The following is a 65,920-nucleotide window of genomic DNA, read 5'->3' on the forward strand; positions in this document are numbered from 1 at the left end:
GTTACATCCACTACTTTCGCCCGGTGCTCCTTAACTACAACCAAATCCGGCTGAAAGAGTTCATTGTTGTTATCCCTGAGGTTCGGTTTGATATACACCAACCACCCCAGTCTCTTGGCCTCTTCAGCCAGCATTCCACACAAGATGTTATGTCTGCGAATCCAGGCCTCCTGAACTGCCGGGCAGTATCCGATAATATGGGAACAAGTTTCCAACTCCGCAGGACAATGCCTGCACCCCTTTGGAACAGTTCTCCCAGCCCCCGTGCCAAATACTCCCTAGTGGGATAGACATTGGCCCGCAGCTGTATTGCTGTTAATAGCTTCCTGTGGGGAATACCCCGGTAATGAACGAGCCAATCATTACTGATGTTGTCATTTTCAAAGTTCTTTATACCGCGGCCTTGTGATCTTAGATTGGCCCAATTTTCTAACTCTCTTTTTCTCCACTTGCTAGGAACCGGATAGATGACTCTGGGTGATGACATCTCCCATTCGGATGAAGCCTCGCCGCCTCCCAGTACAACTGGAGTTGTCATCAGGAGTTCCTCTCCGATCGATGGAATCTTATCAGCCCTTCCTCCAGCGGCGATCCATACCTTGTTGTATTCCCTCTGGATCCCCTCTTCGAGAACAGTAGTTCTCGTGATGATATCAGAGGACTGGGCAACTCGATGCAACCAGCAAGCCTGTATATTTGGAATTTGGCTCGCCAGCCGCGCAATTCCTAAGCCGCCATCACTTGTGCTGGCATATAAGATGGTGTCACATGTGCTGGGAGGTAAGTGAAGCCAGCTCTTCACTGCCGATCTAATGGCAAGGTCCAGGGTCTGGAGGTATGAGGCATTCACACCAGAATGATCTGCTGCATACAGCACCCGTGGGACTGCATACCTGTTCAAGATTTCTGCTTTCTGTAGTGGTTTTAATGGGGCTGCCCTGATGTTTTTCACCCAGGTGTCAAGCTTTTCTTTCAACTCTGGCTTCGAGGGTCCAACCCATGGGTCTACTCCCAGGCCCAAATATTTCTCAGAGCTGCCGGGCTCAATTATATGGAGTTGAGCCCCTTCAGTTTCCCACGGGTCACAGCTGTTAACAGTATGAGTCTTTTGTGGGCCTTACCAAAAACCCGTGGCATTTCCTAGCTTGCACCTTCAGCCCTGTAGCATGACAGAATTCTTCCACCACTTGGATATTCTTCTGCATGCCCTCCCATGAGTCGCTGAGTAGGACCAGATCATCTGTGAATGCTAATGATGATATTGAGCTGCTACCATATTTAAATCCTTCTTTGATCTCTTCTAGTTTACATAATAATGGGTCTACTGCTAAATTGACTAGTAATGAGGACATCAGATCACCTTGCTTTACCCCGGTGAGGATCTTAATCTTTTCAGAACAGGTTTCCCCTATCTCAAGCCTAGTTGCACAGTTGTTATATGAGTCGGTGATGATGTCAATTATATGATCATTGACGCCCTTCTGTCGGAGGACCTCCAGGATATGGTGTCGATTGACCGAATCGAAGGCTTTCGCCAGGTCCACAAAGACGACTGCCAGTGTCTTGTGATCTTTCTTGGCATGCCTGATGAGCACTTCCAGGAGCTTTAAATTTTCTGCACAGCCTGGGGCTGAGATAAACCCTCTTTGGCGGTTGTTAATTGGACAGGCTCGCTGCAGTCGTGCTGTTAGGATCCGTGAGAATAATCTTAAGATTACCGATGCGATGGTAATAGGCCGCTAATTGTTTATGTCATCAATTTTACTCGGATCCGCGGATTTTGGTATTAGGATTGTTCTGCATTCTTTGATCCCATCAGGGATCCTTCCAGCCAGCAGCCACAGGTTGAACAATTCAGCCAATTGGCTCCCCTGAGGGTCCTTTTTAATAACGTCCCTCAGGGACAGGCTGTGTGGTCTGGGAGCGGAGTTCTTATTCATTTCCGCGATGTTCTTCAGGACCTCCTTTGAGGAGATCATTTCTTTGAATGCAGAGTTTTCCGCTATTCCAGCACTCCGGAAAGCACCCAATCCAGCAAATGGGGATCCCTCTTCCCATTTCCTCTGAAACGAGCCATATAGCTCACTCACTGGAAGGGGGCACTTCAGTGCCTCGATGTTATCCAGAATGATACCAGCGAGCTTCTTGCAATCTATCTCAAAGAGCCACTGGTATCGCAGGTATAATCCCCTTCTCACTGCCCTGTTCTTTATCCATCTCCTTTCCTTCTTCACAGGTGCGAGTTTTACTTGGTGCTTTCTTCTTTGTTTCAATTTTGTTGCGGCGATCTTTCCTGCCAGCTGTGTCAGCCACTCTAGTGCTGACGCTTCAATGACTCTCCGGGCATCCTCTCCATCCTCTACAATCCTCTTGTATGCAACCATTTGGCTTGTTGGTAAGGAACCTGCCCGTATCCTCTCTGTTATAATCTTTCTATATTCCATTCTTATCCTCACATTCCTTTCCTTCTCTGCCGGGGGCTCCCCACCGCGCTCTATTGCTGCTCTTCTAGGCGTTGCCGCAGTCTTGGCACTAGCCGCAAGCTGCCGTCTTTTGTCACTGATCTGCTTTGCCGTTTTTGTGGGCAAATGCTCCCTGATCAGTTTGTTGACGAAGCGCTCGGTCTTAAACTTCTCTTCCAATTTTAGCAGTAGAGCCGTCTCTTCCTCTGTCCAGCAGCTCTTGTGCATTCCTCGCAGGCTCTTTTCCTTCGGTCGAGTTGCTTCAATCCACTCCAGATTTCTAGTTAGTGGGTGCATAAGTCTTTTATGCTGTGATATGCCGCTCTTGGTTTTAAATTTTCGATTACATTCCCCACAGTGCCATATTCCAGGTTCCTCCGGGGCTTCTTCCTGATTCTGAGTATCTGGAGCTCCCTGGCATTTCGGGAAGTGGCAGGCAATACTGTGGTGTTTGATATTTGTCCTCCCACAATGGGAACACTGAAAGAGGATTCGTTGCCGACCATAGGCTCTCTTGAGATGATTGACTAGAGCTGCAACTTTCCCCATCCTGATACCACAGCAAGGACATGCTGGATGTTGATCTAGGATCTTCACGACTGGTGTTCCCACATCAGTCATTCCCCCCATTGCATCAAGGATGGGATTTATAGTATTTATTGGTAGAATTGCAGGGCCGGAGGGAGTTCTTGGTTCCATGTCTATCACATCTTCCTCTGGCGCTTTTTCAGCCCCAATCATTGGTGATGATTCAACAGGTTCCAAGGCCTCATAAACCTCTGGCAGTTCTTTAGTGCAATTCAAGGTCGGGTCGGGACAAGTCCCTTCCCAACCGGTCACGTCCGAGTTATAAAAGGTCAAATTCTGGGTTAGGTGGACCACCTCCTCTGGTGTTATTCTCGCAGGGCATGCCCTTGCCATTTCCTGGAGGATTTCCCCTGTCTGGGTGGCCACTGAGACATAGTTCACAACCGAAAATTTTATCAGGTTGTCCAACATGACTGCGGGGGTTCGGGATATCACCAGATGAACCAGCCCCCAAGTTCACCTGATATGCCTTATGTTATAGGTAAACGTGACAAATTGACAACCACTCGGGCCGGGTTGCATAAATCCCAATTTAATAGAATAATTGAGCAAGTCACAAGTAAGCAAAACAGCGCTGGGCGGCCGGGGAGTCTCCTGCTCCACCAACGGCGCGTGCACCCCCCCCCTCACAGTCTCCTTGTATGAGATTCCAGTTCCGGGTATACGGGGCGCTTCCCGTAACTTCTGCGGTTGCGCCGGCTGTTGCTAGGGGGTCTTCTTCAGCCCTCTGGTGGTCGTGGGGATGAAGGCTGGAGTCTTCCTCTGCATTGTGCGCCATATTAGGCTATCTAAACTAACATTGCCGCTTCGCTAGCTCAACTCAGTTTTCTCAGGCGGAGTGCATGCCCCCCACCACAGGCTGTAGGATGTTCCCACAGATGTTCCCAAGGCTGTTTCTTGCTGATGTAACAAATTAGCACATACCACAATACAAGATGTTCCCAAGGCTGTTTCTCACTTTGATGCAACAAATTAGCACATATCACAATTCCCCCTTTTTGTTTTGGTCCCTTTTAATTTGTTCATCAAATCGAGCAACAGCCTCCTGTGCCAGGGAGAGCATAGGGTTATGCTTACTCTCATCTTCATTTAGTTGTTCATATTGACTTTTTATCAACAGTAGGTGGGCAGCTTCGAGTCTGCTTTTTGCTAAGTTAATTATTTTATTTACTATACACGGCCCAAAGGTCAACACAAGTACTAGTAAAGCTAATGGACCCGCGATTGTAGACAATAAGGTTGTTAACCAGGGAGAACGACTGAACCATGATTCATACCACCCTTGCTGGGCTTCTCTTTCCTTTTTACGCCTTTCAAGGCCTTCTCTCAGTTTCGCCATAGTATCCCTGACAACTCCTGTATGATCCGCGTAAAAACAACATTCTTCTCCTAGGGCTGCACACAATCTCCCCTGTTGCAAAAATAAGAGGTCCATCCCTCTCCTGTTCTGTAACACTACTTCTGATAGCGATGTCAACGACTTTTCTAAGGCTGTAATGGATTTTTCTATTTGTTCCAAGTCCTCATCCACTGCCGCCCGTAGGGTGCTAAGGCTCTGCTGTTGCATCACTAAGGAGGAGATTCCGGTTCCCGCTCCCACTGCCCCGAGGCCCAGTAAGGTGGCTATAGTAATTGGGGTGATTGGTTCCCTCTTTACTCAGACCGGGTGAGGGGTGTCCCAATGATCATACATCACATTTTCTGGATGGTACAAGATCCTTGGAACTACTTCCACTTGTATACAATATTCTGGGGACCCACTGAGTACCTTTAGGGAGACACAGGAAGTTAGGCCCGTTTTTGAGCATATCCATCTAGTTGCTTTGGTGGGAATAATCCATCCATTTTCGGAGGTGTAGGTTTGCAATGTTATAGACCCACACAGCTTTCTTTTTGGTTTTGGTACTTTGCCAATACACATTCCCATTCCCGTAACTTGTTCCATGGTCAACCCCTTCTTCTTATCTTCCCATTGACAATGTGAGTCGGAATCACTGCTTAAAGTATATGTCATATTTACTCCTATTGCTTCATAAAAAGGGGGTCTTATGTCGTAGCATAACCGGCAATGGGTAGTTATACTAGGGGTTGTAGCATTTAATACTTTGTAGGTTGCTTGCGCAACCTTCCACAGAGGATTGTATACCCCCTCTGTGGCTTTACTTTCTGAGATCACAACAGTATCTTTCGGGGTGGGGTGGTTCATAGGAATACTTGTCGAATTCATGATCACACTCGTGGGTTTGATTCTTGATTCCACCCCTTTAACAACTAGATTCGGCCCTATTGCTTGAGGAGTAGGTCGCACACTTTCTTTCTTTATGAAAATTAATCCACCTCTATCGGTCCCGGACTCCCGGAACCGGACTCCCCAGGTCTTTCCCAAAAACCATCCCAGATCCTCCGGACGAGTGATATTTATCACTAAATGTTTACAAGTTCCCGGGGGGGTATAGTGGGGATTTCCCCGATACCCCAGCTGGAAATCCTCCTTAGGGGGGGTACACCCAGAAGGCCCCCATTTTACTGATAAAAACTTATCTGACCCTGCTCCTGGAGTCCAGTCAGAGGCTATAGTTTCACATCCCCAATAAGCACAATAATAAGAGTTTGGGTAGTTAGAGTATCCTCGCCCAGGATTAGAACTAGGACAAAAGTAAAACAGTTTCCCGAACTCTCTTCGACTCGAACATGGCTCAATGGGTACCAGTTCACACAAGGTAGGTGTGAATGTAGGGTTCCTGGGTACACTTCGCACTTGGATCACTTTTTGATCTTCCCACCTTATTAATGACCATTTAAAGGGTTGGTGTACGTTATGTTCCCCTTTGATTCGTCTTCCTAATAAGCCCAGCACAATCATCTTCCAGAGGAGTAGTGGACCCATGGTTTGGTTAACGGATATTTACGAACTCCTAATACCTTGGAAGGACGACCCGTGATGCCAAGTGTCTCTGGGACTTTAAAGAGTCTGGGTCTTATAACTTTAGGTATTCCTGCTTAGGAGGTGGCTTGTCGGCCTCGATCCCCACAGTTTCTATACGTCTCTGTCTCCTCTGCCTACTCTTTTGCTCAGAGCAGCAGGGTGTACCGTCTTCTCGACAGCAGCCGTATTCTTCAGGGGAACCTCCTTTATGTGCCTTTCTGATTTGAAAGGCTTCCCAGTTTTTCGAGAGAGACACCCAACATACGGCACGGTCCACCTACAATTGGTGTTTTTAACGTTGGCCTTTTAACAAAGGCTTCCCACCATTCTACCGATCTTTTCTTAAGATCTTTTAATGTCCAATAAGTCAATGTTGTCGTAACAAGGGTGGCAAATGCCGCTAGGGAGATACCCGTACTAACAATGAGTCCACTACTTCCCTTTACAAACCCTACATGCATAACACACAAAGGGATAACAAATACAATGTGGGGTTATAACAAATACTATGTTAGGTTTTACAAAATGTGGTCTCACTTATCGAGGATTCCAGGTTTCTTCTTAAAGGTTACTTTTAAATTGTCTGGGTTTCCAAAGGCTTCCCACGATAATTCTGAGATCGGCCCTTTAATTCTGCTGGCATGTGTCCATCCTCACTCTGCGGTGCGAATAGCAGTGTCTGTGGTAAGCAAGACAAGAAAAGGTCCCTCCCAGTGGGGAGTCAAGGACGAGTCTTTCCAGGTTTTAATTAAAACCTTGTCTCCAGGGTTAACTCGGTGAATGGCTACATCTAGTGGAGGTCTCTGTACTGTTAGTCCTTTCTTTATCAGTTCTTGTCTTCTCTTCATAAGCTCTATAATATATATCTGTAATAATCTCTCTTCTGCTTTAGGATGTTCTTTTGGTATTTCTAAATCTTATGGCATCCCATATAACATTTCAAAAGGGGAGACTCCTGTGTCAGTTCTGGGCCGAGTTCGTATATCCAGCAAGGCTAAGGGTAAACACTTGATCTTAAATCTTGTACCAATCTATAAGTACCGTCTGATTTCTTTACGGGTAGTATGGGGGTATTATGGGGAGACATACAAGGCTCCAATAACTTTTGATTTATTAGCCTCTGGATTATTGGTCGGAGTCCTTGCCTCCCTTCCTGTGACATTGGATATTGCTTGACTCTAACAGGGATTTCTGGATTCCGTATACTCACTTCAAAGGGAGCAATATCTAGTTTCCCTACTGATTCTGGGGTATACCAAACTTCAGGGTTGATTTTGGCCTCATCCTCAATATAAGGGTGCGTAATTTTATAACTAATTCTTGATTCTCTACTTCTAAATTGACTCCTAATTCAGCCATCATATCTCGGCCCAGTAAATTATGTTCAGCTTCGGGAACTAATAAAAAGGATCCAACACTTAATCGAGAGTCTGATTCTATTTCCACATTTTTAATTACTGGGACCTTAAAGGGTTCTCCCTTAGCTCCTATCACTTGTAATTTCTCTGGGGATGGTTTACACCCCCAGGGTACCGTTTGGACAGTAGATCTTTCTGCCCCAGAATCCACAAGGAATTCTACTTCTTGTCGCTGGGGACCTAATTTCAATTTTATCAAGGGCTCGGTTCCTTTATGAGTCCCCAGCAGATAGAGCCCCTGACCCCCCCAATCTTCTTGGAACATTTGCTCATCCTGCATTCGCTTCTTACAATTCCTCTTCAGATGCCCTTTTTTCTGGCAATAAAAACACTCAACCTGCCTCAAGTCCCTCGTCACAACTTCTCTGGGTTGTCCTTCTTGGTGAAGTGGCTTTCTTTTAGGTCTGTTATACGACCTAGAGGGTTGTGCTTGGATTCCTCTCTGCCCTTCTCAGACTGCTGCCACCAGAATCTTTGCCTGCCGCCGATGGGTTTCCTCTTCCCTCCGCACATGCACTTTCTGAGCTTCCCTCAGCAATTTGTCCAGCCCCCATCCTGCCAATCATCTAACTTCTCTAGCTTTCTTCTGATATCTGGAAAGGCCTTTGCTACAAACTGTGTTTTCAATAGAGCCTGTCCCACAGGGGTACTGGGGTCTACCCCGGAATAAAGTTGCAGATTTTTTCTAAGTCTTTCGAGCCATTCTGTTGGTGTCTCATCCTTCTTTTGTTGTTCCATGAAGGCCTTATTAATATTTTGCCCCCTGGGAACAGATTCCCTGATTCCCTGAACTATTATGGTTCTCAGATCGGACATATGTGTCCGATGCTCAGCATTCTGATTGTCCCAGTCCGGCCATTGGGTGGGCCATTTAATATCTGCTGCGGGACCTTGTTGGTGTTGTTGATCCCAAATCCGCATCCCAGCCCTACGGATCATTTCCCTTTCTTCCACTGTAAATAATATGCTTAAGATGGATTGTAATTCCTCCCATGTATAAAGGCTAGGACCTAAAAACTGATCTAATTTTTCAGCCACCCCTAAAGGGTCTTCTAATAAATTCCCCATTTCTTTCTTAAAATCCCGTACGTCCCCTGAACTCAGGGGCATAGACACAAATCCCATCCCCGGCTGCGGTCCTCCCATGGGGAGTTCTCGCAAGGGGTACAGCTGATCAGATCGCCCACCTCCCCTCGTTTGACTCCTCGTGACCCTTCGGGTTTCTTCTGGGGAACTAGGAGGGTCTAGATCCCGGTCTGGGGTTGTTGGAGAGGGGCTACGAGGAGGGGCTGGTGTTGGGTTTTGAGCCGGAGCTGAGGGAATACAGGGGGGAGGAGAAACGGGAAGTTCCTCCAGTATTTTGCTTTTCTTCCTCGGACCTTTCTCTTTCAGGGTAAATATCATGGTCCGGGTATCTGGTCTTATCCATAAACTAGCATACTCACTTTCTTCTAAACTAAAGGGCTCCTTTGAATTCACATATATATTTAGGGCCTGACATATCCAATTTTCAAAAGACCCGTATATTGGCCAATAAAGGTGGTCTCTTCTAATCTGCTTCCCACCCCATACTTGCATACAGTAATATACCATTTTTTCTCGACTTTTGCCTTTTCTGGAGGGCCAATGGTTCCAATACTTAATCATTAATCCTAAAGGGCTATCGGGCGGTATATCCGGTAACCGTACCGTAAAGCCCTCTATGGGATCAGAAGACTTGCTCTTTTTCTGTCCCATCTTCTGGAACACCCACCCCAGTCACTTTCTCTCTCCTCGGGGGACCGCACTCACACCACCCGAGTCTTTAACTGCTAGGACGGTTGTCCCTTCGCAGTGGGTGGCCCAGTCGGCCGACGGGTGCCCCTTTTCGGTCCCCCGCTACACAATCACCCTCCTGGAAGGTCCGCACTCACTCCGTCCCCTGGGGACGTCTCACTCAGACGTGCTCCGGGTATCCCACCCCAACCGAACGGAACCGCATACCAATACTCACTCAGTCCTGAGTCTTCGTTCGGATCTTCGTGCACAAAGTTTACGGGGTACTGCAGTTCTTTTGCTTACTTGTCCTGATTTAGGGTTCGGAAATACAGGTTGTGGTAGGGGAACTACCCACTCAGGGGCCATCCAAAGATGGGGCGCCTCCCCTGAGTCAGAGTCCTGAAACCAGGGAGACCTGCATCCGAGTCACGGCACCAAAATTTTTATAAGTAAACGTGACAAATTGACAACCACTCGGGCCGGGTTGCATAAATCCCAATTTAATAGAATAATTGAGCAAGTCACAAGTAAGCAAAACAGCGCTGGGCGGCCGGGGAGTCTCCTGCTCCACCAACGGCGCGTGCACCCCCCCCCTCACAGTCTCCTTGTATGAGATTCCAGTTCCGGGTATACGGGGCGCTTCCCGTAACTTCTGCGGTTGCGCCGGCTGTTGCTAGGGGGTCTTCTTCAGCCCTCTGGTGGTCGTGGGGATGAAGGCTGGAGTCTTCCTCTGCATTGTGCGCCATATTAGGCTATCTAAACTAAGATTACCGCTTCACTAGCTCAACTCCATTTTCTCAGGCGGGGTACATGCCCCCCACCACAGGCTGTAGGATGTTCCCACAGATGTTCCCAAGGCTGTTTCTCATTTTGATGCAACAAATTAGCACATATCACATACCCCGGTGAGGATCTTAATCTTTTCAGAGCAGGTTTCCCCTATCTCAAGCCTGGTTGCACAGTTGTTATATGAGTCGGCAATGATGTCAATTATATGATCATCAAGGCCCTTCTGTCGGAGGACCTCCAGGATGTGATGATGATTGACCGAATCAAAGGTTTTTGCCAGGTCCGCAAAGACAACCACCAGCGTCTTGTGATCTTTCTTGGCGTGCCTGATGAGCACTTGCAGGAGCTTTAAATTTTCTGCACAGCCTGGGGCAGCAATAAACCCTCTTTGGCGGCTGTTAATTGGACAGGCTCGCCGCAGCAGTGCTGTTGAGATCCGTGAGAACAGTCTTAAGATTACGACCCGATGGTAATAGGCCGCCAATTATTCATGTCCTCGATCTTACTCGGATCCGCGGATTTTGGTATTAAAGTTGTTCTACATTCTTTGATCCCATCTGGGATCCTTCCAGCCAGCAGCCATAGGTTGAACAATTCAGCCAATTGGCTCCCCTGAGGGTCCTTTTTAATAATGTCCCTCAGGAAGAGACCATCTGGTCCGGGTGCGGAGTTCTTATTCATTTCCGCGATGTTCTTCAGGACCTCCTTTGAGGAGATCATTCTCTTGAATGCAGAATTTTCCGCAGTACCAGCACTCCGGAAAGCACCCAATCCAGCAAATGGGGATCCCTCTTCCCATTTCCTCTGAAACGAGCCATATAGCTCGCTCATTGGAAGGGGGCACTTCAGTGCCTCGATGTTATCCAGAATGATACCAGCGAGCTTCTTGTGATCTATCTCAAAGAGCCGCTGGTATCGCAGGTATAATCCCCTTCTCACTGCCCTGTTCTTTATCCATCTCCTTTCCTTCTTCACAGGTGCGGGTTTTACTTGGTGCTTTCTTCTTTGTTTCAATTTTGTTGCGGCGATCTGCCCCGCCAGCTGTGTCAGCCACTCTTCTGCCGACACTTCGATGATTCTCCGGGCCTCCTCTCCATCCTCTACGATCCTCTTGTATGCAACCATTTGGCTTGTTGGTAAGGAACCTGCTCGTATCCTTTCTGTTATAATCTTTCTATATTCCATTCTTATCCTCGCATTCCTTTCCTTCTCTGCCGGGGGCTCCCCACCGCGCTCTATTGCTGCTCTTCTTGGCGGTGCCGCAGTCTTGGCACTAGCCGCAAGCTGCCGTCTTTTGTCACTGATCTGCTTCGCCGTTTTTGTGGGCAAATGCTCCCCGATCAGTTTGTTGACGAAGCGCGCGGTCTTAAACTTCTCTTCCAATTTTAGCAGTAGAGCCGTCTCTTCCTCTGTCCAGCAGCTCTTGTGCATTCCTCGCAGGCTCTTTTCCTTCGGTCGAGTTGCTTCAATCCGCTCCAGATTTCTAGTTAGTGGGTGCATAAGTCTTTTATGCTGAGATATGCCGCTCTTGGTTTTAAATTTTCGATTACATTCCCCACAGTGCCAAATTCCAGGTTCCTCCGGGGCTTCTTCCTGATTCTGAGTATCTGGAGCTCCCTGGCATTTCGGGAAGTGGCAGGCAATACTGTGGTGTTTGATATTTGTCCTCCCACAATCGGAACGCTGAAAGAGGATTCGTTGCTGACCGTGGGCTCTCTTGAGATGATTGACTAGCTGCAACTTTCCCCATCCTGATACCACAGCAAGGACATACTGGATGTTGATCTGGGATCTTCACGACTGGTGTTCCCACATCAGTCATTCCCCCCATTGCATCAAGGATGGGATTTAGAGTATTTATTGGTAGAATTGCAGGGCCAGAGGGAGTTCTTGGTTCCATGTCTATCACATCTTCCTCTGGCGCTTTTTCAGCCCCGATCATTGGTGATGATTCAACAGGTTCCAAGGCCTCATAAACCTCTGGCAGTTCTTTAGTGCAATTCAAGGTCGGGTTGGGACAAGTCCCTTCCCAACCAGTCACGTCCGAGTTATAAAAGGTCAAATTCTGGGTTAGGTGGACCACCTCCTCTGGTGTTATTCTCGCAGGGCATGCCCTTGCCATTTCCTGGAGGATTTCCCCTGTCTGGGTGGCCACTGAGACATAGTTCACAACCGAAAATTTTATCAGGTTGTCCAGCATGACTGCAGGGGTTCGGGATATCACCAGATGAACCAGCCCCCAAGTTCACCTGATATGCCTTATGTTAGCCCTCAGGCCAAGGGCTTTGGACTCACGACTATTTTACTAGTTCTTGGTCGAATAAATTTTGATTAACCTGAAATTACTATTGAGTGGTCGGTGACTCCAGTCGATAGGGAGGAAGTAACTATAGCACCGAATAACACACTGGGGCAGAGGTCAACTCAGTTACCCACGAATGGGCATCCAGCGGGACCACGAGGAGGTGTGACCTCTGCAGCTAAGCCCAGTTAGTAACTGTGGCCCCCTTTTTTTTTTTTTTTGGCTATTATTGAACCATGAAATATTTCATGGCACCTTTTCCGGGTTGGGATTGGTAGGCAGCCCGTCCGCCCGAGTCAAATTTCGGTGAGCGTCAGTTGGGGACCAGATCTCAAGTCCCAGCTATCCAGGCTCGACCACATGGGAGCCGGGCAAGAGCAAAATTCAGCGGTACAGAAGACAGAGCAAGCTCCAAGTCGTCTGTGTGAAGAATTTTACTGTTGCCTTCCGAAGAAGGACTTTGTATATACAAAGTCATAGTGTGTAAAGTCATATTATAGTTACACATCCTTGCCTTTGCTGGCAAAGATGTGAAGTATGTCCACAGAGGACAGGAGTGCCTTTTGTGAAAGGAGTCTCGCTGTCCTTTTTAAGCGGCTGGTCGAGAGTCCCAGGTCGGCAAGGAAGCTCTCATTGCCTTTGTACCACTTCCCTCTAGCGCCGATTGGAAATCCTACAAACTCCACATCTTCGGTGTTGGTCATCTCTTGCACTTGTTCTTTTAGATGTCAATATTTTCGGACTTTCTCTGCCGTGGCGTCGTCTAGAGATGATAGTCCACTTTCATAGCGAATAGTTACATCCACTACTTTGGCCCGATATTCCTTAACAAAGATCAAATCTGGCTTGAAGAGTTCATTGTTCTTATCTCTGAAGTTTGGTTCGTTATAAACTAACCACCCCAGTCTCTTGGCCTCCTCAGCCAGCATTCCGCATATGATGTTATGTCTGCGGATCCGGGCTTCTTGAACCACCGGGCAGTATCCGATTATGTGCGAACAAGTTTCCCATTCTAAAGGACAATGCCTGCACCCCTTTGGAACTCCTTCTCCCAGCCCACGCGCCAAATACTCACTCGTGGTGTAGACATTGGCCCGTAGCTGTATCGCTGTTAAAAGTTTTCTGTGGAGAATATTGCGATAGTGAACAAGCCAATCATTACTAATGTTATCATTTTCAAAGTTCTTTATACCGCGGCCTTGTGATCTAAGATTGGCCCAGTTTTCTAACTCTCTTTTTCTCCACTTACTAGGAATCGGATATATGGTTTTGGGTGATGACATTTCCCATTCAGATGAAGCCTCGCCGCCTCCCAGTGTCACCGGAATTGTCATCGGGGGTTCTTCTCCGATTGATGGGATTTTATCGGCCTTTCCTCCCGCGGCAATCCAGACTCTGTCATATTCTTTCTGGATCCCCTCTTCAAGAACGATAGATCTTGTGAGGTAATCGGAGGATTGGGCAACCTTTGCAATCGGCGAGCTTGTATGCTTGGGATTTGACTCGCCAGCCGTGCAATTCCTAACCTGCCATCGCTTGTGTTGGTATAAAGGATGGCGTCACATGTGCTGGGAGGTAAGTGAAGCCAGCTCTTCACTGCTGATCTAATTGTTAGGTCTAGGGCTTGGAGGTATGAGGCATTCACTCCAGCATGATCTGCCGCGTATATCACCCGTGGGATTGCATATCTTTTCAAGATTTCTACCTTCTGCATTGGTTTTAATGGGGCTGTCTCGATGTTTTTCACCCATGTGGCAAGCTTTTCCTTCAGCTCCGGCTTAGAGAGTCCAATCCATGGATCGACTCCCAGGCCCAAATATTTCTCGGAGCTGCCAGGCTCAATTAGATGGAGATGTGCTCCTTCAATTTCCCACGGGTCACAGTTGTTAACTGTATAAGAATCTTTTGTGGGCCTTATCATGAACCCGTGGCATTTCTTAGCTTGTACCTTCAGCCCTGTGGTATGACAAAATTCTTCTACCACCTGGATATTCTTCTTCATGCCTTCCCATGAGTCGCTGAGTAGGACCAGATCATCTGCAAATGCCAATGATGATATTGAGCTGTTACCATATTTAAATCCTTCTTTGGTCTCTTCCAGTTTACATAATAGTGGGTCTATTGCTAAATTGAATAGTAATGGGGACATCGGATCGCCTTGCTTTACCCTGGTGAGGATCTTAATCTTTTCAGAGCAGGTTTCTCCTATTTCAAGCCTGGTTGCACAGTTGTTATATGAATCAGCGATGATGTTCATTATATGTTCATCAACACCCTTCTGACTGAGGACCTTTAGGATATGGTGGTGGTTGACCGAGTCGAAAGCTTTCGCTAGGTCCACGAAGACGACAGCCGGCGTCTTGCGATCTTTCTTTGCGTGCTTAATTAGTACTTGCAGGAGCTTTAGATTTTCCGCACAGCCTGGGGCTGAGATAAACCCTCTTTGGCGGTTGTTAATTGGACAGGCTCGCCGCAGCCGTGCTGTTAGGATCCGTGAGAATAATCTTAAGATTACCGACCCGATGGTAATGGGCTGCCAGTTGTTGATGTCATCGATTTTATTTGGATCCGCGGATTTTGGAATTAAGATCGTTCTGCATTCTTTGATCCCATCAGGGATCCTTCCAGCTAGCAGCCATAGATTGAATAATTCAGCCAATTGGCTCCCCTGAGGGTCCTTTTTAATAACATCCCTCAGGGACAGGCCGTGTGGTCCGGGAGCGGAGTTCTTATTCATTTCTGTGATGTTTTTCATGACCTCTTTTGGAGAGATCATTTCTCTGAATGCAGTGTTTTCCGCAATTCCAGCACTTCGGAAAGCACCCAAGCCAGCAAATGGGGATCCCACTTCCCATTTCCTTTGAAACAAGCTATACAGCTCATTCATTGGAAGGGGGCACTTCAGTGCCTCGATGTTGTCCAGAATAATACCAACGAGCTTCTTTCGGTCTATTTCAAAAAGCCGTTGGTATCTAAGATATAGTCCCCTTCTCACCGCCCTGTTCTTCATCCATCTCCGTTCATTCTTCGCAGGTGCGGCTTTTGCTTGGTACTTTCTTCTTTGTTTTAGTTTTGTTGCGGCGATCTTTCCTGCCAGCTGTGATAGCCATTCTCCTGCTGACGCTTCGATGATTGTCTGTGCATCCTTGCTATCCTCTAGTATCTTCTTGTATGCAACCATATGGTTTTTCAATAAGGAACCTGCTCGTATTCTCTCTGATATAATCTTTCTATATTCCGTTTTTATCTTTGCATTCTTTACCTTCTCATCCAGGGGTTCCCCATCGCGCTCTATTGCTGCTCTTCTAGGCGGTGTCGCTGTCTTGACACTTGCCGCGAGCTGCCGTCTTTTATCACTGATCTGCTTCGCTGTTTTCGTGGGCAAATGCTCACCAATCAGTTTATTGACGAAGCGCTCGTTCTTAAACTTCATTTCCAATTCCAGCAGTAGAGCCGTCTCTTCTTCTGTCCAGCAGCTCTTATGCATTCCTCTCAGGCTCTTTTCCTTTGGTTGAGATGCTTCGATCCGCTCTAGATTCCTAGTTTGTGGGTGCATATGTCTTTTATGCTGAGATATGCCGCTCTTGGTTTTGAATATTCGCTTGCATTCCCCACATTGCCATGTTCCAGGTTCCTCCGGGGTTACTTCCTGATTCTGTGTGTCAGTAGCTCCTTGGCATTTTGGGACGTGGCAGGCAATACTATGATGTTTGATATTTGTTCTCCCACAACGGGAACACTGGAAGAGGATTCTTCGCCTACCATGGGCTCTCTTCAGATGGTTGACTAGTGCCGCCGTTTTTCCCATCCTGATACCACAGCAAGGACAAGCTGGATGTTGCATAGGGATCTTCACGATTGGTGTTCCCACATCAGTCGTTTCTCCCGTTGTATCAGGGGTTGGATTTTCAGTATTTATTTGTGGAATTGCTGGGCCAGAGGGAGTTCTTGGTTCCCTGTCTATCTCATCTTCCTCTGGTGCTTTTACAACCCCGATCATTGGTGATGATTCGACAGGTTTCAAGGCCTCATAGACCTCTGGCAGTTCTTCAATGCAATTAAAGACAGTCACAGTTACTCCCGCCGTTTACCCGCGTTTCATGGAATTTCTTCCCTTTGACCTTCAGAGCACTGGGCAGAAATCACATCGCATCCACACCCGCTGTGGGCCTTCGCGATGCTTTGTTTTAATTAAACAGTCGGATTCCCCTGGTCCGCACCAGTTCTAAGTCGGCTGCTAGGCACCGGCTGAGGCGGGGCGCTGGCCCAGGGACCCCGGTGTTAGAGAATATTGAACTGAAGCTGTCTAGAATTAATTGCTTAGCATAACTTGCTTAGCATTAGTAGCTAAATTTGCTGAAGCCTTAGGCCTCAGGCTGTGAACTTGCTGTGAACTTTTCCTTAGATAAGTAAAAGGGGGCCCCAGAGCCAGTTCAAGCTGGAAGGATAAAGAAGTTACACGGACAGCAGGAGTAGCCAACCTTGAAGATAAGAAGCAGCCTGCCTAGAGACAATGAAGGGGCCCAGTGAAGAAGGGGAAGACCCCAGACCTAACTATTACTATTGGTCCAAACTGTCACTTAAGGGGTGGGGAATTTAGATTGTAAGGGTCTAATTGCCCAGGGATTTCTTTGTTCGGGGTCCCTCTTTGGAGGCACCCAGCTCGAGCTGTAATTACCTCACGTGTATCATTAAATTTTATTTTTCTTCAGTCTGACTTCGAACTTCTGCCTCAGCAGGAACCTAGGGTCGGACCCTGTTATGGAGGCTGGCGAGCCTGATTTTCTATAACAGGGAGTTCCTGTCCAGTCGATGGAATCTTATCAGCCCTTCCTCCAGCGGCGATCCAGACCTTGTTGTATTCCCTCTGGATCCCCTCTTCGAGAACAATAGTTCTCGTGATGTTATCAGAGGACTGGGCAACTCGATGCAACCAGCGAGCCTGCATATTTGGAATTTGGCTCGCCAGCCACGCAATTCCTAACCTGCCATCACTTGTGCTGGCATATAAGATGGCGTCACATGTGCTGGGAGGTAAGTGAAGCCAGCTCTTCACTGCCGATCTAATGGCAAGGTCCAGGGCCTGGAGGTATGATGCGTTCACTCCCGCGTGATCTGCCGCATAGAGCACCCGTGGGACTGCATACCTTTTCAAGATTTCTACCCTCTGCAGTGGTTTTAATGGGGCTGCCCCGATGTTCTTCACCCAAGTGTCAAGTTTCTCTTTCAGCTCTGGTTTCGAGAGTCCAACCCACGGGTCTACTCCGAGGCCCAAGTACTTCTTGGAGCTGCCGGGCTCAATTAGATGGAGTTGAGCCCCTTCGATTTCCCACGGGTCACAGTTGTTAACAGTATAAGAGTCTTTTGTGGGCCTTATTAAAAACCTGTGGCATCATTTTCCAGCTTGCACCTTCAGCCCTGTAGCGAGACAAAACTCCTCCACCACCTGCAAACTCTTCTGCATGACCTCCCACAAGTCACCCAGCAGGACCAGATCATCTGCGAATGCCAATGATGATACCAAGCTGCTACCATATTTAAACCCTTCCTTGATCTCTTCCAACTTAACATAACAATGTATCTACTGCTAGGTTGAGCAACAGTGGGGACATTGGATCGCCTTGCTTCATCCCGGTGAGGATCTTAACCTTCTCCGAGCAGGTTTCCCCTACCTCAAGCCTCGTCGCACAGTCAGCGATGATGTCAATTATATGATCATCAAGGCCCTTCTGTCGGAGGACCTCCAGGATGTGATGATGATTGACCGAATCAAAGGTTTTCGCCAGGTCCGCAAAGACAACCACCAGCGTCTTGTGATCTTTCTTGGCGTGCCTGTTGAGCACTTGCAGGAGCTTTAAATTTTCTGCACAGCCTGGGGCAGCAATAAACCCTCTTTGGCGGCTGTTAATTGGACAGGCTCGCCGCAGCAGTGCTGTTGAGATCCGTGAGAACAGTCTTAAGATTACGACCCGATGGTAATAGGCCGCCAATTATTCATGTCCTCGATCTTACTCGGATCCGCGGATTTTGGTATTAAAGTTGTTCTACATTCTTTGATCCCATCTGGGATCCTTCCAGCCAGCAGCCATAGGTTGAACAATTCAGCCAATTGGCTCCCCTGAGGGTCCTTTTTAATAATGTCCCTCAGGAAGAGACCATCTGGTCCGGGTGCGGAGTTCTTATTCATTTCCGCGATGTTCTTCATGACCTCCTTTGAGGAGATCATTTCTTTGAATGCAGAGTTTTCCGCTATTCCAGCACTCCGGAAAGCACCCAAGCCAGGAAATGGGGATCCCTCTTCCCATTTCCTCTGAAACGAGCCATATAGCTCGCTCATTGGAAGGGGGCACTGCAGTGCCTCGATGTTATCCAGAATGATACCAGCGAGCTTCTTGCGATCTATCTCAAAGAGCCGCTGGTATCGCAGGTATAATCCCCTTCTCACTGCCCTGTTCTTTATCCATCTCCTTTCCTTCTTCACAGGTGCGGGTTTTACTTGGTGCTTTCTTCTTTGTTTCAATTTTGTTGCGGCGATCTGCCCCGCCAGCTGTGTCAGCCACTCTTCCGCCGACACTTCGATGATTCTCCGGGCCTCCTCTCCATCCTCTACGATCCTCTTGTATGCAACCATTTGGCTTGTTGGTAAGGAACCTGCTCGTATCCTTTCTGTTATAATCTTTCTATATTCCATTCTTATCCTCGCATTCCTTTCCTTCTCTGCCGGGGGCTCCCCACCGCGCTCTATTGCTGCTCTTCTTGGCGGTGCCGCAGTCTTGGCACTAGCCGCAAGCTGCCGTCTTTTGTCACTGATCTGCTTCGCCGTTTTTGTGGGCAAATGCTCCCTGATCGCTTTGTTGACGAAGCGCTCGGTCTTAAACTTCTCTTCCAATTTTAGCAGTAGAGCCGTCTCTTCCTCTGTCCAGCAGCTCTTGTGCATTCCTCGCAGGCTCTTTTCCTTCGGTCGAGTTGCTTCAATCCGCTCCAGATTTCTAGTTAGTGGGTGCATAAGTCTTTTATGCTGTGATATGCCGCTCTTGGTTTTAAATTTTCGATTACATTCCCCACAGTGCCAAATTCCAGGTTCCTCCGGGGCTTCTTCCTGATTCTGAGTATCTGGAGCTCCCTGGCATTTCGGGAAGTGGCAGGCAATACTGTGGTGTTTGATATTTGTCCTCCCACAATGGGAACACTGAAAGAGGATTCGTTGCCGACCGTGGGCTCTCTTGAGATGACTGATTAGAGCCGCAACTTTCCCCATCCTGATACCACAGCAAGGACATGCTGGATGTTGATCTGCGATCTTCACGACTGGTGTTCCCACATCAGTCATTTCCCCCCATTGCATCAAGGATGGGATTTATAGTATTTATTGGTAGAATTGCAGGGCCGGAGGGAGTTCTTGGTTCCATGTCTATCACATCTTCCTCTGGCGCTTTTTCAGCCCCGATCATTGGTGTTGATTCAACAGGTTCCAAGGCCTCATAAACCTCTGGCAGTTCTTTAGTGCAATTCAAGGTCGGGTTGGGACAAGTCCCTTCCCAACCAGTCACGTCCGAGTTATAAAAGGTCAAATTCTGGGTTAGGTGGACCACCTCCTCTGGTGTTATTCTCGCAGGGCATGCCCTTGCCATTTCCTGGAGGATTTCCCCTGTCTGGGTGGCCACTGAGACATAGTTCACAACCGAAAATTTTATCAGGTTGTCCAGCATGACTGCAGGGGTTCGGGATATCACCAGATGAACCAGCCCCCAAGTTCACCTGATATGCCTTATGTTAGCCCTCAGGCCAAGGGCTTTGGACTCACGACTATTTTACTAGTTCTTGGTCGAATAAATTTTGATTAACCTGAAATTACTATTGAGTGGTCGGTGACTCCAGTCGATAGGGAGGAAGTAACTATAGCACCGAATAACACACTGGGGCAGAGGTCAACTCAGTTACCCACGAATGGGCATCCAGCGGGACCACGAGGAGGTGTGACCTCTGCAGCTAAGCCCAGTTAGTAACTGTGGCCCCCTTTTTTTTTTTTTTTGGCTATTATTGAACCATGAAATATTTCATGGCACCTTTTCCGGGTTGGGATTGGTAGGCAGCCCGTCCGCCCGAGTCAAATTTCGGTGAGCGTCAGTTGGGGACCAGATCTCAAGTCCCAGCTATCCAGGCTCGACCACATGGGAGCCGGGCAAGAGCAAAATTCAGCGGTACAGAAGACAGAGCAAGCTCCAAGTCGTCTGTGTGAAGAATTTTACTGTTGCCTTCCGAAGAAGGACTTTGTATATACAAAGTCATAGTGTGTAAAGTCATATTATAGTTACACATCCTTGCCTTTGCTGGCAAAGATGTGAAGTATGTCCACAGAGGACAGGAGTGCCTTTTGTGAAAGGAGTCTCGCTGTCCTTTTTAAGCGGCTGGTCGAGAGTCCCAGGTCGGCAAGGAAGCTCTCATTGCCTTTGTACCACTTCCCTCTAGCGCCGATTGGAAATCCTACAAACTCCACATCTTCGGTGTTGGTCATCTCTTGCACTTGTTCTTTTAGATGTCAATATTTTCGGACTTTCTCTGCCGTGGCGTCGTCTAGAGATGATAGTCCACTTTCATAGCGAATAGTTACATCCACTACTTTGGCCCGATATTCCTTAACAAAGATCAAATCTGGCTTGAAGAGTTCATTGTTCTTATCTCTGAAGTTTGGTTCGTTATAAACTAACCACCCCAGTCTCTTGGCCTCCTCAGCCAGCATTCCGCATATGATGTTATGTCTGCGGATCCGGGCTTCTTGAACCACCGGGCAGTATCCGATTATGTGCGAACAAGTTTCCCATTCTAAAGGACAATGCCTGCACCCCTTTGGAACTCCTTCTCCCAGCCCACGCGCCAAATACTCACTCGTGGTGTAGACATTGGCCCGTAGCTGTATCGCTGTTAAAAGTTTTCTGTGGAGAATATTGCGATAGTGAACAAGCCAATCATTACTAATGTTATCATTTTCAAAGTTCTTTATACCGCGGCCTTGTGATCTAAGATTGGCCCAGTTTTCTAACTCTCTTTTTCTCCACTTACTAGGAATCGGATATATGGTTTTGGGTGATGACATTTCCCATTCAGATGAAGCCTCGCCGCCTCCCAGTGTCACCGGAATTGTCATCGGGGGTTCTTCTCCGATTGATGGGATTTTATCGGCCTTTCCTCCCGCGGCAATCCAGACTCTGTCATATTCTTTCTGGATCCCCTCTTCAAGAACGATAGATCTTGTGAGGTAATCGGAGGATTGGGCAACCTTTGCAATCGGCGAGCTTGTATGCTTGGGATTTGACTCGCCAGCCGTGCAATTCCTAACCTGCCATCGCTTGTGTTGGTATAAAGGATGGCGTCACATGTGCTGGGAGGTAAGTGAAGCCAGCTCTTCACTGCTGATCTAATTGTTAGGTCTAGGGCTTGGAGGTATGAGGCATTCACTCCAGCATGATCTGCCGCGTATATCACCCGTGGGATTGCATATCTTTTCAAGATTTCTACCTTCTGCATTGGTTTTAATGGGGCTGTCTCGATGTTTTTCACCCATGTGGCAAGCTTTTCCTTCAGCTCCGGCTTAGAGAGTCCAATCCATGGATCGACTCCCAGGCCCAAATATTTCTCGGAGCTGCCAGGCTCAATTAGATGGAGATGTGCTCCTTCAATTTCCCACGGGTCACAGTTGTTAACTGTATAAGAATCTTTTGTGGGCCTTATCATGAACCCGTGGCATTTCTTAGCTTGTACCTTCAGCCCTGTGGTATGACAAAATTCTTCTACCACCTGGATATTCTTCTTCATGCCTTCCCATGAGTCGCTGAGTAGGACCAGATCATCTGCAAATGCCAATGATGATATTGAGCTGTTACCATATTTAAATCCTTCTTTGGTCTCTTCCAGTTTACATAATAGTGGGTCTATTGCTAAATTGAATAGTAATGGGGACATCGGATCGCCTTGCTTTACCCTGGTGAGGATCTTAATCTTTTCAGAGCAGGTTTCTCCTATTTCAAGCCTGGTTGCACAGTTGTTATATGAATCAGCGATGATGTTCATTATATGTTCATCAACACCCTTCTGACTGAGGACCTTTAGGATATGGTGGTGGTTGACCGAGTCGAAAGCTTTCGCTAGGTCCACGAAGACGACAGCCGGCGTCTTGCGATCTTTCTTTGCGTGCTTAATTAGTACTTGCAGGAGCTTTAGATTTTCCGCACAGCCTGGGGCTGAGATAAACCCTCTTTGGCGGTTGTTAATTGGACAGGCTCGCCGCAGCCGTGCTGTTAGGATCCGTGAGAATAATCTTAAGATTACCGACCCGATGGTAATGGGCTGCCAGTTGTTGATGTCATCGATTTTATTTGGATCCGCGGATTTTGGAATTAAGATCGTTCTGCATTCTTTGATCCCATCAGGGATCCTTCCAGCTAGCAGCCATAGATTGAATAATTCAGCCAATTGGCTCCCCTGAGGGTCCTTTTTAATAACATCCCTCAGGGACAGGCCGTGTGGTCCGGGAGCGGAGTTCTTATTCATTTCTGTGATGTTTTTCATGACCTCTTTTGGAGAGATCATTTCTCTGAATGCAGTGTTTTCCGCAATTCCAGCACTTCGGAAAGCACCCAAGCCAGCAAATGGGGATCCCACTTCCCATTTCCTTTGAAACAAGCTATACAGCTCATTCATTGGAAGGGGGCACTTCAGTGCCTCGATGTTGTCCAGAATAATACCAACGAGCTTCTTTCGGTCTATTTCAAAAAGCCGTTGGTATCTAAGATATAGTCCCCTTCTCACCGCCCTGTTCTTCATCCATCTCCGTTCATTCTTCGCAGGTGCGGCTTTTGCTTGGTACTTTCTTCTTTGTTTTAGTTTTGTTGCGGCGATCTTTCCTGCCAGCTGTGATAGCCATTCTCCTGCTGACGCTTCGATGATTGTCTGTGCATCCTTGCTATCCTCTAGTATCTTCTTGTATGCAACCATATGGTTTTTCAATAAGGAACCTGCTCGTATTCTCTCTGATATAATCTTTCTATATTCCGTTTTTATCTTTGCATTCTTTACCTTCTCATCCAGGGGTTCCCCATCGCGCTCTATTGCTGCTCTTCTAGGCGGTGTCGCTGTCTTGACACTTGCCGCGAGCTGCCGTCTTTTATCACTGATCTGCTTCGCTGTTTTCGTGGGCAAATGCTCACCAATCAGTTTATTGACGAAGCGCTCGTTCTTAAACTTCATTTCCAATTCCAGCAGTAGAGCCGTCTCTTCTTCTGTCCAGCAGCTCTTATGCATTCCTCTCAGGCTCTTTTCCTTTGGTTGAGATGCTTCGATCCGCTCTAGATTCCTAGTTTGTGGGTGCATATGTCTTTTATGCTGAGATATGCCGCTCTTGGTTTTGAATATTCGCTTGCATTCCCCACATTGCCATGTTCCAGGTTCCTCCGGGGTTACTTCCTGATTCTGTGTGTCAGTAGCTCCTTGGCATTTTGGGACGTGGCAGGCAATACTATGATGTTTGATATTTGTTCTCCCACAACGGGAACACTGGAAGAGGATTCTTCGCCTACCATGGGCTCTCTTCAGATGGTTGACTAGCGCCGCCGTTTTTCCCATCCTGATACCACAGCAAGGACAAGCTGGATGTTGCATAGGGATCTTCACGATTGGTGTTCCCACATCAGTCGTTTCTCCCGTTGTATCAGGGGTTGGATTTTCAGTATTTATTTGTGGAATTGCTGGGCCAGAGGGAGTTCTTGGTTCCCTGTCTATCTCATCTTCCTCTGGTGCTTTTACAACCCCGATCATTGGTGTTGATTCAACAGGTTCCAAGGCCTCATAAACCTCTGGCAGTTCTTTAGTGCAATTCAAGGTCGGGTTGGGACAAGTCCCTTCCCAACCAGTCACGTCCGAGTTATAAAAGGTCAAATTCTGGGTTAGGTGGACCACCTCCTCTGGTGTTATTCTCGCAGGGCATGCCCTTGCCATTTCCTGGAGGATTTCCCCTGTCTGGGTGGCCACTGAGACATAGTTCACAACCGAAAATTTTATCAGGTTGTCCAGCATGACTGCAGGGGTTCGGGATATCACCAGATGAACCAGCCCCCAAGTTCACCTGATATGCCTTATGTTAGCCCTCAGGCCAAGGGCTTTGGACTCACGACTATTTTACTAGTTCTTGGTCGAATAAATTTTGATTAACCTGAAATTACTATTGAGTGGTCGGTGACTCCAGTCGATAGGGAGGAAGTAACTATAGCACCGAATAACACACTGGGGCAGAGGTCAACTCAGTTACCCACGAATGGGCATCCAGCGGGACCACGAGGAGGTGTGACCTCTGCAGCTAAGCCCAGTTAGTAACTGTGGCCCCCTTTTTTTTTTTTTTTGGCTATTATTGAACCATGAAATATTTCATGGCACCTTTTCCGGGTTGGGATTGGTAGGCAGCCCGTCCGCCCGAGTCAAATTTCGGTGAGCGTCAGTTGGGGACCAGATCTCAAGTCCCAGCTATCCAGGCTCGACCACATGGGAGCCGGGCAAGAGCAAAATTCAGCGGTACAGAAGACAGAGCAAGCTCCAAGTCGTCTGTGTGAAGAATTTTACTGTTGCCTTCCGAAGAAGGACTTTGTATATACAAAGTCATAGTGTGTAAAGTCATATTATAGTTACACATCCTTGCCTTTGCTGGCAAAGATGTGAAGTATGTCCACAGAGGACAGGAGTGCCTTTTGTGAAAGGAGTCTCGCTGTCCTTTTTAAGTGGCTGGTCGAGAGTCCCAGGTCGGCAAGGAAGCTCTCATTGCCTTTGTACCACTTCCCTCTAGCGCCGATTGGAAATCCTACAAACTCCACATCTTCGGTGTTGGTCATCTCTTGCACTTGTTCTTTTAGATGTCAATATTTTCGGACTTTCTCTGCCGTGGCGTCGTCTAGAGATGATAGTCCACTTTCATAGCGAATAGTTACATCCACTACTTTGGCCCGATATTCCTTAACAAAGATCAAATCTGGCTTGAAGAGTTCATTGTTCTTATCTCTGAAGTTTGGTTCGTTATAAACTAACCACCCCAGTCTCTTGGCCTCCTCAGCCAGCATTCCGCATATGATGTTATGTCTGCGGATCCGGGCTTCTTGAACCACCGGGCAGTATCCGATTATGTGCGAACAAGTTTCCCATTCTAAAGGACAATGCCTGCACCCCTTTGGAACTCCTTCTCCCAGCCCACGCGCCAAATACTCACTCGTGGTGTAGACATTGGCCCGTAGCTGTATCGCTGTTAAAAGTTTTCTGTGGAGAATATTGCGATAGTGAACAAGCCAATCATTACTAATGTTATCATTTTCAAAGTTCTTTATACCGCGGCCTTGTGATCTAAGATTGGCCCAGTTTTCTAACTCTCTTTTTCTCCACTTACTAGGAATCGGATATATGGTTTTGGGTGATGACATTTCCCATTCAGATGAAGCCTCGCTGCCTCCCAGTGTCACCGGAATTGTCATCGGGGGTTCTTCTCCGATTGATGGGATTTTATCGGCCTTTCCTCCCGCGGCAATCCAGACTCTGTCATATTCTTTCTGGATCCCCTCTTCAAGAACGATAGATCTTGTGAGGTAATCGGAGGATTGGGCAACCTTTGCAATCGGCGAGCTTGTATGCTTGGGATTTGACTCGCCAGCCGTGCAATTCCTAACCTGCCATCGCTTGTGTTGGTATAAAGGATGGCGTCACATGTGCTGGGAGGTAAGTGAAGCCAGCTCTTCACTGCTGATCTAATTGTTAGGTCTAGGGCTTGGAGGTATGAGGCATTCACTCCAGCATGATCTGCCGCGTATATCACCCGTGGGATTGCATATCTTTTCAAGATTTCTACCTTCTGCATTGGTTTTAATGGGGCTGTCTCGATGTTTTTCACCCATGTGGCAAGCTTTTCCTTCAGCTCCGGCTTAGAGAGTCCAATCCATGGATCGACTCCCAGGCCCAAATATTTCTCGGAGCTGCCAGGCTCAATTAGATGGAGATGTGCTCCTTCAATTTCCCACGGGTCACAGTTGTTAACTGTATAAGAATCTTTTGTGGGCCTTATCATGAACCCGTGGCATTTCTTAGCTTGTACCTTCAGCCCTGTGGTATGACAAAATTCTTCTACCACCTGGATATTCTTCTTCATGCCTTCCCATGAGTCGCTGAGTAGGACCAGATCATCTGCAAATGCCAATGATGATATTGAGCTGTTACCATATTTAAATCCTTCTTTGGTCTCTTCCAGTTTACATAATAGTGGGTCTATTGCTAAATTGAATAGTAATGGGGACATCGGATCGCCTTGCTTTACCCTGGTGAGGATCTTAATCTTTTCAGAGCAGGTTTCTCCTATTTCAAGCCTGGTTGCACAGTTGTTATATGAATCAGCGATGATGTTCATTATATGTTCATCAACACCCTTCTGACTGAGGACCTTTAGGATATGGTGGTGGTTGACCGAGTCGAAAGCTTTCGCTAGGTCCACGAAGACGACAGCCGGCGTCTTGCGATCTTTCTTTGCGTGCTTAATTAGTACTTGCAGGAGCTTTAGATTTTCCGCACAGCCTGGGGCTGAGATAAACCCTCTTTGGCGGTTGTTAATTGGACAGGCTCGCCGCAGCCGTGCTGTTAGGATCCGTGAGAATAATCTTAAGATTACCGACCCGATGGTAATGGGCTGCCAGTTGTTGATGTCATCGATTTTATTTGGATCCGCGGATTTTGGAATTAAGATCGTTCTGCATTCTTTAATCCCATCAGGGATCCTTCCAGCTAGCAGCCATAGATTGAATAATTCAGCCAATTGGCTCCCCTGAGGGTCCTTTTTAATAACATCCCTCAGGGACAGGCCGTGTGGTCCGGGAGCGGAGTTCTTATTCATTTCTGTGATGTTTTTCATGACCTCTTTTGGAGAGATCATTTCTCTGAATGCAGTGTTTTCCGCAATTCCAGCACTTCGGAAAGCACCCAAGCCAGCAAATGGGGATCCCACTTCCCATTTCCTTTGAAACAAGCTATACAGCTCATTCATTGGAAGGGGGCACTTCAGTGCCTCGATGTTGTCCAGAATAATACCAACGAGCTTCTTTCGGTCTATTTCAAAAAGCCGTTGGTATCTAAGATATAGTCCCCTTCTCACCGCCCTGTTCTTCATCCATCTCCGTTCATTCTTCGCAGGTGCGGCTTTTGCTTGGTACTTTCTTCTTTGTTTTAGTTTTGTTGCGGCGATCTTTCCTGCCAGCTGTGATAGCCATTCTCCTGCTGACGCTTCGATGATTGTCTGTGCATCCTTGCTATCCTCTAGTATCTTCTTGTATGCAACCATATGGTTTTTCAATAAGGAACCTGCTCGTATTCTCTCTGATATAATCTTTCTATATTCCGTTTTTATCTTTGCATTCTTTACCTTCTCATCCAGGGGTTCCCCATCGCGCTCTATTGCTGCTCTTCTAGGCGGTGTCGCTGTCTTGACACTTGCCGCGAGCTGCCGTCTTTTATCACTGATCTGCTTCGCTGTTTTCGTGGGCAAATGCTCACCAATCAGTTTATTGACGAAGCGCTCGTTCTTAAACTTCATTTCCAATTCCAGCAGTAGAGCCGTCTCTTCTTCTGTCCAGCAGCTCTTATGCATTCCTCTCAGGCTCTTTTCCTTTGGTTGAGATGCTTCGATCCGCTCTAGATTCCTAGTTTGTGGGTGCATATGTCTTTTATGCTGAGATATGCCGCTCTTGGTTTTGAATATTCGCTTGCATTCCCCACATTGCCATGTTCCAGGTTCCTCCGGGGTTACTTCCTGATTCTGTGTGTCAGTAGCTCCTTGGCATTTTGGGACGTGGCAGGCAATACTATGATGTTTGATATTTGTTCTCCCACAACGGGAACACTGGAAGAGGATTCTTCGCCTACCATGGGCTCTCTTCAGATGGTTGACTAGCGCCGCCGTTTTTCCCATCCTGATACCACAGCAAGGACAAGCTGGATGTTGCATAGGGATCTTCACGATTGGTGTTCCCACATCAGTCGTTTCTCCCGTTGTATCAGGGGTTGGATTTTCAGTATTTATTTGTGGAATTGCTGGGCCAGAGGGAGTTCTTGGTTCCCTGTCTATCTCATCTTCCTCTGGTGCTTTTACAACCCCGATCATTGGTGATGATTCGACAGGTTTCAAGGCCTCATAGACCTCTGGCAGTTCTTCAATGCAATTAAAGACAGTCACAGTTACTCCCGCCGTTTACCCGCGTTTCATGGAATTTCTTCCCTTTGACCTTCAGAGCACTGGGCAGAAATCACATCGCATCCACACCCGCTGTGGGCCTTCGCGATGCTTTGTTTTAATTAAACAGTCGGATTCCCCTGGTCCGCACCAGTTCTAAGTCGGCTGCTAGGCACCGGCTGAGGCGGGGCGCTGGCCCAGGGACCCCGGTGTTAGAGAATATTGAACTGAAGCTGTCTAGAATTAATTGCTTAGCATAACTTGCTTAGCATTAGTAGCTAAATTTGCTGAAGCCTTAGGCCTCAGGCTGTGAACTTGCTGTGAACTTTTCCTTAGATAAGTAAAAGGGGGCCCCAGAGCCAGTTCAAGCTGGAAGGATAAAGAAGTTACATGGACAGCAGGAGTAGCCAACCTTGAAGATAAGAAGCAGCCTGCCTAGAGACAATGAAGGGGCCCAGTGAAGAAGGGGAAGACCCCAGACCTAACTATTACTATTGGTCCAAACTGTCACTTAAGGGGTGGGGAATTTAGATTGTAAGGGTCTAATTGCCCAGGGATTTCTTTGTTCGGGGTCCCTCTTTGGAGGCACCCAGCTCGAGCTGTAATTACCTCACGTGTATCATTAAATTTTATTTTTCTTCAGTCTGACTTCGAACTTCTGCCTCAGCAGGAACCTAGGGTCGGACCCTGTTATGGAGGCTGGCGAGCCTGATTTTCTATAACAGGGAGTTCCTGTCCAGTCGATGGAATCTTATCAGCCCTTCCTCCAGCGGCGATCCAGACCTTGTTGTATTCCCTCTGGATCCCCTCTTCGAGAACAGTAGTTCTCGTGATGATATCAGAGGACTGGGCAACTCGATGCAACCAGCGAGCCTGCATATTTGGAATTTGGCTCGCCAGCCACGCAATTCCTAACCTGCCATCACTTGTGCTGGCATATAAGATGGCGTCACATGTGCTGGGAGGTAAGTGAAGCCAGCTCTTCACTGCCGATCTAATGGCAAGGTCCAGGGCCTGGAGGTATGATGCGTTCACTCCCGCGTGATCTGCCGCATAGAGCACCCGTGGGACTGCATACCTTTTCAAGATTTCTACCCTCTGCAGTGGTTTTAATGGGGCTGCCCCGATGTTCTTCACCCAAGTGTCAAGTTTCTCTTTCAGCTCTGGTTTCGAGAGTCCAACCCACGGGTCTACTCCGAGGCCCAAGTACTTCTTGGAGCTGCCGGGCTCAATTAGATGGAGTTGAGCCCCTTCGATTTCCCACGGGTCACAGTTGTTAACAGTATAAGAGTCTTTTGTGGGCCTTATTAAAAACCTGTGGCATCATTTTCCAGCTTGCACCTTCAGCCCTGTAGCGAGACAAAACTCCTCCACCACCTGCAAACTCTTCTGCATGACCTCCCACAAGTCACCCAGCAGGACCAGATCATCTGCGAATGCCAATGATGATACCAAGCTGCTACCATATTTAAACCCTTCCTTGATCTCTTCCAACTTAACATAACAATGTATCTACTGCTAGGTTGAGCAACAGTGGGGACATTGGATCGCCTTGCTTCATCCCGGTGAGGATCTTAACCTTCTCCGAGCAGGTTTCCCCTACCTCAAGCCTCGTCGCACAGTCAGCGATGATGTCAATTATATGATCATCAAGGCCCTTCTGTCGGAGGACCTCCAGGATGTGATGATGATTGACCGAATCAAAGGTTTTCGCCAGGTCCGCAAAGACAACCACCAGCGTCTTGTGATCTTTCTTGGCGTGCCTGATGAGCACTTGCAGGAGCTTTAAATTTTCTGCACAGCCTGGGGCAGCAATAAACCCTCTTTGGCGGCTGTTAATTGGACAGGCTCGCCGCAGCAGTGCTGTTGAGATCCGTGAGAACAGTCTTAAGATTACGACCCGATGGTAATAGGCCGCCAATTATTCATGTCCTCGATCTTACTCGGATCCGCGGATTTTGGTATTAAAGTTGTTCTACATTCTTTGATCCCATCTGGGATCCTTCCAGCCAGCAGCCATAGGTTGAACAATTCAGCCAATTGGCTCCCCTGAGGGTCCTTTTTAATAATGTCCCTCAGGAAGAGACCATCTGGTCCGGGTGCGGAGTTCTTATTCATTTCCGCGATGTTCTTCATGACCTCCTTTGAGGAGATCATTTCTTTGAATGCAGAGTTTTCCGCTATTCCAGCACTCCGGAAAGCACCCAAGCCAGGAAATGGGGATCCCTCTTCCCATTTCCTCTGAAACGAGCCATATAGCTCGCTCATTGGAAGGGGGCACTGCAGTGCCTCGATGTTATCCAGAATGATACCAGCGAGCTTCTTGCGATCTATCTCAAAGAGCCGCTGGTATCGCAGGTATAATCCCCTTCTCACTGCCCTGTTCTTTATCCATCTCCTTTCCTTCTTCACAGGTGCGGGTTTTACTTGGTGCTTTCTTCTTTGTTTCAATTTTGTTGCGGCGATCTGCCCCGCCAGCTGTGTCAGCCACTCTTCCGCCGACACTTCGATGATTCTCCGGGCCTCCTCTCCATCCTCTACGATCCTCTTGTATGCAACCATTTGGCTTGTTGGTAAGGAACCTGCTCGTATCCTTTCTGTTATAATCTTTCTATATTCCATTCTTATCCTCGCATTCCTTTCCTTCTCTGCCGGGGGCTCCCCACCGCGCTCTATTGCTGCTCTTCTTGGCGGTGCCGCAGTCTTGGCACTAGCCGCAAGCTGCCGTCTTTTGTCACTGATCTGCTTCGCCGTTTTTGTGGGCAAATGCTCCCTGATCGCTTTGTTGACGAAGCGCTCGGTCTTAAACTTCTCTTCCAATTTTAGCAGTAGAGCCGTCTCTTCCTCTGTCCAGCAGCTCTTGTGCATTCCTCGCAGGCTCTTTTCCTTCGGTCGAGTTGCTTCAATCCGCTCCAGATTTCTAGTTAGTGGGTGCATAAGTCTTTTATGCTGTGATATGCCGCTCTTGGTTTTAAATTTTCGATTACATTCCCCACAGTGCCAAATTCCAGGTTCCTCCGGGGCTTCTTCCTGATTCTGAGTATCTGGAGCTCCCTGGCATTTCGGGAAGTGGCAGGCAATACTGTGGTGTTTGATATTTGTCCTCCCACAATGGGAACACTGAAAGAGGATTCGTTGCCGACCGTGGGCTCTCTTGAGATGACTGATTAGAGCCGCAACTTTCCCCATCCTGATACCACAGCAAGGACATGCTGGATGTTGATCTGCGATCTTCACGACTGGTGTTCCCACATCAGTCATTTCCCCCCATTGCATCAAGGATGGGATTTATAGTATTTATTGGTAGAATTGCAGGGCCGGAGGGAGTTCTTGGTTCCATGTCTATCACATCTTCCTCTGGCGCTTTTTCAGCCCCGATCATTGGTGTTGATTCAACAGGTTCCAAGGCCTCATAAACCTCTGGCAGTTCTTTAGTGCAATTCAAGGTCGGGTTGGGACAAGTCCCTTCCCAACCAGTCACGTCCGAGTTATAAAAGGTCAAATTCTGGGTTAGGTGGACCACCTCCTCTGGTGTTATTCTCGCAGGGCATGCCCTTGCCATTTCCTGGAGGATTTCCCCTGTCTGGGTGGCCACTGAGACATAGTTCACAACCGAAAATTTTATCAGGTTGTCCAGCATGACTGCAGGGGTTCGGGATATCACCAGATGAACCAGCCCCCAAGTTCACCTGATATGCCTTATGTTAGCCCTCAGGCCAAGGGCTTTGGACTCACGACTATTTTACTAGTTCTTGGTCGAATAAATTTTGATTAACCTGAAATTACTATTGAGTGGTCGGTGACTCCAGTCGATAGGGAGGAAGTAACTATAGCACCGAATAACACACTGGGGCAGAGGTCAACTCAGTTACCCACGAATGGGCATCCAGCGGGACCACGAGGAGGTGTGACCTCTGCAGCTAAGCCCAGTTAGTAACTGTGGCCCCCTTTTTTTTTTTTTTTGGCTATTATTGAACCATGAAATATTTCATGGCACCTTTTCCGGGTTGGGATTGGTAGGCAGCCCGTCCGCCCGAGTCAAATTTCGGTGAGCGTCAGTTGGGGACCAGATCTCAAGTCCCAGCTATCCAGGCTCGACCACATGGGAGCCGGGCAAGAGCAAAATTCAGCGGTACAGAAGACAGAGCAAGCTCCAAGTCGTCTGTGTGAAGAATTTTACTGTTGCCTTCCGAAGAAGGACTTTGTATATACAAAGTCATAGTGTGTAAAGTCATATTATAGTTACACATCCTTGCCTTTGCTGGCAAAGATGTGAAGTATGTCCACAGAGGACAGGAGTGCCTTTTGTGAAAGGAGTCTCGCTGTCCTTTTTAAGCGGCTGGTCGAGAGTCCCAGGTCGGCAAGGAAGCTCTCATTGCCTTTGTACCACTTCCCTCTAGCGCCGATTGGAAATCCTACAAACTCCACATCTTCGGTGTTGGTCATCTCTTGCACTTGTTCTTTTAGATGTCAATATTTTCGGACTTTCTCTGCCGTGGCGTCGTCTAGAGATGATAGTCCACTTTCATAGCGAATAGTTACATCCACTACTTTGGCCCGATATTCCTTAACAAAGATCAAATCTGGCTTGAAGAGTTCATTGTTCTTATCTCTGAAGTTTGGTTCGTTATAAACTAACCACCCCAGTCTCTTGGCCTCCTCAGCCAGCATTCCGCATATGATGTTATGTCTGCGGATCCGGGCTTCTTGAACCACCGGGCAGTATCCGATTATGTGCGAACAAGTTTCCCATTCTAAAGGACAATGCCTGCACCCCTTTGGAACTCCTTCTCCCAGCCCACGCGCCAAATACTCACTCGTGGTGTAGACATTGGCCCGTAGCTGTATCGCTGTTAAAAGTTTTCTGTGGAGAATATTGCGATAGTGAACAAGCCAATCATTACTAATGTTATCATTTTCAAAGTTCTTTATACCGCGGCCTTGTGATCTAAGATTGGCCCAGTTTTCTAACTCTCTTTTTCTCCACTTACTAGGAATCGGATATATGGTTTTGGGTGATGACATTTCCCATTCAGATGAAGCCTCGCCGCCTCCCAGTGTCACCGGAATTGTCATCGGGGGTTCTTCTCCGATTGATGGGATTTTATCGGCCTTTCCTCCCGCGGCAATCCAGACTCTGTCATATTCTTTCTGGATCCCCTCTTCAAGAACGATAGATCTTGTGAGGTAATCGGAGGATTGGGCAACCTTTGCAATCGGCGAGCTTGTATGCTTGGGATTTGACTCGCCAGCCGTGCAATTCCTAACCTGCCATCGCTTGTGTTGGTATAAAGGATGGCGTCACATGTGCTGGGAGGTAAGTGAAGCCAGCTCTTCACTGCTGATCTAATTGTTAGGTCTAGGGCTTGGAGGTATGAGGCATTCACTCCAGCATGATCTGCCGCGTATATCACCCGTGGGATTGCATATCTTTTCAAGATTTCTACCTTCTGCATTGGTTTTAATGGGGCTGTCTCGATGTTTTTCACCCATGTGGCAAGCTTTTCCTTCAGCTCCGGCTTAGAGAGTCCAATCCATGGATCGACTCCCAGGCCCAAATATTTCTCGGAGCTGCCAGGCTCAATTAGATGGAGATGTGCTCCTTCAATTTCCCACGGGTCACAGTTGTTAACTGTATAAGAATCTTTTGTGGGCCTTATCATGAACCCGTGGCATTTCTTAGCTTGTACCTTCAGCCCTGTGGTATGACAAAATTCTTCTACCACCTGGATATTCTTCTTCATGCCTTCCCATGAGTCGCTGAGTAGGACCAGATCATCTGCAAATGCCAATGATGATATTGAGCTGTTACCATATTTAAATCCTTCTTTGGTCTCTTCCAGTTTACATAATAGTGGGTCTATTGCTAAATTGAATAGTAATGGGGACATCGGATCGCCTTGCTTTACCCTGGTGAGGATCTTAATCTTTTCAGAGCAGGTTTCTCCTATTTCAAGCCTGGTTGCACAGTTGTTATATGAATCAGCGATGATGTTCATTATATGTTCATCAACACCCTTCTGACTGAGGACCTTTAGGATATGGTGGTGGTTGACCGAGTCGAAAGCTTTCGCTAGGTCCACGAAGACGACAGCCGGCGTCTTGCGATCTTTCTTTGCGTGCTTAATTAGTACTTGCAGGAGCTTTAGATTTTCCGCACAGCCTGGGGCTGAGATAAACCCTCTTTGGCGGTTGTTAATTGGACAGGCTCGCCGCAGCCGTGCTGTTAGGATCCGTGAGAATAATCTTAAGATTACCGACCCGATGGTAATGGGCTGCCAGTTGTTGATGTCATCGATTTTATTTGGATCCGCGGATTTTGGAATTAAGATCGTTCTGCATTCTTTGATCCCATCAGGGATCCTTCCAGCTAGCAGCCATAGATTGAATAATTCAGCCAATTGGCTCCCCTGAGGGTCCTTTTTAATAACATCCCTCAGGGACAGGCCGTGTGGTCCGGGAGCGGAGTTCTTATTCATTTCTGTGATGTTTTTCATGACCTCTTTTGGAGAGATCATTTCTCTGAATGCAGTGTTTTCCGCAATTCCAGCACTTCGGAAAGCACCCAAGCCAGCAAATGGGGATCCCACTTCCCATTTCCTTTGAAACAAGCTATACAGCTCATTCATTGGAAGGGGGCACTTCAGTGCCTCGATGTTGTCCAGAATAATACCAACGAGCTTCTTTCGGTCTATTTCAAAAAGCCGTTGGTATCTAAGATATAGTCCCCTTCTCACCGCCCTGTTCTTCATCCATCTCCGTTCATTCTTCGCAGGTGCGGCTTTTGCTTGGTACTTTCTTCTTTGTTTTAGTTTTGTTGCGGCGATCTTTCCTGCCAGCTGTGATAGCCATTCTCCTGCTGACGCTTCGATGATTGTCTGTGCATCCTTGCTATCCTCTAGTATCTTCTTGTATGCAACCATATGGTTTTTCAATAAGGAACCTGCTCGTATTCTCTCTGATATAATCTTTCTATATTCCGTTTTTATCTTTGCATTCTTTACCTTCTCATCCAGGGGTTCCCCATCGCGCTCTATTGCTGCTCTTCTAGGTGGTGTCGCTGTCTTGACACTTGCCGCGAGCTGCCGTCTTTTATCACTGATCTGCTTCGCTGTTTTCGTGGGCAAATGCTCACCAATCAGTTTATTGACGAAGCGCTCGTTCTTAAACTTCATTTCCAATTCCAGCAGTAGAGCCGTCTCTTCTTCTGTCCAGCAGCTCTTATGCATTCCTCTCAGGCTCTTTTCCTTTGGTTGAGATGCTTCGATCCGCTCTAGATTCCTAGTTTGTGGGTGCATATGTCTTTTATGCTGAGATATGCCGCTCTTGGTTTTGAATATTCGCTTGCATTCCCCACATTGCCATGTTCCAGGTTCCTCCGGGGTTACTTCCTGATTCTGTGTGTCAGTAGCTCCTTGGCATTTTGGGACGTGGCAGGCAATACTATGATGTTTGATATTTGTTCTCCCACAACGGGAACACTGGAAGAGGATTCTTCGCCTACCATGGGCTCTCTTCAGATGGTTGACTAGCGCCGCCGTTTTTCCCATCCTGATACCACAGCAAGGACAAGCTGGATGTTGCATAGGGATCTTCACGATTGGTGTTCCCACATCAGTCGTTTCTCCCGTTGTATCAGGGGTTGGATTTTCAGTATTTATTTGTGGAATTGCTGGGCCAGAGGGAGTTCTTGGTTCCCTGTCTATCTCATCTTCCTCTGGTGCTTTTACAACCCCGATCATTGGTGTTGATTCAACAGGTTCCAAGGCCTCATAAACCTCTGGCAGTTCTTTAGTGCAATTCAAGGTCGGGTTGGGACAAGTCCCTTCCCAACCAGTCACGTCCGAGTTATAAAAGGTCAAATTCTGGGTTAGGTGGACCACCTCCTCTGGTGTTATTCTCGCAGGGCATGCCCTTGCCATTTCCTGGAGGATTTCCCCTGTCTGGGTGGCCACTGAGACATAGTTCACAACCGAAAATTTTATCAGGTTGTCCAGCATGACTGCAGGGGTTCGGGATATCACCAGATGAACCAGCCCCCAAGTTCACCTGATATGCCTTATGTTAGCCCTCAGGCCAAGGGCTTTGGACTCACGACTATTTTACTAGTTCTTGGTCGAATAAATTTTGATTAACCTGAAATTACTATTGAGTGGTCGGTGACTCCAGTCGATAGGGAGGAAGTAACTATAGCACCGAATAACACACTGGGGCAGAGGTCAACTCAGTTACCCACGAATGGGCATCCAGCGGGACCACGAGGAGGTGTGACCTCTGCAGCTAAGCCCAGTTAGTAACTGTGGCCCCCTTTTTTTTTTTTTTTGGCTATTATTGAACCATGAAATATTTCATGGCACCTTTTCCGGGTTGGGATTGGTAGGCAGCCCGTCCGCCCGAGTCAAATTTCGGTGAGCGTCAGTTGGGGACCAGATCTCAAGTCCCAGCTATCCAGGCTCGACCACATGGGAGCCGGGCAAGAGCAAAATTCAGCGGTACAGAAGACAGAGCAAGCTCCAAGTCGTCTGTGTGAAGAATTTTACTGTTGCCTTCCGAAGAAGGACTTTGTATATACAAAGTCATAGTGTGTAAAGTCATATTATAGTTACACATCCTTGCCTTTGCTGGCAAAGATGTGAAGTATGTCCACAGAGGACAGGAGTGCCTTTTGTGAAAGGAGTCTCGCTGTCCTTTTTAAGCGGCTGGTCGAGAGTCCCAGGTCGGCAAGGAAGCTCTCATTGCCTTTGTACCACTTCCCTCTAGCGCCGATTGGAAATCCTACAAACTCCACATCTTCGGTGTTGGTCATCTCTTGCACTTGTTCTTTTAGATGTCAATATTTTCGGACTTTCTCTGCCGTGGCGTCGTCTAGAGATGATAGTCCACTTTCATAGCGAATAGTTACATCCACTACTTTGGCCCGATATTCCTTAACAAAGATCAAATCTGGCTTGAAGAGTTCATTGTTCTTATCTCTGAAGTTTGGTTCGTTATAAACTAACCACCCCAGTCTCTTGGCCTCCTCAGCCAGCATTCCGCATATGATGTTATGTCTGCGGATCCGGGCTTCTTGAACCACCGGGCAGTATCCGATTATGTGCGAACAAGTTTCCCATTCTAAAGGACAATGCCTGCACCCCTTTGGAACTCCTTCTCCCAGCCCACGCGCCAAATACTCACTCGTGGTGTAGACATTGGCCCGTAGCTGTATCGCTGTTAAAAGTTTTCTGTGGAGAATATTGCGATAGTGAACAAGCCAATCATTACTAATGTTATCATTTTCAAAGTTCTTTATACCGCGGCCTTGTGATCTAAGATTGGCCCAGTTTTCTAACTCTCTTTTTCTCCACTTACTAGGAATCGGATATATGGTTTTGGGTGATGACATTTCCCATTCAGATGAAGCCTCGCTGCCTCCCAGTGTCACCGGAATTGTCATCGGGGGTTCTTCTCCGATTGATGGGATTTTATCGGCCTTTCCTCCCGCGGCAATCCAGACTCTGTCATATTCTTTCTGGATCCCCTCTTCAAGAACGATAGATCTTGTGAGGTAATCGGAGGATTGGGCAACCTTTGCAATCGGCGAGCTTGTATGCTTGGGATTTGACTCGCCAGCCGTGCAATTCCTAACCTGCCATCGCTTGTGTTGGTATAAAGGATGGCGTCACATGTGCTGGGAGGTAAGTGAAGCCAGCTCTTCACTGCTGATCTAATTGTTAGGTCTAGGGCTTGGAGGTATGAGGCATTCACTCCAGCATGATCTGCCGCGTATATCACCCGTGGGATTGCATATCTTTTCAAGATTTCTACCTTCTGCATTGGTTTTAATGGGGCTGTCTCGATGTTTTTCACCCATGTGGCAAGCTTTTCCTTCAGCTCCGGCTTAGAGAGTCCAATCCATGGATCGACTCCCAGGCCCAAATATTTCTCGGAGCTGCCAGGCTCAATTAGATGGAGATGTGCTCCTTCAATTTCCCACGGGTCACAGTTGTTAACTGTATAAGAATCTTTTGTGGGCCTTATCATGAACCCGTGGCATTTCTTAGCTTGTACCTTCAGCCCTGTGGTATGACAAAATTCTTCTACCACCTGGATATTCTTCTTCATGCCTTCCCATGAGTCGCTGAGTAGGACCAGATCATCTGCAAATGCCAATGATGATATTGAGCTGTTACCATATTTAAATCCTTCTTTGGTCTCTTCCAGTTTACATAATAGTGGGTCTATTGCTAAATTGAATAGTAATGGGGACATCGGATCGCCTTGCTTTACCCTGGTGAGGATCTTAATCTTTTCAGAGCAGGTTTCTCCTATTTCAAGCCTGGTTGCACAGTTGTTATATGAATCAGCGATGATGTTCATTATATGTTCATCAACACCCTTCTGACTGAGGACCTTTAGGATATGGTGGTGGTTGACCGAGTCGAAAGCTTTCGCTAGGTCCACGAAGACGACAGCCGGCGTCTTGCGATCTTTCTTTGCGTGCTTAATTAGTACTTGCAGGAGCTTTAGATTTTCCGCACAGCCTGGGGCTGAGATAAACCCTCTTTGGCGGTTGTTAATTGGACAGGCTCGCCGCAGCCGTGCTGTTAGGATCCGTGAGAATAATCTTAAGATTACTGACCCGATGGTAATGGGCTGCCAGTTGTTGATGTCATCGATTTTATTTGGATCCGCGGATTTTGGAATTAAGATCGTTCTGCATTCTTTAATCCCATCAGGGATCCTTCCAGCTAGCAGCCATAGATTGAATAATTCAGCCAATTGGCTCCCCTGAGGGTCCTTTTTAATAACATCCCTCAGGGACAGGCCGTGTGGTCCGGGAGCGGAGTTCTTATTCATTTCTGTGATGTTTTTCATGACCTCTTTTGGAGAGATCATTTCTCTGAATGCAGTGTTTTCCGCAATTCCAGCACTTCGGAAAGCACCCAAGCCAGCAAATGGGGATCCCACTTCCCATTTCCTTTGAAACAAGCTATACAGCTCATTCATTGGAAGGGGGCACTTCAGTGCCTCGATGTTGTCCAGAATAATACCAACGAGCTTCTTTCGGTCTATTTCAAAAAGCCGTTGGTATCTAAGATATAGTCCCCTTCTCACCGCCCTGTTCTTCATCCATCTCCGTTCATTCTTCGCAGGTGCGGCTTTTGCTTGGTACTTTCTTCTTTGTTTTAGTTTTGTTGCGGCGATCTTTCCTGCCAGCTGTGATAGCCATTCTCCTGCTGACGCTTCGATGATTGTCTGTGCATCCTTGCTATCCTCTAGTATCTTCTTGTATGCAACCATATGGTTTTTCAATAAGGAACCTGCTCGTATTCTCTCTGATATAATCTTTCTATATTCCGTTTTTATCTTTGCATTCTTTACCTTCTCATCCAGGGGTTCCCCATCGCGCTCTATTGCTGCTCTTCTAGGCGGTGTCGCTGTCTTGACACTTGCCGCGAGCTGCCGTCTTTTATCACTGATCTGCTTCGCTGTTTTCGTGGGCAAATGCTCACCAATCAGTTTATTGACGAAGCGCTCGTTCTTAAACTTCATTTCCAATTCCAGCAGTAGAGCCGTCTCTTCTTCTGTCCAGCAGCTCTTATGCATTCCTCTCAGGCTCTTTTCCTTTGGTTGAGATGCTTCGATCCGCTCTAGATTCCTAGTTTGTGGGTGCATATGTCTTTTATGCTGAGATATGCCGCTCTTGGTTTTGAATATTCGCTTGCATTCCCCACATTGCCATGTTCCAGGTTCCTCCGGGGTTACTTCCTGATTCTGTGTGTCAGTAGCTCCTTGGCATTTTGGGACGTGGCAGGCAATACTATGATGTTTGATATTTGTTCTCCCACAACGGGAACACTGGAAGAGGATTCTTCGCCTACCATGGGCTCTCTTCAGATGGTTGACTAGCGCCGCCGTTTTTCCCATCCTGATACCACAGCAAGGACAAGCTGGATGTTGCATAGGGATCTTCACGATTGGTGTTCCCACATCAGTCGTTTCTCCCGTTGTATCAGGGGTTGGATTTTCAGTATTTATTTGTGGAATTGCTGGGCCAGAGGGAGTTCTTGGTTCCCTGTCTATCTCATCTTCCTCTGGTGCTTTTACAACCCCGATCATTGGTGATGATTCGACAGGTTTCAAGGCCTCATAGACCTCTGGCAGTTCTTCAATGCAATTAAAGACAGTCACAGTTACTCCCGCCGTTTACCCGCGTTTCATGGAATTTCTTCCCTTTGACCTTCAGAGCACTGGGCAGAAATCACATCGCATCCACACCCGCTGTGGGCCTTCGCGATGCTTTGTTTTAATTAAACAGTCGGATTCCCCTGGTCCGCACCAGTTCTAAGTCGGCTGCTAGGCACCGGCTGAGGCGGGGCGCTGGCCCAGGGACCCCGGTGTTAGAGAATATTGAACTGAAGCTGTCTAGAATTAATTGCTTAGCATAACTTGCTTAGCATTAGTAGCTAAATTTGCTGAAGCCTTAGGCCTCAGGCTGTGAACTTGCTGTGAACTTTTCCTTAGATAAGTAAAAGGGGGCCCCAGAGCCAGTTCAAGCTGGAAGGATAAAGAAGTTACACGGACAGCAGGAGTAGCCAACCTTGAAGATAAGAAGCAGCCTGCCTAGAGACAATGAAGGGGCCCAGTGAAGAAGGGGAAGACCCCAGACCTAACTATTACTATTGGTCCAAACTGTCACTTAAGGGGTGGGGAATTTAGATTGTAAGGGTCTAATTGCCCAGGGATTTCTTTGTTCGGGGTCCCTCTTTGGAGGCACCCAGCTCGAGCTGTAATTACCTCACGTGTATCATTAAATTTTATTTTTCTTCAGTCTGACTTCGAACTTCTGCCTCAGCAGGAACCTAGGGTCGGACCCTGTTATGGAGGCTGGCGAGCCTGATTTTCTATAACAGGGAGTTCCTGTCCAGTCGATGGAATCTTATCAGCCCTTCCTCCAGCGGCGATCCAGACCTTGTTGTATTCCCTCTGGATCCCCTCTTCGAGAACAGTAGTTCTCGTGATGATATCAGAGGACTGGGCAACTCGATGCAACCAGCGAGCCTGCATATTTGGAATTTGGCTCGCCAGCCACGCAATTCCTAACCTGCCATCACTTGTGCTGGCATATAAGATGGCGTCACATGTGCTGGGAGGTAAGTGAAGCCAGCTCTTCACTGCCGATCTAATGGCAAGGTCCAGGGCCTGGAGGTATGATGCGTTCACTCCCGCGTGATCTGCCGCATAGAGCACCCGTGGGACTGCATACCTTTTCAAGATTTCTACCCTCTGCAGTGGTTTTAATGGGGCTGCCCCGATGTTCTTCACCCAAGTGTCAAGTTTCTCTTTCAGCTCTGGTTTCGAGAGTCCAACCCACGGGTCTACTCCGAGGCCCAAGTACTTCTTGGAGCTGCCGGGCTCAATTAGATGGAGTTGAGCCCCTTCGATTTCCCACGGGTCACAGTTGTTAACAGTATAAGAGTCTTTTGTGGGCCTTATTAAAAACCTGTGGCATCATTTTCCAGCTTGCACCTTCAGCCCTGTAGCGAGACAAAACTCCTCCACCACCTGCAAACTCTTCTGCATGACCTCCCACAAGTCACCCAGCAGGACCAGATCATCTGCGAATGCCAATGATGATACCAAGCTGCTACCATATTTAAACCCTTCCTTGATCTCTTCCAACTTAACATAACAATGTATCTACTGCTAGGTTGAGCAACAGTGGGGACATTGGATCGCCTTGCTTCATCCCGGTGAGGATCTTAACCTTCTCCGAGCAGGTTTCCCCTACCTCAAGCCTCGTCGCACAGTCAGCGATGATGTCAATTATATGATCATCAAGGCCCTTCTGTCGGAGGACCTCCAGGATGTGATGATGATTGACCGAATCAAAGGTTTTCGCCAGGTCCGCAAAGACAACCACCAGCGTCTTGTGATCTTTCTTGGCGTGCCTGATGAGCACTTGCAGGAGCTTTAAATTTTCTGCACAGCCTGGGGCAGCAATAAACCCTCTTTGGCGGCTGTTAATTGGACAGGCTCGCCGCAGCAGTGCTGTTGAGATCCGTGAGAACAGTCTTAAGATTACGACCCGATGGTAATAGGCCGCCAATTATTCATGTCCTCGATCTTACTCGGATCCGCGGATTTTGGTATTAAAGTTGTTCTACATTCTTTGATCCCATCTGGGATCCTTCCAGCCAGCAGCCATAGGTTGAACAATTCAGCCAATTGGCTCCCCTGAGGGTCCTTTTTAATAATGTCCCTCAGGAAGAGACCATCTGGTCCGGGTGCGGAGTTCTTATTCATTTCCGCGATGTTCTTCATGACCTCCTTTGAGGAGATCATTTCTTTGAATGCAGAGTTTTCCGCTATTCCAGCACTCCGGAAAGCACCCAAGCCAGGAAATGGGGATCCCTCTTCCCATTTCCTCTGAAACGAGCCATATAGCTCGCTCATTGGAAGGGGGCACTGCAGTGCCTCGATGTTATCCAGAATGATACCAGCGAGCTTCTTGCGATCTATCTCAAAGAGCCGCTGGTATCGCAGGTATAATCCCCTTCTCACTGCCCTGTTCTTTATCCATCTCCTTTCCTTCTTCACAGGTGCGGGTTTTACTTGGTGCTTTCTTCTTTGTTTCAATTTTGTTGCGGCGATCTGCCCCGCCAGCTGTGTCAGCCACTCTTCCGCCGACACTTCGATGATTCTCCGGGCCTCCTCTCCATCCTCTACGATCCTCTTGTATGCAACCATTTGGCTTGTTGGTAAGGAACCTGCTCGTATCCTTTCTGTTATAATCTTTCTATATTCCATTCTTATCCTCGCATTCCTTTCCTTCTCTGCCGGGGGCTCCCCACCGCGCTCTATTGCTGCTCTTCTTGGCGGTGCCGCAGTCTTGGCACTAGCCGCAAGCTGCCGTCTTTTGTCACTGATCTGCTTCGCCGTTTTTGTGGGCAAATGCTCCCTGATCGCTTTGTTGACGAAGCGCTCGGTCTTAAACTTCTCTTCCAATTTTAGCAGTAGAGCCGTCTCTTCCTCTGTCCAGCAGCTCTTGTGCATTCCTCGCAGGCTCTTTTCCTTCGGTCGAGTTGCTTCAATCCGCTCCAGATTTCTAGTTAGTGGGTGCATAAGTCTTTTATGCTGTGATATGCCGCTCTTGGTTTTAAATTTTCGATTACATTCCCCACAGTGCCAAATTCCAGGTTCCTCCGGGGCTTCTTCCTGATTCTGAGTATCTGGAGCTCCCTGGCATTTCGGGAAGTGGCAGGCAATACTGTGGTGTTTGATATTTGTCCTCCCACAATGGGAACACTGAAAGAGGATTCGTTGCCGACCGTGGGCTCTCTTGAGATGACTGATTAGAGCCGCAACTTTCCCCATCCTGATACCACAGCAAGGACATGCTGGATGTTGATCTGCGATCTTCACGACTGGTGTTCCCACATCAGTCATTTCCCCCCATTGCATCAAGGATGGGATTTATAGTATTTATTGGTAGAATTGCAGGGCCGGAGGGAGTTCTTGGTTCCATGTCTATCACATCTTCCTCTGGCGCTTTTTCAGCCCCGATCATTGGTGTTGATTCAACAGGTTCCAAGGCCTCATAAACCTCTGGCAGTTCTTTAGTGCAATTCAAGGTCGGGTTGGGACAAGTCCCTTCCCAACCAGTCACGTCCGAGTTATAAAAGGTCAAATTCTGGGTTAGGTGGACCACCTCCTCTGGTGTTATTCTCGCAGGGCATGCCCTTGCCATTTCCTGGAGGATTTCCCCTGTCTGGGTGGCCACTGAGACATAGTTCACAACCGAAAATTTTATCAGGTTGTCCAGCATGACTGCAGGGGTTCGGGATATCACCAGATGAACCAGCCCCCAAGTTCACCTGATATGCCTTATGTTAGCCCTCAGGCCAAGGGCTTTGGACTCACGACTATTTTACTAGTTCTTGGTCGAATAAATTTTGATTAACCTGAAATTACTATTGAGTGGTCGGTGACTCCAGTCGATAGGGAGGAAGTAACTATAGCACCGAATAACACACTGGGGCAGAGGTCAACTCAGTTACCCACGAATGGGCATCCAGCGGGACCACGAGGAGGTGTGACCTCTGCAGCTAAGCCCAGTTAGTAACTGTGGCCCCCTTTTTTTTTTTTTTTGGCTATTATTGAACCATGAAATATTTCATGGCACCTTTTCCGGGTTGGGATTGGTAGGCAGCCCGTCCGCCCGAGTCAAATTTCGGTGAGCGTCAGTTGGGGACCAGATCTCAAGTCCCAGCTATCCAGGCTCGACCACATGGGAGCCGGGCAAGAGCAAAATTCAGCGGTACAGAAGACAGAGCAAGCTCCAAGTCGTCTGTGTGAAGAATTTTACTGTTGCCTTCCGAAGAAGGACTTTGTATATACAAAGTCATAGTGTGTAAAGTCATATTATAGTTACACATCCTTGCCTTTGCTGGCAAAGATGTGAAGTATGTCCACAGAGGACAGGAGTGCCTTTTGTGAAAGGAGTCTCGCTGTCCTTTTTAAGCGGCTGGTCGAGAGTCCCAGGTCGGCAAGGAAGCTCTCATTGCCTTTGTACCACTTCCCTCTAGCGCCGATTGGAAATCCTACAAACTCCACATCTTCGGTGTTGGTCATCTCTTGCACTTGTTCTTTTAGATGTCAATATTTTCGGACTTTCTCTGCCGTGGCGTCGTCTAGAGATGATAGTCCACTTTCATAGCGAATAGTTACATCCACTACTTTGGCCCGATATTCCTTAACAAAGATCAAATCTGGCTTGAAGAGTTCATTGTTCTTATCTCTGAAGTTTGGTTCGTTATAAACTAACCACCCCAGTCTCTTGGCCTCCTCAGCCAGCATTCCGCATATGATGTTATGTCTGCGGATCCGGGCTTCTTGAACCACCGGGCAGTATCCGATTATGTGCGAACAAGTTTCCCATTCTAAAGGACAATGCCTGCACCCCTTTGGAACTCCTTCTCCCAGCCCACGCGCCAAATACTCACTCGTGGTGTAGACATTGGCCCGTAGCTGTATCGCTGTTAAAAGTTTTCTGTGGAGAATATTGCGATAGTGAACAAGCCAATCATTACTAATGTTATCATTTTCAAAGTTCTTTATACCGCGGCCTTGTGATCTAAGATTGGCCCAGTTTTCTAACTCTCTTTTTCTCCACTTACTAGGAATCGGATATATGGTTTTGGGTGATGACATTTCCCATTCAGATGAAGCCTCGCTGCCTCCCAGTGTCACCGGAATTGTCATCGGGGGTTCTTCTCCGATTGATGGGATTTTATCGGCCTTTCCTCCCGCGGCAATCCAGACTCTGTCATATTCTTTCTGGATCCCCTCTTCAAGAACGATAGATCTTGTGAGGTAATCGGAGGATTGGGCAACCTTTGCAATCGGCGAGCTTGTATGCTTGGGATTTGACTCGCCAGCCGTGCAATTCCTAACCTGCCATCGCTTGTGTTGGTATAAAGGATGGCGTCACATGTGCTGGGAGGTAAGTGAAGCCAGCTCTTCACTGCTGATCTAATTGTTAGGTCTAGGGCTTGGAGGTATGAGGCATTCACTCCAGCATGATCTGCCGCGTATATCACCCGTGGGATTGCATATCTTTTCAAGATTTCTACCTTCTGCATTGGTTTTAATGGGGCTGTCTCGATGTTTTTCACCCATGTGGCAAGCTTTTCCTTCAGCTCCGGCTTAGAGAGTCCAATCCATGGATCGACTCCCAGGCCCAAATATTTCTCGGAGCTGCCAGGCTCAATTAGATGGAGATGTGCTCCTTCAATTTCCCACGGGTCACAGTTGTTAACTGTATAAGAATCTTTTGTGGGCCTTATCATGAACCCGTGGCATTTCTTAGCTTGTACCTTCAGCCCTGTGGTATGACAAAATTCTTCTACCACCTGGATATTCTTCTTCATGCCTTCCCATGAGTCGCTGAGTAGGACCAGATCATCTGCAAATGCCAATGATGATATTGAGCTGTTACCATATTTAAATCCTTCTTTGGTCTCTTCCAGTTTACATAATAGTGGGTCTATTGCTAAATTGAATAGTAATGGGGACATCGGATCGCCTTGCTTTACCCTGGTGAGGATCTTAATCTTTTCAGAGCAGGTTTCTCCTATTTCAAGCCTGGTTGCACAGTTGTTATATGAATCAGCGATGATGTTCATTATATGTTCATCAACACCCTTCTGACTGAGGACCTTTAGGATATGGTGGTGGTTGACCGAGTCGAAAGCTTTCGCTAGGTCCACGAAGACGACAGCCGGCGTCTTGCGATCTTTCTTTGCGTGCTTAATTAGTACTTGCAGGAGCTTTAGATTTTCCGCACAGCCTGGGGCTGAGATAAACCCTCTTTGGCGGTTGTTAATTGGACAGGCTCGCCGCAGCCGTGCTGTTAGGATCCGTGAGAATAATCTTAAGATTACCGACCCGATGGTAATGGGCTGCCAGTTGTTGATGTCATCGATTTTATTTGGATCCGCGGATTTTGGAATTAAGATCGTTCTGCATTCTTTAATCCCATCAGGGATCCTTCCAGCTAGCAGCCATAGATTGAATAATTCAGCCAATTGGCTCCCCTGAGGGTCCTTTTTAATAACATCCCTCAGGGACAGGCCGTGTGGTCCGGGAGCGGAGTTCTTATTCATTTCTGTGATGTTTTTCATGACCTCTTTTGGAGAGATCATTTCTCTGAATGCAGTGTTTTCCGCAATTCCAGCACTTCGGAAAGCACCCAAGCCAGCAAATGGGGATCCCACTTCCCATTTCCTTTGAAACAAGCTATACAGCTCATTCATTGGAAGGGGGCACTTCAGTGCCTCGATGTTGTCCAGAATAATACCAACGAGCTTCTTTCGGTCTATTTCAAAAAGCCGTTGGTATCTAAGATATAGTCCCCTTCTCACCGCCCTGTTCTTCATCCATCTCCGTTCATTCTTCGCAGGTGCGGCTTTTGCTTGGTACTTTCTTCTTTGTTTTAGTTTTGTTGCGGCGATCTTTCCTGCCAGCTGTGATAGCCATTCTCCTGCTGACGCTTCGATGATTGTCTGTGCATCCTTGCTATCCTCTAGTATCTTCTTGTATGCAACCATATGGTTTTTCAATAAGGAACCTGCTCGTATTCTCTCTGATATAATCTTTCTATATTCCGTTTTTATCTTTGCATTCTTTACCTTCTCATCCAGGGGTTCCCCATCGCGCTCTATTGCTGCTCTTCTAGGCGGTGTCGCTGTCTTGACACTTGCCGCGAGCTGCCGTCTTTTATCACTGATCTGCTTCGCTGTTTTCGTGGGCAAATGCTCACCAATCAGTTTATTGACGAAGCGCTCGTTCTTAAACTTCATTTCCAATTCCAGCAGTAGAGCCGTCTCTTCTTCTGTCCAGCAGCTCTTATGCATTCCTCTCAGGCTCTTTTCCTTTGGTTGAGATGCTTCGATCCGCTCTAGATTCCTAGTTTGTGGGTGCATATGTCTTTTATGCTGAGATATGCCGCTCTTGGTTTTGAATATTCGCTTGCATTCCCCACATTGCCATGTTCCAGGTTCCTCCGGGGTTACTTCCTGATTCTGTGTGTCAGTAGCTCCTTGGCATTTTGGGACGTGGCAGGCAATACTATGATGTTTGATATTTGTTCTCCCACAACGGGAACACTGGAAGAGGATTCTTCGCCTACCATGGGCTCTCTTCAGATGGTTGACTAGCGCCGCCGTTTTTCCCATCCTGATACCACAGCAAGGACAAGCTGGATGTTGCATAGGGATCTTCACGATTGGTGTTCCCACATCAGTCGTTTCTCCCGTTGTATCAGGGGTTGGATTTTCAGTATTTATTTGTGGAATTGCTGGGCCAGAGGGAGTTCTTGGTTCCCTGTCTATCTCATCTTCCTCTGGTGCTTTTACAACCCCGATCATTGGTGTTGATTCAACAGGTTCCAAGGCCTCATAAACCTCTGGCAGTTCTTTAGTGCAATTCAAGGTCGGGTTGGGACAAGTCCCTTCCCAACCAGTCACGTCCGAGTTATAAAAGGTCAAATTCTGGGTTAGGTGGACCACCTCCTCTGGTGTTATTCTCGCAGGGCATGCCCTTGCCATTTCCTGGAGGATTTCCCCTGTCTGGGTGGCCACTGAGACATAGTTCACAACCGAAAATTTTATCAGGTTGTCCAGCATGACTGCAGGGGTTCGGGATATCACCAGATGAACCAGCCCCCAAGTTCACCTGATATGCCTTATGTTAGCCCTCAGGCCAAGGGCTTTGGACTCACGACTATTTTACTAGTTCTTGGTCGAATAAATTTTGATTAACCTGAAATTACTATTGAGTGGTCGGTGACTCCAGTCGATAGGGAGGAAGTAACTATAGCACCGAATAACACACTGGGGCAGAGGTCAACTCAGTTACCCACGAATGGGCATCCAGCGGGACCACGAGGAGGTGTGACCTCTGCAGCTAAGCCCAGTTAGTAACTGTGGCCCCCTTTTTTTTTTTTTTTGGCTATTATTGAACCATGAAATATTTCATGGCACCTTTTCCGGGTTGGGATTGGTAGGCAGCCCGTCCGCCCGAGTCAAATTTCGGTGAGCGTCAGTTGGGGACCAGATCTCAAGTCCCAGCTATCCAGGCTCGACCACATGGGAGCCGGGCAAGAGCAAAATTCAGCGGTACAGAAGACAGAGCAAGCTCCAAGTCGTCTGTGTGAAGAATTTTACTGTTGCCTTCCGAAGAAGGACTTTGTATATACAAAGTCATAGTGTGTAAAGTCATATTATAGTTACACATCCTTGCCTTTGCTGGCAAAGATGTGAAGTATGTCCACAGAGGACAGGAGTGCCTTTTGTGAAAGGAGTCTCGCTGTCCTTTTTAAGCGGCTGGTCGAGAGTCCCAGGTCGGCAAGGAAGCTCTCATTGCCTTTGTACCACTTCCCTCTAGCGCCGATTGGAAATCCTACAAACTCCACATCTTCGGTGTTGGTCATCTCTTGCACTTGTTCTTTTAGATGTCAATATTTTCGGACTTTCTCTGCCGTGGCGTCGTCTAGAGATGATAGTCCACTTTCATAGCGAATAGTTACATCCACTACTTTGGCCCGATATTCCTTAACAAAGATCAAATCTGGCTTGAAGAGTTCATTGTTCTTATCTCTGAAGTTTGGTTCGTTATAAACTAACCACCCCAGTCTCTTGGCCTCCTCAGCCAGCATTCCGCATATGATGTTATGTCTGCGGATCCGGGCTTCTTGAACCACCGGGCAGTATCCGATTATGTGCGAACAAGTTTCCCATTCTAAAGGACAATGCCTGCACCCCTTTGGAACTCCTTCTCCCAGCCCACGCGCCAAATACTCACTCGTGGTGTAGACATTGGCCCGTAGCTGTATCGCTGTTAAAAGTTTTCTGTGGAGAATATTGCGATAGTGAACAAGCCAATCATTACTAATGTTATCATTTTCAAAGTTCTTTATACCGCGGCCTTGTGATCTAAGATTGGCCCAGTTTTCTAACTCTCTTTTTCTCCACTTACTAGGAATCGGATATATGGTTTTGGGTGATGACATTTCCCATTCAGATGAAGCCTCGCCGCCTCCCAGTGTCACCGGAATTGTCATCGGGGGTTCTTCTCCGATTGATGGGATTTTATCGGCCTTTCCTCCCGCGGCAATCCAGACTCTGTCATATTCTTTCTGGATCCCCTCTTCAAGAACGATAGATCTTGTGAGGTAATCGGAGGATTGGGCAACCTTTGCAATCGGCGAGCTTGTATGCTTGGGATTTGACTCGCCAGCCGTGCAATTCCTAACCTGCCATCGCTTGTGTTGGTATAAAGGATGGCGTCACATGTGCTGGGAGGTAAGTGAAGCCAGCTCTTCACTGCTGATCTAATTGTTAGGTCTAGGGCTTGGAGGTATGAGGCATTCACTCCAGCATGATCTGCCGCGTATATCACCCGTGGGATTGCATATCTTTTCAAGATTTCTACCTTCTGCATTGGTTTTAATGGGGCTGTCTCGATGTTTTTCACCCATGTGGCAAGCTTTTCCTTCAGCTCCGGCTTAGAGAGTCCAATCCATGGATCGACTCCCAGGCCCAAATATTTCTCGGAGCTGCCAGGCTCAATTAGATGGAGATGTGCTCCTTCAATTTCCCACGGGTCACAGTTGTTAACTGTATAAGAATCTTTTGTGGGCCTTATCATGAACCCGTGGCATTTCTTAGCTTGTACCTTCAGCCCTGTGGTATGACAAAATTCTTCTACCACCTGGATATTCTTCTTCATGCCTTCCCATGAGTCGCTGAGTAGGACCAGATCATCTGCAAATGCCAATGATGATATTGAGCTGTTACCATATTTAAATCCTTCTTTGGTCTCTTCCAGTTTACATAATAGTGGGTCTATTGCTAAATTGAATAGTAATGGGGACATCGGATCGCCTTGCTTTACCCTGGTGAGGATCTTAATCTTTTCAGAGCAGGTTTCTCCTATTTCAAGCCTGGTTGCACAGTTGTTATATGAATCAGCGATGATGTTCATTATATGTTCATCAACACCCTTCTGACTGAGGACCTTTAGGATATGGTGGTGGTTGACCGAGTCGAAAGCTTTCGCTAGGTCCACGAAGACGACAGCCGGCGTCTTGCGATCTTTCTTTGCGTGCTTAATTAGTACTTGCAGGAGCTTTAGATTTTCCGCACAGCCTGGGGCTGAGATAAACCCTCTTTGGCGGTTGTTAATTGGACAGGCTCGCCGCAGCCGTGCTGTTAGGATCCGTGAGAATAATCTTAAGATTACCGACCCGATGGTAATGGGCTGCCAGTTGTTGATGTCATCGATTTTATTTGGATCCGCGGATTTTGGAATTAAGATCGTTCTGCATTCTTTGATCCCATCAGGGATCCTTCCAGCTAGCAGCCATAGATTGAATAATTCAGCCAATTGGCTCCCCTGAGGGTCCTTTTTAATAACATCCCTCAGGGACAGGCCGTGTGGTCCGGGAGCGGAGTTCTTATTCATTTCTGTGATGTTTTTCATGACCTCTTTTGGAGAGATCATTTCTCTGAATGCAGTGTTTTCCGCAATTCCAGCACTTCGGAAAGCACCCAAGCCAACGAAAGGGGATCCCACTTCCCATTTCCTTTGAAACGAGCTATACAGCTCATTCATTGGAAGGGGGCACTTCAGTGCCTCGATGTTGTCCAGAATAATACCAACGAGCTTCTTTCGGTCTATTTCAAAAAGCCGTTGGTATCTAAGATATAGTCCCCTTCTCACCGCCCTGTTCTTCATCCATCTCCGTTCATTCTTCGCAGGTGCGGCTTTTGCTTGGTACTTTCTTCTTCGTTTTAGTTTTGTTGCGGCGATCTTTCCTGCCAGCTGTGATAGCCATTCTCCTGCTGACGCTTCGATGATTGTCTGTGCATCCTCGCTATCCTCTAGTATCTTCTTGTATGCAACCATATGGTTTTTCAATAAGGAACCTGCTCGTATTCTCTCTGATATAATCTTTCTATATTCCGTTTTTATCTTTGCATTCTTTACCTTCTCATCCAGGGGTTCCCCATCGCGCTCTATTGCTGCTCTTCTAGGCGGTGTCGCTGTCTTGACACTCGCTGCGAGCTGCCGTCTTTTATCACTGATCTGCTTCGCCGTTTTCGTGGGCAAATGCTCCCTGATCAGTTTGTTGACGAAGCGCTCGTTCTTAAACTTCATTTCCAATTCCAGCAGTAGAGCCGTCTCTTCTTCTGTCCAGCAGCTCTTATGCATTCCTCTCAGGCTCTTTTCCTTTGGTTGAGATGCTTCGATCTGCTCTAGATTCCTAGTTTGTGGGTGCATATGTCTTTTATGCTGAGATATGCCGCTCTTGGTTTTGAATATTCGCTTGCGTTCCCCACATTGCCATGTTCCAGGTTCCTCCAGGGTTACTTCCTGATTCTGTGTGTCAGTAGCTCCTTGGCATTTTGGGATGTGGCAGGCAATACTATGATGTTTGATATTTGTTCTCCCGCAACGGGAACACTGGAAGAGGATTCTTCGCCTACCATGGGCTCTCTTCAGATGGTTGACTAGCGCCGCCGTTTTTCCCATCCTGATACCACAGCAAGGACATGCTGGATGTTGCATAGGGATCTTCACGATTGGTGTTCCCACATCAGTCGTTTCTCCCGTTGTATCAGGGGTTGGATTTTCAGTATTTATTTGTGGAATTGCTGGGCCAGAGGGAGTTCTTGGTTCCCTGTCTATCTCATCTTCCTCTGGTGCTTTTACAACCCCGATCATTGGTGATGATTCGACAGGTTTCAAGGCCTCATAGACCTCTGGCAGTTCTTCAATGCAATTAAAGACAGTCACAGTTACTCCCGCCATTTACCCGCACTTCATGGAATTTCTTCCCTTTGACCTTCAGAGCACTGGGCAGAAATCACATCGCGTCAACACCCGCTGTGGGCCTTCGCGATGCTTTGTTTTAATTAAACAGATTCCCTTGGTCTGCACCAGTTCTAAGTCGGCTGCTAGGCGCCAGCTGAGGCAGGGCGCTGGCCCGGGGACCCCGGTGTTAGAGAATATTGAACTGAAGCTGTCTAGAATTAATTGCTTAGCATGACTTGCTTAGCATTAGTAGCTAAATTTGCTGAAGCCTTAGGCCTCAGGCTGTGAACTTGCTGTGAACTTTTACCTAGATAAGTAAAAGGGGGCCCCAGAGCTGGTTCAAGCTGGAGAGATAAAGAAGTTACACTGACAGCAGGAGTAGCCAACCTTGAAGATAAGAAGCAGCCTGCCTAGAGACAATGAAGGGGCCCAGTGAAGAAGGGGAAGACCCCAGACCTAATTATTACATTGGTCCAAACTATCGCTTAAGGGGTGGGGAATTTAGATTGTAAGGGTATAATTGCCCAGGGATTTCTTTGTTCGGGGTCCTTCTTTGGAGGCACCCAGCTCGAGCTGTAATTACTGCACGTGTATCATTAAATTTTATTTTTCTTCAATCTGACTTCGAACTTCTGCCTCAGCAGGAACCTAGGGTCGGACCCTGTTATGGAGGCCGGTGAGCCTGATTTTCCATAACACCCAGCTCCCCCCCCATCGCCGGCAGCCACGCGTGCGCAGGGGCACCCCCAGCCCCCGCTGACGGGTGGGGGGGGGCGGCAGCGGCTGCTGGGGCTCAGGGAGGAGGGAGGGAGGGGGCGGGCGGTGCCCGCTGCAGCTGGGGCGATCCATGGGAAGGGCCCGGCGCGCATCCAGAGTCGCCGCCGCTGCCCCGCGCCCGCCCGGGGGACAGGTGGGGCTCACGGCGCCTCGTCCAGCCCTTTTGGATTGCTTGGAGAGCTTCTTCCTCTCCCTGGCTTCTTGCATGCTTTGTTTGCTTAGGTCGGTTTTTGCTTGCTCCTTTTTGGTGTCGTGTTGTTTTTTGTTTTGTTGTTGTTTCTTTCCTTGTTTGTGGTTTGTTTTTTTTTTAATGGGTGTTAGAGGAATGCAGGGCCAGGCCACCCAGCCCCCCAGCACACCACCTGCCTAAAACTCCTAAAGTCACAAGGATCACGAGACCTCACTCTTACGGTCCACAGTTGTACTGAAGAGCAAGAATAAGCAAGCTTCTGGCTTCCCCCAGCTTGCCTTAGGACATCCATGTTACTAGTTGACAGCTGTACCACCCCATTCACTGGTGCCCTGGCCACAGCATGGGCTGCATTTCCACAGGGCCTCCTGCTTCCTCTGCACCTCCTATGTCTCTTTGCAGTGGCAAACTAGAGTCAAGCTCAACAGGCTCGCTCTTCTTTCCTTGCTGATTCCACCAGGCCTTTTCCCCTAGTCAGGGATTAGCTGGAGACAACCAAGGCCCTGAGTGCACTAAGAGGCCTTCAGTGGAAGCCTTCATTGCTCTGACCAGCCTCATCTGGGGCCTCCACCCACCCACTCTGCTCAGGGGCTCTATTAAGGCTCGGCACATCACAGGCGTGCAGGTTGTGTTGACTTCCCCTGTGCCCAGAGCATCCTTGCTCCCCAGCTCACTGAACCCTTTCATGAGCATTAAGCAAGGGTAAGGGGGCTCATCAGTCCAGTGACCCTAATGCTCCCTGCTTCCTCAGAGCCCTTCCCAACACATATCAGCTGCTCAGCTGTCATCTCCTGGCTCTCCAGGATGGCCCTAGACTGGGTTACTCCCTTCATGCAGCAGAAGCAGCTTATTCTGCAGACCCTGAGGACCTCTTTGTGGCTTGTCAGTGTGCAGCTGTGGCTGAGCTAACCTTGCTGGAGCTCTGGCAGGGGACTCACTCAGCTGCTGACTGTCCACTACAAGTGAGGAAGTTGGCTGGGGCAGCAGGGTGGGGAGAATGGCCAGGGTGGATCCTCCCCAGAGCCTGAGGCAGCTCTCAGACCTGCCTCTCTCTGTGGACAGCCACCTCATGGAATGCCTGAGAGTGCAGTGGGACCCTTGGGGGAGCCCAGCCATGCTTTTCCTCACCTCCTCCCCCTTAGCACTCCTTACTGCACCAGCAAATCTCCTGCTCCTACTGGTGCCAAGGGAGGATGGTTGCAGGTGTACACCCTAGAGCCTCACCTCACCCCACCCCTTATCATTGCCCTCCCTCATGGGCACACAATCCAAACCACTGCTCTGGTGGACTTGGGGGTTTGCCACACTCTTGTGGCCTCTGAATTTGTCCAGAGTGCCCACAGCCTCACCCAGCCATAGCTGATCCCAAATATGGTCAGTGCAGTAGATAGGATGAGTCCCCGGGGGGTGGGGGGGTGGGGAGGGGACCGTTGCCCATGAATCCATTCTTCTGACCACAACTACGACACCTGGACATTCTGAGATGGTAGTCCTTCCCCATCTGGCATACAGCCTTCTCTCCAGTCATCTTCAGCTTGCCCTGGTTACAGAAGCACAACCATAGACTTTACAGAAAATGGGAATCCTTTCACTTCCCTGCAGGCAGACATTACTCAAAGGCCTGTATATTTGGGATTGGACTTGCCAGCTGCGCAACCCCCAAGGTGCCATCCCTAGCACTGGCATAAAAGGAGCCACAAGTGCTGGAAGGTAAGTGAAACCAGTTCTTCACTGCTGTTCTTATGGCCAAGTCAAGGGAAAGCAACTATATGGCCTTTGTATCAAAGTGATCCATTGAAGACACCAGTTGAGGGATCATGCATTTAAAATCTCCACCTTCTGTGGTGGTTTCCATGCCCCCTCCCCCCTCCCTTCCCCTCTTCATATTTACCAGCCAGGAGTGAAGTTTCTCTTGTAACTCCAATTTAGATAGGTCAACCCAAGGGTTCACCCAGAGGCCCAAATGCTTCTCGGAGTTGCCCAGTTCTATCATGTTCAGCTTCAAACTGCTCACTACCCATGGGTCACCATCACTGATAGTAGGCAAGTCTTTTGTGGTCCTAGTGTAAAACCCATGGAACTTTTCACCTTGCATCCTCAGCCCTCTTAGTTTACCGAGTTCCTCCACCACTGTGATGTTTCCTTGCATCCCATCCCAGGAGTCACTTAATAAAGCTAGATCATCTGTGAAGGCCAGAGTTGGAACCTTGTTGCTGTTGTGCCAAAACCCTCTTCCCAGCTCTTCTAATCAGCATGACAATGGGTCTATTAACAGATTGAACAGCACTGAGGCAATGGCATCTCTGTTTTACTCTGGTGAGGATCTTAATACCATCTGACTGATTTTCCTTCACCTCCAGCTGAGTCCAGCTGATGATGCCTATTCCATGTTCATCAACACCTTTCTGTTTCAGGGCCTGAGGAATATGCTGATGACTCACCAGGTCAAGAGCTTTCACTAGATCCATGAAGACAACTCTCAGAGGCTTGTGTTCCCTTTTGGCATTTTTAATCAGTATCTGAAGCACCTTGAAATGTTCAAACACCTGGGGGCTGACATAAAGCCCCTTTGACAGCTGTTAATCAGAGATGCCTTTGTCAGCCCTGCTGTTAAGATTCTTAAAATAGCCTCACATTAATCAACCTGATGGTAATGGGTCATCAGTTCTTAATATCTAGATGTTCTACTGGGTCAGCAGATTTTGGCATTAACATAGTTCTGCATTCCTTGACCCCCTCTGGGATCTTGCTGGACACCAGCCAAAGATTATAGTTTTCTGCCAGCCTGATGCCTTGTGAGTCTTCTCTGATGAGATCCCTCAGACTTAGGCAGTCCAATACAGGTGCAGAGCTCTTATTCATTTCACAGAATCACAGAATGGTTGAGGTTGGAAGGGACCTCTGGAGATCATCTAGTCCAACACACCTGCTCAAGCAGGGTCACCATACAGCATGTTACACAGGATCGCGTCGAGGTGGCTTTTGAATATCTCCAGAGAAGAAGACTCCACAACCTCTCTGGGCAACCTGTTCCAGTGCTCTGTCACCCTCATGGTCAAGAAGTTTTTCCTCATGTTCAGATGGAACTGTCTGTGCTTCTGTTTGTGCCTGTTGCCTCACATCCTGTCACTGGGCACCACTGACAAGAGTCTGGTCCCATCCTCTTGACACCCTCCCTTAAGATATTTGTACACATTAATAAGATCTCCTCTCAGCCTTCTCTTCTCCAGGCTAAACAGGCCAGCTCTTTCAGTCTTTCCTCATAAGAGAGATGTTCCAGTCCCCTAATCATCTTCGTAGCCCTTCACTGGACTTGCTCCAGTAGTGCCACATCCCTCCTGCACTGGGGAGCCCAGAACTGGAGACAGTACTGCAGGTGTGGCCTCAGCAGGGCTGAGGAGAGGAGGAGGATCCCCTCCCTCGACCTGCTGGCAACACTCTTCCTGATGCACCCCAGGATACCATTGGCCTTCTTGGCCACAAGGGCACATTTCTGGCTCATGCTTAACCTGGTGTCCACCAGCACTCCCAGGTCCTTCTCGGCAGAGCTGCTTTCCAGCAGGTCAATTCCCAACCTGAACTGGTGCATGGGGTTATTCCTCCCTCAGTGCAAGACTCTGCACTTGCCTTTGTTGAACTTCATGAGGTTCCTCTCTGTCCAGCTTAGGAACGTCGAGTCGAGTTCTGCCTGGATGTCTGACTCCTGCGTCCGACCCATGCCTCCAACAGCCTCCCATTAGTGACCCCTCCTCATGGTTCCCAGGGCTCCCCATGCAGCTTGTAGTGTAAGTAAGTCCTTTATTAAACCTATCCTGTTTAGCCCCTTATGAACCTTGAGTGTCTCTTTCCACCAGTATCCGACCCTCTCTTGCCTGCCTTGCGGTCACATTGTGATATCCAGGAAGCCTTAATGCAATCTCAGTGGATATGGATGCCCATATCAATGTAACAGCACTGGTGTCCATGGAAGCATTCACAGGTGACTGGCAGGATGGTATTCCAGGCACTGAGGTCTTGTTGCACTGTGCCATTGTGAGAATGGAAAAACTTCACCATGTGAAGATGCTCCCTTACAGGCACTTATGTGCAGCAGGAGTCAGGGGCTGTAAACACCTTTGGCATCCTGAGGGCATTGATGGTTGTCAAGCTGAATTACACTCAGGTGCTAGGACATCTGAAGCAACACTGCATTCCTACTTCTAGAGCTGATTTGAGTTTCTGAATCATTCTAAGAAGTTCCCGTTTGCCTTCATGCGTATCATATCCATTCGTACCACAGACTAGCAACAAGCGCCTGTATATAACTAAAATATTCACACATAAATGGTCTCATGTATGTTATCAGAGGTTGTATGCTAAAGTTTTGAATGAGAAACTACAGGAAATGCTTAGATATCACCAGAGTAATCCTAAAACCTTTTCATAGCCTTAATCATCTTAGCTATCCTGTGCACAGAACAGCCCTGAGAACAATGGTTCCAGTACAAGTGTTCAGGTAATGGACTGAGTCAGGAGTATGAGATCTTATATCAGCTTCATCTCTGAAGCATACATATTCTGAAAACACTCCCTGAATGCGTGTGTCTACCATTGCATTATCAGGTGTTATTTTAGGTATTTGAGGTCTTAAAAAAAGTCATCACAGTTTGTTATCTCCATCTTTAGAAGTTAAAAATACATAAATAAATAAATAAAATAAGGACTATAAAGGGGGCAAAAGATGTTAAGTCAGAGACAGAGGTGAACTGTGTAGTTGTATCAGGTCCAATGAAGCCATGATACCTACTCAACCTATTATACTTGGGAATTTCAAAAAGATGTAACAAACTTGTTGGAAATTTTCCCTTTAAAACTGCTAGTCTTTCTGAGAAGTAGGTGTTGTAAACTTGCATATTTCTTTTTTTTTTTTTTTTGGATTCTACACCTTCCTCGTGCTTATGAGAGCTTGCTGTACAAATAATCATTACCAATATTAACAGGATGTGGCTAGAAGAAGAGGAAAACTAACTGTTATTTTATCAGTGATCAGTTCAACTCCCCACAGCATCATTAGATTTCTGTGTCCCTGAAACGCTGTGCCTTGATGTTTTCAGAACTGAAGTCCCATAAGATTCAGAGGCTTGATCCCAAGAGGAGTTATCAGAGAGACAGAAATTTTCCTTTGCTGGAAATAAATGTGATACTGTTTCAGTGGCAGAGAGTACTGTATAAAGGTTTTCTGACTCCACTGAACAGCTCTTCAGAATTAATCCTCTTTGAAAGCAGTGTATTATATGTGAGCCACTATACTACTATAGTTCTTCCAGCTTCGGGAGAGATACAGTTTATTCAGCTAGGAATTGGAATGAAGAAACCATATTAGAGGACCCTTCTTTGATTTAAAAAAGGAAAACCTGCAGGATTTCAGAGTAATCTTCATGTAAACATTAGGTAACCAACCTTCCTTCCTTCCTTCCTCCCTTCCTTCCTTCCTTCCTGCCTGCTTCTCTTTCTTCCTCATAATTTTCTTTTCTCGCTATTTTCAAACATGTCATTCCTTTCAGTGAGCCGGTACACAGGTGGCAGTTCCAGCATCAGTATTGACCACATGGGTTACAACAGTTCCAGTATTCATTGAAAAGCTGGGGTGGGAAATCAAGGAATTCTTTTGTGTCCCTTTCCAGACTCAGTATCTGATCTTTTCCATTTATGAGGCAGCATCAGCTGATGATGCATCTCATGGAAGAGGACTCTGTGAAATGGATATAGCAGCTCAGGACAGAAAGATAGGAAGTTACTGCTAAGTTATTCTCTCTTTCCCTGCAGGGATGGAAAACCAGACAGAGGTGAGGAAGTTCATCCTCCTTGGCCTGACCAGCCTTCAAGGGCTACAGAAATTCCTGTTCATGCTGTTCTTGCTGCTGTACCTGTCTACCCTGCTGGGGAATATGGCAATCATGACTGTAGTGGCATGTGAACCCCGGCTACATACCCCCATGTACTTTTTCCTCTTCAACCTCTCCTGCCTAGATATTTTCTTATCCACAGTTACCGTGCCCAAGGTGCTGGATGGGTTCCTTTCAGGGCACCAGGGCATTTCTTACACTGGCTGCCTAAGCCAGCTTCACTTCTCCTACTTCGTGGGAAGCAGCGAAGCTTTGCTTCTGGCTGTCATGGCCTATGACCGCTATGTGGCCATCTGCAACCCCCTGCGCTACATCCTGATCATGAGCCCACGGGCCTGCCTGCTGCTGGCTGTAGGCACTTGGACTACTGGCTTCCTTCATGCTCTGATGCACACAGTCATGACCTCCCAGCTCCATTTCTGTGGCCCCAACCACATCCAGCACTACTTCTGTGACATCAAGCCTGTGGTGAGACTCGCCTGCAGTAGCAGCCAGCTCAACCTGAACCTTCTCAACACCATCACAGGGAGTATTGCAATAGGCCCCTTTGTCTTCATACTCTTTTCTTACCTGTACATTTTTTCCTTCCTCCGACTGAAAGTCCAGTCCAAGGAGGGCAGGAGGAAAGCCTTCTCCACTTGCATCTCCCATCTCACAGTGGTGGCCTTATTCTATGTCCCTATTATTTTTAACTATGTGCCACCTTCCTTAAGGAATTCACCCAAGAGGACAATGATAGTCACCGTTATGTATACTGTTGTCACGCCAGTCCTCAATCCTTTGATCTACACCCTGAGGAATGTGGAGGTGAAACGTGCCCTAAAGAGAAGACTTTTCTCCAGAGAGTTTCTAGCACAGAAAATGTTCTGCCTTGCAGCTTGTGTGGGGTAGTAGGCAATGGACAATGCAATGAGAGGAGCTTTTGGCTCAAGAATGTGTTGTGCAGAAATCCGCTTTTCACTGTCAATGGCCTGGGTCCCTTCAGAAATACCCTACATACTGGATATGGTCTTGGGCATGACAGTGGAACATTGGCAGATTTCCCAAGCAGAAGTACATGGGTTATGAAAGTGCTAATCAGCCACAAACAGCAGAATGATGAGGATGTTCCCAGACATGGTCACAATGTAAATCATGAGGAAGACTAGAAAGAGCAGTATTGACATTTGTAAAGGTTTCCAAATGCCAGTAGGATGATTTTCCTGACCTGGTTTTAATGTCCTCATTCATTTTTTGCCACAAATTGCACCTAGAAAAATGAATAACAGATTAAAAGTCGGGTAAAAAGCATTAATGGGAGCAGTTCTACATGTATTCTGTGTTTGAAACACACTGTAGTGTGTTCCATTCAGTGAAGATCAAAACTAAAGAGGACTCATTTTAAAAGAGGTATTTGATGGGGGTGACGGAAGAGTATGAATTGTCCTCAAGGTGTTTCTCCTTTTGCACTTACTGCAGGAAGGGTTTTTATGATTTAGGTTCAGAAGAGCAGACCCTCACTCCAGCAGGAGTCAGGAGACTGACTCCTAAAGGGTCCATCTCCCTTACCTTCAGACATCTCCAATACGGACATCCACAGCTGGTGTTGTTGTTTCAGGTTCATTTTACAAATGAAAGAGGACTTGCCGCCTGCCTAGACCCACTTTTCTTGTGACACCTGAGATGCCATACACTATCTCCAGGGGCTGGTAAGTACAACACAGGGCAGACCCTTGGCTTGTGGAGCAGAAAGTGGAGGTCAGACAGAAAACCTGGGGGCCTCCCTGATGGTACAAGATTCCTATGTGTGGACAAATAAATTGAGCCATAGATTTCCATGTACTGTAACAGGAGCTTTGGAGGGATAGCTCACATGTGCACACATATCCTGTAGACACATAAATGCAGATAGGTGAACCTGGTTGTAAAGCCCACCCCTACCTCAGGAGATGAATCGCACCTGAGATATGACCAGTTCTATCCATTACCTGCACAAAGGCAATACAAGTTTTGGTATAGATATCTATACGCTAGAAATCTGATTTGGGATGGATGAATCTCCCATCTAAGACTGCAGAAAATAAATACCGTCTTCTTTTTGAGCATTTAGCTACCACATAACTTACATTACAGCAGTGTTAACACTTTGGTGTTCTACACACAAAATAGTAGAAGAAGATGTTATTGATTCAAAGCATTTGCAATCTTAGAGTCATAGGATAATTGGAAGAGACCCCCAGAGGTCATCTGGTCTAAACCCCTCCTCAAAGCAGGTCTAAGCAGATGAAATTGTTAGGAATTTGTCTGGTTCAGTCTTGAACACCTCCAAGGATGGAGGTTCCATGACCTTTCTGGGGAACTTCTTCCAGCATCCGACCACTCTCATGGTAAATAATAATAACAATAATAACAAATTAAATAAAAACATTTGTTCAATAGGAATTTCCCATGTTCCAACATGGGTCCCTTACCTCTTGTGCTATCACTGTGCACATCTGAGATGAGCCTGGCTTTGTCTTCTCTGTATCCGCTGATCAGGTAGTTGTAGAGAGCAAAAAGGTGTCGCATTAGCCTTCTCCTCCTAAGGCTGACCAAGCCCAGTTTCCTCACCATCTCCTTGTACATCATGTGCTCAAGTCCCCTGAGCATCTTGATAGCCTCCACTGGACTTGCTCCAGTATGTCAATGTCCTTCATGTACTGGGGAGTCCAAAACTGGACACAGTGATCTAGAGGTATTCTCACAAGTACTAAAGAGAGGGTAAGGATCACTTCCCTCCGGGCCTGCTGCCTGCACTCTTACTAATACACCCAAGGTGTGGTTGGCCTTCATTTGCTGCAGTGACACACTGCAGACTCATTTTCAAGCTCTTGTTTTTCAGAATCCCCAGATCTTTCTGTTCAGACCTGCTTACTAGATGGTTGGACACAGCCTGCACTGTTGTATGGGGTTATTCCACCCAGATTCGAGCCATAGGATTTGCTTTTCCTTCATTTCAGGAGGTTCCTGTTAGCCCATTTCTCCAGCCTGTCAAGGCCCTCTGAATAGCAGCCATGCCCTCTAGTGTATCAGGTCCAACAAAGCATCTCTCCTAGTCAGTTCATCAGTCACCTTCACCAAAAATTTATCTTTTGTGAATTCCAGAAATCTGCACAATTCCTTGTGCCCAGCTGTGCTGCCCTTCCAGCAGACATCAGGGTGGTTCGAATCACCCATGAGTATACCAGGGGCTGTGACTGTGAGGCTTTCTCCTGCTGTAGTGACGAGCAAGTAAATAGTTAACAAGACTGAAGAAGTTTGTCAACTGATATGTTAAAGGACTGATATGCACAAGGCTGTGGAATAGAAGAATAGACAGGACTAAAGAAGTGTGCCACCTGATAAGTCCAGGGAATCAAAACTGCATGGACCCCCAGGGAGGGAAGAAGCGATATGGAGGTATTGTGGTCTTGCCTCGCTAGTTGGGTCTTTCCAAGCAGAAAAACAAACAGTCCTGTGATTGTGGAACTCACAAAGGTCAGCAAAAGCAGTGTTTGCCTAGAGCCCCAGCCATATAAAAAGAGACTTGGAAGCTAAGAGAGTTTGAGCAGGGGACGGGAACGTGACCTGATCATCCTCTCCAGCTGGACCATGAGTGTCCCTCCCCCCCCCCCCCCCCCTTTTCCTGGGACAGTGGGTTAAGGTAACTCCTGGAGGTTGAGAGTCCTCTCAATAGGAGAGTGAATAAGCTAGCTTTCAAGTTGGGATAAGCAGTGTTTCCAATTAATAACACAGTAACTGATGGTTTGGGGTTATCCTTTCTAAATTAGCATTATTTTAATGGATGTTACTAATCCAAGAGGTTGTGTGAGGAAGTAAACATATTTTTTATTATGCTACTGTCTCAGTTGTTACTGTTGAACCTTCATAGTGGGACATATAGGATTATGTTATGACTGTGTCTCCTACCACAGCACCTATGTGAGTTGGTCCAGAGTTTCCCACGTCCCGGGCTCTGCACTCTATGAGCAGTTTCCTGGCTGCCATGGACTTGATTGGTGCCGAGAGCCCTACAACACTCCCCTGGAAGACAAAAAACAAGGAGCATAATTGCACGCTAACTGGGCCAAGTATGACACCTATACACCATGGCTCTGTTCTCACCACACACAGCCTCAGAACCAAGATCCCTGCAGCACCAGAGCTCTGCCAAGCCCCACAGCCTGCCGCCCTGAATCACCCAGGCCCCAGGACTGTAACTCTCCCTCTGCCTCAGTCTCTGCCCTACTCCTTCCAAAACACTATGAGTGACTTTACAGATGTCTTTGAGAAGAAGGCGGAAGAAATGCTACCACTCTATGACACATAAGACTGCACATTGACCTGATCCCAAGAAAGCAGATGCCTTGCCACCCTGAATTAGCAGCCCATCAAAGGATACCTTGAGGACAATCTGGCACAGTGATTTATCTACCTCTCCTACTGGTTCCTCATGCCAGAGGAGGGGAGGAAGACTACGGCCCTATATAGATTACAAGAGGCTTAACAATATCATGGCGAAGAACTGGCACCCCCTGCTCCTCACCCCAGAGCTATTAACAGTCCTCAGAGGTCTCTACTTGCTTTTGAATTTCATTCAGTTTCTGCCAGTTAGCAGCTGCTCAGGTCTCGTCCCATCTATGGTCAGGAAAAGTGAGTGGCCTTTTCTAATCATTCCATAGATAAAGCCTATTCAATCAGTGTATCCATTGCTAAGTCTGTATCATTCTGACTATGGCAATTAATGTGATAATGTAGCTTGAGCAAATGGCCCAGACCAGCTGAGCTGTGGTTCAATCTCAGGATATGGGAAGCAATACACACACTCCTAAACTTGTAAATTACACATCTACAGTTTAATTGTAAAAAAAAATAAAAAATGCTACTATGTAACTTAAATATCTACCACAGTATAAGCAGTTTATAAGATACACTCAGTAAATGGCACTAATTGTGAAGCTACAAACATTTATACATGCGACACACAATAGTAATTTGATGGTACTGATCAGCCTGTTCCTACTGTCTATGTACTAAAAACATGTGACCTGAGAGTATTCACACGTTGCAGCTTTCTGGCATGGGTGTGGAAGCTCCACCACAATGTCTTGCAGCAGTTTGGAAGTCAACCAGGAGGGCTGAGCAGCAGTCAACTACCTTCCAGTCCTCTCCCACACAGATTTTGCAGTTGGAGGTTTTATTATCAGTGAGTCTTTCTGGAGCATTTGTTCCTTTCACACAGGTGGGATGTCTCCAGCTGCAGCTACTCTGTTTCTGGCTGGCTGTCATTCTCACTGTGGCTCTTTTGGCCATTGCTGAGTGATAATGTTTCTACTTGTGTGCAAATCACCAGCCACAGGCAATATGATCTTGCATGTACTGAAATTCAAGGTCCTCTCCCACAGCTTCCTGTGCTGAGCTTGGACCTGACTCATCACCTTGCCTGGTCTGATGATTATCGGACTGCTGACAGAACCCACTGCTATCCCCAACTGAGACCTGCTTGGGTGCTGTGGGTCTGTGCCCTGTTGGTGCAGGTGCCATCCATGCTATGGCCACCCTGGGCTCCCAGGTCCCCTTTGCTTGTGGAGCAGCCCTGCTTGCTGCTTTCTGACATCTTCTTAGAAAAGAACGCGTGACTTTAGTAACTCTCTCAAGTAGTCACTCAGGTGTTGGAGGGACTGTCACAGGGTGTGTGCCTGTGTCTGTGTGAACTTGAATATCTCAGTAATGGTCTCTGTGCTTCAGTTTAAAAGCCCCAGTTCCCACTGTTCTGAGTGATTGCACTTAGGCTGAAACAAGAACTTATGCATTTGGAAAGGAACACAGGACTGCAACTCTAAAAGAAAGACAGCCAAGATTTTTCTTATGCTTCTCTATGGGGGGAAGTCTGGCTTAATTACTTGGGAGAAGAATATCTGGCTGAATTCACTACTTGTAAAACCATTTACACAACATCTTGAGTTTGCATTTGCTAGAGTCTGGCCTGAAAGCTCTGTATTGACAGTCTCTTAATCCAGATCAACAAGTGCTCACTGCATAAGAAGTAACAAAGAGAAGAGATTCCAGAACTCCAAAGCAGGGCAGAATTAATAAGAGTACTGAATTATTTTTCATGCTCTTCCTGGAGAAGACTCATATGTAGCTAGATGCATTTGTAGAGAGAATTTCAAATATTCTTTGGGTGCTGTTTTCACAGGAATTTCTATAAGGGAAAACTGATGC

At 47.4% G+C, this 65,920-nt stretch overlaps 1 protein-coding gene and 1 long non-coding RNA gene across 2 annotated transcripts; both read left to right on the forward strand.

The window, feature by feature from the left end:
* Positions 1 to 43,137: 43,137 nt before the first annotated feature.
* On the forward strand, positions 43,138 to 53,463 carry LOC136996511 (uncharacterized). Its single transcript, XR_010887566.1, has 2 exons — positions 43,138 to 43,227; positions 53,158 to 53,463. It is a non-coding gene; the product is annotated as an uncharacterized lncRNA (long non-coding RNA).
* Positions 53,464 to 59,620: 6,157 nt separating this feature from the next.
* LOC136996508 (olfactory receptor 12D1-like) lies at positions 59,621 to 60,526 on the forward strand (the record flags this gene model as incomplete). Its single annotated transcript, XM_067317434.1, has 1 exon — positions 59,621 to 60,526. A coding segment is annotated over exon 1 (906 nt), but the record flags the coding sequence as incomplete, so codon positions are not given.
* Positions 60,527 to 65,920: the final 5,394 nt, after the last annotated feature.

Source organism: Apteryx mantelli, unplaced genomic scaffold, assembly GCF_036417845.1.
Source record: "Apteryx mantelli isolate bAptMan1 unplaced genomic scaffold, bAptMan1.hap1 HAP1_SCAFFOLD_40, whole genome shotgun sequence".
Taxonomy (NCBI): Eukaryota; Metazoa; Chordata; class Aves; order Apterygiformes; family Apterygidae; genus Apteryx; species Apteryx mantelli.